This window comes from Salmo salar, chromosome ssa11, assembly GCF_905237065.1.
Source record: "Salmo salar chromosome ssa11, Ssal_v3.1, whole genome shotgun sequence".
Lineage (NCBI taxonomy): Eukaryota > Metazoa > Chordata > Actinopteri > Salmoniformes > Salmonidae > Salmo > Salmo salar.
In genome coordinates, this window is record NC_059452.1 from 92,475,123 (window position 1) to 92,545,257 (window position 70,135).

The window sequence follows — 70,135 nt, forward strand, 5'->3', positions numbered from 1 at the left end:
CACAACACCTGCAGCTCCATCAGCTATAGCCACAACACCTGCAGCTCCATCAGCTATAGCCACAACACCTGCAGCTCCATCAGCTATAGCCACAACACCTGCAGCTCCACCAGCTATAGCCACAACACCTGCAGCTCCACCAGCTATAGCCACAACACCTGCAGCTCCACTAGCTATAGCCACAACACCTGCAGCTCCATCAGCTATAGCCACAGCACCTGCAGCTCCATCAGCTGTAGCCACAGCACCTGCAGCTCCATCAGCTATAGACACAACACCTGCAGCTCCACCAGCTATAGCCACAACGCCTGCAGCTCCATCAGCTATAGCCACAACGCCTGCAGCTCCACCAGCTATAGCCACAACGCCTGCAGCTCCATCAGCTATAGCCACAACACCTGCAGCTCCACCAGCTATAGCCACAACGCCTGCAGCTCCACCAGCTATAGCCACAGCGCCTGCAGCTCCATCAGCTATAGCCACAACGCCTGCAGCTCCACCAGCTATAGCCACAGCGCCTGCAGCTCCATCAGCTATAGCCACAACGCCTGCAGCTCCATCAGCTATAGCCACAACGCCTGCAGCTCCATCAGCTATAGCCACAACATCTGCAGCTCCACCAGCTATAGCCCCAACACCTGCAGCTCCATCAGCTATAGCCACAACACCTGCAGCTCCATCAGCTATAGCCACAACACCTGCAGCTCCATCAGCTATAGCCACAACACCTGCAGCTCCACCAGCTATTGCCACAACACCTGCAGCTCCACCAGCTATAGCCACAATACCTGCAGCTCCATCAGCTATAGCCACAACATCTGCAGCTCCATCAGCTATAGCCACAACACCTGCAGCTCCATCAGCTATAGCCACAACACCTGCAGCTCCACCAGCTATAGCCACAACACCTGCAGCTCCACCAGCTATAGCCACAACACCTGCAGCTCCATCAGCTATAGCCACAACACCTGCAGCTCCATCAGATATAGCCACAACACCTGCAGCTCCATCAGCTATAGCCAAAACAACTGCAGCTCCATCTGCTATAGCCACAACACCTGCAGCTCCACCAGCTATAGCCACAACGCCTGCAGCTCCATCAGCTATAGCCACAACGCCTGCAGCTCCATCAGCTATAGCCACAACGCCTGCAGCTCCATCAGCTATAGCCACAGCGCCTGCAGCTCCATCAGCTATAGCCACAGCGCCTGCAGCTCCATCAGCTACAGCCACAACGCCTGCAGCTCCATCAGCTACAGCCACAACGCCTGCAGCTCCATCAGCTACAGCCACAACGCCTGCAGCTCCATCAGCTACAGCCACAACGCCTGCAGCTCCACCAGCTATAGCCACAGCGCCTGCAGCTCCATCAGCTATAGCCACAACGCCTGCAGCTCCATCAGCTATAGCCACTGCGCCTGCAGCTCCATCAGCTATAGCCACAGCGCCTGCAGCTCCATCAGCTATAGCCACAACACCTGCAGCTCCATCAGCTATAGGCACAACACCTGCAGCTCCATCAGCTATAGCCACAACACCTGCAGCTCCATCAGCTATAGCCACAACACCTGCAGCTCCTTCAGCTATAGCCACAACACCTGCAGCTCCATCAGCTATAGCCACAACACCTGCAGCTCCATCAGCTATAGCCACAGCACCTGCAGCTCCATCTGCTATAGCCACAGCACCTGCAGCTCCATCAGCTATAGCCACAACACCTGCAGCTCCATCAGCTATAGCCACAACACCTGCAGCTCCATCAGCTATAACCACAACACCTGCAGCTCCATCAGTTATAGCCACAACACCTGCAGCTCCATCAGCTATAGCCACAACACCTGCAGCTCCATCAGCTATAGCCACAACACCTGCAGCTCCATCAGCTATAGCCACAACACCTGCAGCTCCATCAGCTATAGCCACAACACCTGCAGCTCCATCAGCTATAGCCACAACACCTGCAGCTCCATCAGATATAGCCACAACACCTGCAACTCCATCAGCTATAGCCACAAAACCTGCAGCTCCATCAGCTATAGCCACAACACCTGCAGCTCCATTAGCTATAGGCACAACACCTGCAGCTCCATCAGCTATAGCCACAACACCTGCAGCTCCATCAGCTATAGCCACAACACCTGCAGCTCCTTCAGCTATAGCCACAACACCTGCAACTCCATCAGCTATAGCCACAACACCTGCAGCTCCATCAGCTATAACCACAACACCTGCAGCTCCATCAGTTATAGCCACAACACCTGCAGCTCCATCAGCTATAGCCACAACACCTGCAGCTCCATCAGATATAGCCACAACACCTGCAGCTCCATCAGCTATAGCCACAACACCTGCAGCTCCATCAGATATAGCCACAACACCTGCAGCTCCATCAGATATAGCCACAACACCTGCAACTCCATCAGCTATAGCCACAAAACCTGCAGCTCCATCAGCTATAGACACAACACCTGCAGCTCCATCAGCTAAAGCCACAACACCTGCAGCTCCACCAGCTATAGCCACAACACCTGCAGCTCCATCAGCTATAGCCACAACACCTGCAGCTCCATCAGCCATCCTGTCCACAGCCACGTTACCCATTACAGACATTTCTTCATCTAACACTCCAAACACGTCAACAGTCTCAGTGCCCATGTCTAATGCATCCTCGACCCGACCCCCCACATCCCTCACAACCCCACCCCCCACATCCCTCACAACCCCTCACCCATCACCACTGCACACTGCCTTATCCAACATGACTAAGGAACCAATGACATCCACCATGCCGTCTCCATCCACTATTCTGCAGTCGACTTCGCCCATCATAACGTCCACTACCAACAGTAAATTAGGTCATCCTTATTCAGTATGTTCAAATCTCATCATTCAATTACACTCATTGTACAGTCAGACTCAGCAAGCTAATAGACTCCTGTCTCTCCATTTCAGTGACCTCTAAAAATGCCACAACTCCAAGACACTCCACTCCTTTGCCAATAACAGTCACCTCTAATGCCACTACAGGTAAGTCAACTGTCTGATTTATAGTGGAGGGGTTTAACACAGGGAGTAATCATACTATTGACTGTATGTGTGATAATGTCTCTGTATAATAAAGGAGTTTGTGTGGAGCTACAGATGTGGGATCTTCATTTGAGCCAGTTTGCTACAGTAGGAAAAATAGTCCTGCAGCAACAGGAAATATGAATTATTATGAAGCCTTTTCAAACCTCGAATACACTACAATTTTGCATTGCCTGTTGCGTTGGTTTGCACTGATCCTCACATATCTCCTCTCCCCTCTGTTTCAGAGTCAGCAGAGGTGCTTTGTAACTTCTCACAGCTCTGTGCCAATCAGTGTATGTTTAATGAATCATGCTTTTAATATGATATTGAGGCATTAGTCTTTCATGCCCGCTGTTATTTTACTTATTTATGTTAATTACTTAACTTTTTTGGAGGGGGGTAAGAAATGTGCTATATAAATAAAGTCTGATTGATTGATTTGAAATGTGAGATGTAATGTGTATGTTTAACAGCTGTGTACTACTGGATGGTCCTTGCGGTGAATGTGACTGGAGATCTGAAGAATGAATCAGACATCAGTGGCTGGGTAGGCCAGAAGACAGTGAATGAAACTTGATTGACTGATGTGTGGTGAATCCTGTTGAAACTGTACATTTGTTTAGTTATACATGAAATGTGACAGCATTGTTTTCCTGTTTCAGTTCAGGACTCTATTTCATTCTCTCTTGGACTCCTGTGAGCCCTACAACCCTGAACAAGCAAATGGCACAAATTTGACTGACACACTGCAAACCATCTCTGTCAGTCCAACATATCCCACCCCCTACAACATGACAACATGGTTATACAACTTCACCACGACAACACTATCCCAGAACTTCCCCAACTTCACCACGACAACACTATCCCAGAACTTCCCCAACTTCACCACGACAACACTATCCCAGAACTTCACCAACTTCAACATGACAACTAACATGACAACTATGCTTTACAATAGTATTAGTACTCCCTCACACAACCATAGCATGTCCACCCCACCCTACAACCATAGCATGTCCACCCCACCCTACAACCATAGCATGTCCACCCCACCCTACAACCATAGCATGACAACTCTTTCTCCCAGCTGGCCCCATAGCACCACAAGGTAAAGTATTCAGTCACACGTCATTATTGCCTGTTATGATTTATACCGTAGATGTACAGAAAAGGATGTTTGAATATCAAAAGAAAAATCTCTTCTGAAGCTATCTCTGTTTATTCACTGTCTGTTCTGTAGTGAAGAGCATGAAGGTGGAAATATGACTGCTGCCAGCCTGTTTCAAGTAAGACTACATCTCTCTCCAGACAAACCTGCCTTAATGTGCATGTCAACATTACAGGGCACTTTTTCTCAGTCTGTAAAAGTATGTGAGTTGAATCAAAACTCTTATCTTTACAGGACATTGAGGTGACGTGTGTCAATAAAACAGGGATCAGGTTAGTTGAACTCACAGGCGGCTGGTGGCCCCTGAATTGGGGAGGACGTGCTCATAGTAATGGCTGCAATGGAATGGTATCGACACATCAGTTCATTCCGGTCATTATTATGAGCCATTCTCCCCTCACCAGCCTCCTGTGGTGGAAATACCTCCACTAATTTCAATACTACAGTTCAGCATCCTCTGTCCCGCTCCACGGTGTAATACTGCCCAAAACCCTCCAGGAGGACTAACTGCACTGTGCTGCTGAAGACGAGGAAGCCAACGTTTCCCTGTTGTTTCCAGCGAGCGCTGTGGAAGGGTCAGGAGAACAGCTCCATACAAACCCATATAGTGGGAAATAGAGTGGAAAGAGTGGGTGAGTCGCACTGACCCTAATGTGAATATGAAATCTCTCATAGGAATGTACATTTATCTGAGCCTAACGTTTGTTGCTTGTTACTTGTAGCTAAGGGTCTGTGTGCAGGCCAATTGCCTCCAAGTAATGGTTTTGCAAAGTGCACCGGCTTCCTGAATGGCACTCTCCCTCTTCCAAACACGTGTCACACTCCAGGGCCTGTCAATATCTCATGGTCAGTTGGAGGTCACTCTGGAAAAGTTAATACTATGCTGCTGTTTCTGTGTTTGTAGCTTTTCTTTAGTATCAATAGGGTATCCATCCTCTGATACGAACATGTTGTATCTTACAGTGGACATGCAGGGACTGTTTACATGCCTCTTGGGAATCAAACCCAAATGGACTGTGGTATGCCCCCTGAACCTCCCATCGGTAAAAACTCGGACATTTTTTTCACCCTTGCTCATTTACCCATGTGATAGTGTAGTACTCATTATCCACATTTAACAGACAGACACATTCATTTGCCATTTCAATCTTCAGTGGGGGTTTTAAACAGTCAGATGTACAGGGTGGCAGGTGTAATTACAGGGTACAATGAATATCTTAAGCTCCGAGGACCAACAATGCAGGTCAAAGTGAAATAAAAACAATAAAAGTAATAATAAAGAATAGAAATAAATAGAAATAAAGTGTATATAGTGTACAAAGCTGTCATCAAGGCAAAGGGTGGCTACTTTGAAGAATCTAAAATCTAAAGTCTATTTTGATTTGTTTAACACTTTTTTGCTTACTACATGATTCCATATGTGTTAATTCCTAGTGTTGATGTCTTCACTATTATTCTACAATGTAGAAAATAGTAAAAATAAAGAAAAACCCTTCAATGAGTAGGTGTGTCCAAACTTTTGACTGGTACTGTGCATATTAACACTGTAACGATGGTAAACCCCTCTATCTTGATAAGTACCGTATTCCTGTTTTTCAGATGCGGAGATTGTCTCCAACTGCTCTGCTTACAGCTATGGTACAGGTAAATGCAATATATCATTTCACTGATACTGCGATGGTCGCGCTACACTTTTTCATTTCCTGCCATGTGATAACTCTCTCTCCTTCTCTCTCTTTTTAGCTGCATACTATACCTTGGGCATACAGATCAAAGATCCTGCTATGAATATTTCAAAGATCTTCAACATGGTGAGTTGTTTCTGTTGTGTCACCTGTTTGTGTGCATATATATGTGTGTGTGTTTGTAATTGTATGCATATTTATTTGTGTGTGTGTGTATGTGTGTATGTGTATGTGTGTGTGTGTGTGTGTGTGTGTGTGTGTGTGTGTGTGTGTGTGTGTGTGTGTGTGTGTGTGTTCGTGTGTGTGTGTGTGTGTGTGTGTGTGCGTGCGCTGTGTTCCCCAGATTGATAAGCTAAAAACTCCTCCACCCTGCGACAACACCTCAAAGACACAGTATGTCCTAATTTCTTCATCTGTTATAAAACAGTTCTCTCTCTGCTTAGCATCAATATGCTCACACTTTCCAATTAGATCCTTACAGCATAAATGAACCCCAATAGTACATATAGTGCCATACCTTCCAATTAGATCCTTACAGTGTAAATGAACCCCAATAGTACATATAGTGCCATACCTTCCAATTTGATCCTTACAGCGTAAATGAACCCCAATAGTACATATAGTGCCATACCTTCCAATTAGATCCTTACAGTGTAAATGAACCCCAATAGTACATATAGTGCCATACCTTCCAATTAGATCCTTACAGCGTAAATGAACCCCAATAGTACATATAGTGCCATACCTTCCAATTAGATCCTTACAGTGTAAATGAACCCCAATAGTACATATAGTGCCATACCTTCCAATTTGATCCTTACAGCGTAAATGAACCCCAATAGTACATATAGTGCCATACCTTCCAATTAGATCCTTACAGTGTAAATGAACCCCAATAGTACATATAGTGCCATACCTTCCAATTAGATCCTTACAGTGTAAATGAACCCCAATAGTACATATAGTGCCATACCTTCCAATTAGATCCTTACAGCGTAAATGAACCCCAATAGTACATATAGTGCCATACCTTCCAATTAGATCCTTACAGTGTAAATGAACCCCAATAGTACATATAGTGCCATACCTTCCAATTAGATCCTTACAGAGTAAATGAACCCCAATAGTACATATAGTGCCATACCTTCCAATTAGATCCTTACAGTGTAAATGAACCCTAATAGTACATATAGTGCCATGCCTTCCAATTAGATCCTTACAGCGTAAATGAACCCCAATAGTACATATAGTGCCATACCTTCCAATTAGATCCTTACAGTGTAAATGAACCCCAATAGTACATATAGTGCCATACCTTCCAATTAGATCCTTACAGTGTAAATGAACCCCAATAGTACATATAGTGCCATACCTTCCAATTAGATCCTTACAGCGTAAATGAACCCCAATAGTACATATAGTGCCATACCTTCCAATTAGATCCTTACAGTGTAAATGAACCCCAATAGTACATATAGTGCCATACCTTCCAATTAGATCCTTACAGTGTAAATGAACCCCAATAGTACATATAGTGCCATACCTTCCAATTAGATCCTTACAGCGTAAATTAACCCCAATAGTACATATAGTGCCATACCTTCCAATTAGATCCTTACAGTGTAAATGAACCCCAATAGTACATATAGTGCCATACCTTCCAATTAGATCCTTACAGTGTAAATGAACCCCAATAGTACATATAGTGCCATACCTTCCAATTAGATCCTTACAGTGTAAATGAACCCCAATAGTACATATAGTGCCATACCTTCCAATTAGATCCTTACAGTGTAAATGAACCCCAATAGTACATATAGTGCCATACCTTCCAATTAGATCCTTACAGCGTAAATGAACCCCAATAGTACATATAGTGCCATACCTTCCAATTAGATCCTTACAGTGTAAATGAACCCCAATAGTACATATAGTGCCATACCTTCCAATTAGATCCTTACAGCGTAAATGAACCCCAATAGTACATATAGTGCCATACCTTCCAATTAGATCCTTACAGTGTAAATGAACCCTAATAGTACATATAGTACCATACCTTCCAATTAGATCCTTACAGCGTAAATGAACCCCAATAGTACATATAGTGCCATACCTTCCAATTAGATCCTTACAGTGTAAATGAACCCCAATAGTACATATAGTGCCATACCTTCCAATTAGATCCTTACAGCGTAAATGAACCCCAATAGTACATATAGTGCCATACCTTCCAATTAGATCCTTACAGCGTAAATGAACCCCAATAGTACATATAGTGCCATACCTTCCAATTAGATCCTTACAGTGTAAATGAACCCCAATAGTACATATAGTGCCATACCTTCCAAGTAGATCCTTACAGCGTAAATGAACCCCAATAGTACATATAGTGCCATACCTTCCAATTAGATCCTTACAGTGTAAATGAACCCCAATAGTACATATAGTGCCATACCTTGCTACAGCAGGTTTGATATTTTTTCTGACGTAATTCTCTGTTACAGTCCTCCCTGTCCCCTGCCCATCATATCAACTATCTACCAGGTGATTTTATGTTGAGATGATACCCCAACCCCACAATGAGCTTTCATTGTTTTATGTTGCTCTGTAAAGACATCATTTGAAACCTTATGAGCCATTCTGTGTTGTTTTCACACAGGATGCTCATGTGAAATGCGATGGTGCAAATACCAAGTGAGTTCCTGTACTCCTTGCAGGCCTAACACCTTTACAGTACATTCAAGACGGCCCTTTATGTGGAGTGATGATGGTGGTGTGACTAATTAATAACTATACCATTAATGTTTCCTTACCAGTCTCCAAAGCTGCAGGGTTATCGTGCGCCTCAACCATTCGGTGCCTATATGTGCTGTCAGTACTGCATTGATGACTGTGTTAGATGATAAGCAGAGTATTGGCATTAATGGAACGGTGACCCGAGCAGGTGAGTGGCCATACCATGGATGGTGGAAACTGACAGCATCGGTGTATTTATTCATATACATTATACAGTATGTGTTTCTGACTGTTTGTGTTCATTCATTTCACACAGCCATTTGTGGCTGCCCAGGATCCAGTGGAGGTCTATTGAATTCGACCTTCACGTGGGAGAGTATCAACCTCAACTCCACTTTGTTCTGTGAGGCTGAAAAGACCCCTGACATCGTCAGCTGGTCAGTCCAGTCTCTCTTTGTGTGCTTCAAAGACATCAAAACCTTGTTAGACATTTTGTAATTGTGTAAAACACTGTAAATGATGGAGAGTAAACAAAATGCACATTGTTATTTGTACATTTAAGTTATATAGCTATTTATAAATCAAGCCCTGAATGCTAATTGGCTGAAAGCCGTAGTATATCAGACCGTATACCACAGGTATGACAAAACACTTATTTTTACTGTTCTAATTACATTGGTAACCAGTTTATAATAGCAATAAGGCACCTCGGGGGTTGTGGTACATGGCCAATATACCACGGCTAAGAGCTGTGTCCAGGCACTCCCTGTTGCATTGTGCATAAGAACAGCCCTTAGCCGTGCTATATTGCCCATATACCACACCCCCTCGGGCCTTATTGCGTAAATATATCATCGACTATATGCACTGAAGAGCTACATTTATCTGTCCCTTTCTCTGTTTAGCAAACAAGGGGAAAATGTGTGTGTGCTCCTGAATGAAATGTGCGACCCCATGCCTCCTTCTACTTCACCCAGCCCAATGGCCAACACCACTTTACCTGCAACAACAATACTGCCTCCTCCATCCAATGTCACTATACACCTAAACACCCCCTACGTCCCATTGAACACAACATTAGCGCCACTAAACACCACTTCTACAGCTCCAAATACTACACCATCAGCTCCAAATACAACCATCGCCACGACAACCCGGGGTAATACCACTACAAACTCATCAACACCCATCATTCCACCAGTGAATCCCACAACAGCTTCCCCAAACTACACCACGACAGCTGTTGTAACAACCACCGCAGGTAACCCTCAGGATACTAACCCAAGCTGATCTCTGACCTACCTGGGCCATAGCTGGTACTGCCACATTAATCTACATTTAAAATGTAGACCCAATGTCAAAGTTCCCCTCTGATAACATCCTCGTTTTTATTATGGATCCTTTTCCCCACAGCGCCCAACACCACAGCAGCCAGTAGTGAAGAGCAGGCCAATCAGCTGCTGGATCTGACTAGTGACGTGTCCAAGCTCAACTCCTCCCAGGTGGACCAGCTGGTGTCGCAGCTAGAGGCCCTGCTAGCCGGGCACAATGTCAGCCTGGCTCTGGGGAAAACCTCTGTCAAAATCGTTAGCAACCTGCTGGGTGCCTCCTCTGACACCCTGGCCTCCTCCTCCACCAAGTGAGCTGCCTGGAGATAAACAATCTACTGTTATGCTGCTTGCTGTGCTGTACCAGAAATGATTACTTATATAAAGCCTGTAAAGAGACTGTGACAACATTTTCTTAAAACCGGAAGAAATCTTAGCAATGGCCTTGACCAGCCTGCACATCAGAATAACGGTTGATTTTTCTACCAGGATCATTGGGATTGTTGATATGGTGGGCCTGAAGCTGGTCGTTCAGCAAGAGGCTACGATTTTAACCAAGTCGGTTGCTATCGCTGTCAAAACAGTGGACGGCACTAATTTCCAGCAAACATCTTTCTCCATCCCGGACCCCAACAATGTGCAGGTAACCTTCCAGTAAGGAAACACTGAGTAGTAAATACTGTAGCCTCGGTTGCCGTCAAAATACATGCAGAAGTAATGTAGAACATCCTTCACTCTGCATGAATGATGTTTGCACTCTGCCGTATGTCTGGTAGGGTCTGTTATGTAGATAGACACAAAACTCCTGTTTATTGCTAAGTGTTAACCATAGAGAAATGTGTCCCCTTCAGATCCGTGGAGATGGCAGAGCCAGGAGAAGTTTGAGAACAGAGGCGTCCTCTCTTCCCCAGGGCTCCATCACGTTCCCCTCCTCCCTCACAGCGAACCTCTCCCATGAGCAGCAGCTACAAGCCTCCAGACTACAGTTCAACTTCTACCAGAAGGCCACTGTGTTCCAGGTGCTTACCTGCTCCTCTGTATTCAGTACTGTCCCAACCCATTGCCAAGCCTAAACCTTCATTGCTACTTAAGCAGCCCTTGCTATTTATGTAGATATGATGACTATGAATAAAAGTCACATAAATCGGTCAGAAATGAAGAACTGTGAAACCCTAGTAAAATAATGTATAGACAATGCCATATTCTTTCCATGCCGTTCCTCAGGACCGAGCCCTGGGAGACAGCAGGCTGTACAGTGGGATCCTGGGAGCCAGTGTGGCCAACCTGTCAATCAAATCTCTGCAGGAGGACGTGGTGATCACCCTGAGAAACACTGAGGCCGTCCCAGTGAGTCAAACAAACACACACTGCATTTATCTAGTCAAGACCTTTTCCCTATGTCAAGGATGGGACATCTTGAGAAGTATTTAACACCCTGTCTTCTCTTCATCATTTGTCTACACAGGCAAATGTTGTGGTTTCATGTGTTTTCTGGGACTTTGGCTTGAATGGTAAGTATTCCTCTTGTGTCTCCCAAAATGAAAGGAAGACTATCTCTGACAATTGACAGGCATTAAAGAATAAAAATGTTTTTTTCTTCTCGTAGATGGCTCAGGAGGCTGGAACCGAGATGGCTGCTCTGTCAGGAACAGCACAGATAATGAGACTGTCTGTGCCTGCAACCATCTCACCAGCTTCGGTGTGCTACTGGTGAGTACTTCCTGAGACAGGGGTGCAATGTGATCTCTCCCATTCAGTCTTTGTCAACAATCAAGGACTTATTTTTAGAATTATTCAACGTGTAAAACATGTTTTTGGTATTTTTTTCTCCCAGGACATCTCCAGAACGGGCATAACCAATCATCTCCAGGCCACAATCCTCACCTACATCACCTACATCGGCTGTGGTATCTCCGCCATCTTCCTCTCTGTCACTCTGCTCACCTACCTGGCCTTTGGGTGAGTCTGAGCCCCTTGTGATCAGCGCAGGGTATCCATGGTCACTTTACCCCTACATGTACAAATTACCTCGACTAACCTGTACCCCCACACACTGACTCGGTACCGGTACCTCCTGTATATAGCCTTGTTATTGTTATTTTATTGTGTTACTTTTAATCATTTTTTTACTTTAGTTTATTTAGTAAATATTTTCTTAACTCTGTTTTCTTAAAACTGCATTGTTGGTTAAGGGCTTGTAAGTAAGCATTTCACGGTAAGGTCTACACCTGCTGTATTCAGCACGTGACAAAGACAATTGGATTTGATTCTGATGACACTCACCTGGAGAACTGATCTAAATACAAAGACATATAAACAAGCTGTAATCAATGTAATACCAGTCCTGATTCCAATCCTAATTCCTTTAGGAAACTGCGTAAGGACATCCCATCTAAGATCCTGATCCAGCTGTGTGTGGCTCTGTTGTTTTTAAACCTGGTGTTTCTGGTGGATGCCTGGCTGGCCCTCTACCCTGACGCTGTGGGCCTGTGCATCTCCACCGCCTGGTTCCTGCACTACTTCCTGCTGGCTTCCTTCACCTGGATGGGCCTGGAGGCCGTCCACATGTACTTGGCCCTTGTCAAGGTCTTCAACACATACATAAAACGCTATATGCTCAAGTTCTCTCTCGTCGGCTGGGGTAAGTGAAAAAATGATTCTGGGACTGTCATCAGAGTGAAAAACAGCCACCATGTGCTTATAAAGGTAACAGTTACTTACAGTTCAATGTAGTCTGTTGTCTCTCATCATAGGCGTCCCACTCCTTGTGGTCATCGTCGTTATTGCTGTTGATAAGAACAATTACGGCCTTGTTAGCTACGGAAAGTACTCAGATAACTCCCCTACAGATGACTTGTAAGTCCCTTGCATTTTGTTCAATATTTAACATGCCAATTTACCGTTGGAGCATTGGTATTTAGTGCTTGTTTTTGCATCATGACATTTATACCAGTACTCACATTTACGTAATAGGATAGCTGATCAATTCAAATATGGTCTCCTGTATTTTACTCCTTTCCTCTCACACAGCTGCTGGCTGAAGAACAACATCGCCTTCTACGTATCTGTGGTGGCCTACTTCTGTGTCATCTTCCTGTTGAACCTCAGCATGTTTGTGATGGTGATGGTTCAGCTGTGTCGGATAAAGAGTCAGAACCCCCACAACATGAGGCACCGTAACGGGCTGCAGGACCTGCGCAGTGTGGTTGGGATCACCCTACTCCTGGGCCTCACCTGGGGCTTTGCCTTCTTCGCCTGGGGGCCCGTCAACCTGGCCTTCATGTACCTCTTCGCCATCTTCAACTCCTTTCAAGGTGAGATTTAGGACTCCTCCAGATTTGTTTTGTGATTTGAAAATGATTTCACTATTAATGTTCTCAGAGAAGACACCGACACAAAGCCTGAGGAGTTTCTTGGGAAATCTGTTGCCAAGTGTGTAACAAAAGTGTAGTTACCTGACGCTTGTGTTCTTTTGCAGGGTTCTTTATCTTTTTGTTCCACTGCGCTGTGAAGGAGAACGTGAGGAGGCAGTGGAGGACTTACCTCTGCTGTGGTAGACTGAGACTGGCAGAGAACTCAGGTAAGACTTGTTGACCTGCATCTTACAACATATGTGTAGTTTGAAGAAGAGAAGAACCTTCCATTTATTTGTATTTGTATTTATTAGGGATCCCCATTAGTTCCTGCCAGGGCAGCAGCAACTCTTCCTGGAGTCTGAACATATTAAGGCACTTATATCACACATTAAACAAAATATAAAACACTACAACATATAACATTATTATACCACTATATATCTATATTACAACATGTATAACACCACCATACAACAATATTACAATGTACGTGTGTGTAGAGTTGGTGTGATAGCGCGTGTGTCTGTATCTGTGTGTGTCTCTTCACAGTCCCCACTGTTCTATAAGGTGTATTTCTATCTGTTTTTAAAATCTGATTCCACTGCTTGCATTAGTTACCTGATTTGGAATAGAGTTCCATATAGTCATGGCTCTATGTAGTACTGTGTGCCTCCCATAGTCTGTTGTTATTTTACCTCTGTGTCACCTGACTACACGATTGAACAGTAGTCCAGGTGCAACAAAACTAGGGCCTGTAGGACCTGCCTTGTTGATAGTGTTGTTAAGGCAGATCAGCACTTTATTATAGACAGAATTCTCCCCATCTTAGCTACTGTTGCAACATGTTTCGACTATGACAGTTTACAATCCAGGTTACTCCAAGCAGTTTAGTCACCTCAACTTGCTCAATTTCCACGTTCATTACAAGATTTAGTTGAGGTTTAGGGTTTAGTGAATGATTTGTCTCAAATACAATAATTTTAGTTTTTGAAATATTTAGGACTAACTTATTCCTTGCCACCCATTCTGAAACTGACTGCAGCTCTTTAAGTGTTGCAGTGATTTCAGTTGCTGTAGTGTTGAGTCATCTGCCTACATAGACACACTTGCTTTACTCAAAGCCAGTGGCATGTCATTAGTAATGATTAAAACAATTCTACCTGGATTGTGTTGGAGAGGCTTCCATTAAAGAACACCCTCTGTGTTCTCTTAGACAGCTAAATCTTTATCCATAATATAGCAGGTGGTGTAAACCATAACACGTGTTTTTCCAGCAGCGGACTATGATCGGTAATGTCAAAAGCTGCACTGAAGTCTAACAAAACAGCTCCTATAATCTTTTTATCGTCGATTTCTCTTAGCCAATCAATCATAAGTCATTTGTGTAAGTGCCGTGTTTGTTGAATGTCCTTCCCTATAAGTGTGTTGAAAGTCTGTTTTCAATTTGTTTACTGTAAAATAGCATTGTATCTGGTCAAACACCATTTTTTCCAAAGGTTTACTTAGGATTGGTAACAGGCTGATTGGTGGGCTATTTGAGCCAGTAGAGGGGCTTTACTATTCTTGGGAGGTAATGACTTTTGCTTCCCTGAATTGAGATATTTTATGTAATTTAATGTACACAGTTTTAATGAACTTTTGTTTCATCACAGACTGGAGCCGCACGGCTACACAGAAGACAGAGAAGAAGTCATTGTCAGTGACCAGAGCCACGTCCTTCCGCTCCGGCAACTCCGGTGACTCCCCAGAACGGCCCAGTGGAGCAACAGGTAGGCATGGGGATTGGGGGGGGGATCAGGGATTACTAACAACCAATAGAGAAATAGTTTTTGTATATGCTGATCTACTTTCTGCCCCTGATAAAAGTGGAAGCATGTCATAATATTAAACCTCTGTTATCAGAGCAGGGGATGGCTTAGCAAGCCTTCATATCCATGTCACTGATGACCTATGTAACTTATGAAATCTCTGTGACGGGCTCTGAGATGACCTTTTCCCTTTAACATAATTTTACCCGGAATTGGAGCTAGCTGTACGGTTTGAGCTCCGGCCACGTCTATAGCGCCTCTTTCAGCCTCTTACTGATGGTGCACAGTAACTGGTGTGTGTTTGTATGCAACAGTGTGTGAGAATGTGTGTCTATGTATGACACTCTACAGCAGGATTTAGTCAGCTTAACCCATCCAATCAAATAGTGACTGTATCTAACTGTACCCCCGCCCATGTGCCTGGCTCAGCTGCTGGCTGCCAGATGGCTCAGCTGCTGGCTGCCAGATGGATTCCAACAGTCACGTGTGTCTCTGCTCTCCTGCTGCTAGTTTATCTGCTCTTGGTCATGAAAAAGCCTTTCATCCATTCTGCTGCCAGACGGTCGGAAAGAATTTCATACGTTTAGTTATAAACAGTGAATCACCAGAATAATTTGGCCCTTGAAAATAAGATACACGAATTTACACAACTACACGTGAAATCAAGTTGTTTTGCTGTAAGGCTATCCACCGTAATCTACTTTTCTTATACGTGGTCCTTTAATGTAGAGTTCATCTCAGAAATACCACTCTAAGGATTTAAATGCAGTAACTTGTGTGCAGGATAAGCTGTAACTCTGATGTGTACCATTTCAGGAAGTCTGTTTAACGACAGAACCATAACAGCCCTTGAGGAGCTCAACTCAGACGTGGTCCTCAATGAGGTGAACAGCCAATTCAGGACTCAGAGCCAGAGAGCGGCCTGAGTCAGCCTGAGTCCTGAGTCCTGTGAAATACTAGACCTAGTGTAGGCTGGTAGGGGAGTGGACTTACGTGAGACAGTGTGTTTCATAGTATTTTCTACGTTTATATGAAATATTTGAATGTTAATGCTGCAAATGCATTAAAAGTTTAGAAGTTTAATGGAAGTTTAATGGAAGTGTGTGACAGACCACACTAAAGAGATGGGACATCACTGAAGATCCAGCATGCTCGTGGATTTCGTCCAGTTGACCTACCAATACTATCATGAACTCGTCTGGGCTGGCACCTATGATTGTGAATATCAATGCATGTACTGTACTGAAAAGGTATCTACAGTAGCACGGAGGAAAACCCCAACTCATACTGTAGATCATCACCAGCTGTATCATATGACTGCATACTACATGTTCTATCGTTTTCGTCAGCATTCTTCAGAGGCATACGCTGACACATACTAACACTCTGTCGCTGCCTGGTTTGATTTCATTTAAGCTCTTTTATACTATACTCAGAATCAAGATATTTCCATCAGATATATATGTATTTATATTTTAAAGAGGCAACATAACAATGGATGTATAATTTAATGTTATTTCACCAATAACAATTGTATAAATAAAATGAAATGTTTTATTTTAAGCTAATCTGATATTGTATTTCCCTGATATTCACTGATATAAAAGACACACGCCTTCATTTTCATGCACATTTAAATTCATACTATATACAGTAATAAATGTTTAAACCAGTGGGGGGAAAAAGCATCTGTGTATTCCAGCAGAAGCAGTTCCATGAACAGCACCAGCAACTTCACACCTGAACCCGGATTCCAACAGGGTTCCAATAAAAAACAGATTTACTCAATAGTATCTCTTCTTCAGTAGGGCTTGACTGTCCAAAACTCCCACAATGCACTCTGGTAGACACCAATGGTTACGTCATAATCCAGTGGGTGGCAGAATACAACGCCTTGACGATGATGCTGTTGTCAGTGTGAATAACCTAATAGATAATATACAGTAGTAATATAGTTCAGTAGTCATTAGACAATCCTGCTTTAGGTGTACATACTCCCATACTCCACTGCATGATGAACTGTTAGTAGACTGTTGACGGTCTATTCACCTACTGGAGTACAAGCTCCAGTAGATGATGTTGAACAGCAGGTAGGTCATGGGGAAGATGACTCTGGAGTATGAGTCGATCATGTAGCTGTTACTCATGATGAAGCTGAGGTTGTGTTTGATGGATTTTTTACGTCGTAGCCTGGTGCCCTCCGTGGGCGGGGGCTCTGCAGCGGAGTTCCTCGAGTTCCTCAACGTGGCCGTCCGACTCCGCTCTGTGTTGGGGGTGCTGGGCAGCTCTGGGAATGGCATCAGGTCAATGTCATTGTCATGGTAACATCCGTCAAAGGCCATAGTTTGAGTGGCATTGAAATTGGCAGGGATCTGAGGAGAGAGAGGGGAGGGAATTTAAATGTTTAAATTCAATGATCTTCCGATTCATGACCAATAGGGGGAAACGCAGTCATAGTTGTTGTTATAACCTACTTTGGCGCTCATGTTGTGGCTCTGACAGTGGTAGCATATTCCATATTTCATAATACACCCATGCACATGATCCCTCACTCTATGACTTATCTAACCCATGAACTTTGACCCTATAGACTCCATAAGTGTCAGTGACCTTTCCCCCCTTGAGCTTCTTCATCTCCTCCACAGTGGTGAAGTAGTTGACAGTGGCGTACTCGATGACGGACAGGAAGACAAACAGGAAGCTGGCCCACAGGTAGATGTCTACCGCTTTCACATAAGAGACCTGGGGCATGGAGGCTGACACGCCTGTGATGATGGTGGACATGGTCAGAACTGTGGTGATGCCTGGAGAGGGAGAGGGAAAGGGAGAGAAAGAGAGATTATTGAGTTAAGATATCATTCTCGATCAATTAGTTTTTTAAGCCTTTTTTCACCCCTAAAATCTCTTTGTACCATGACAGCCTTCGATGATAAAAAGAGAGAGGCAAACGTATGGAAAAATAGTGAGGTGTATTACTGTGTGGAGGTTTAGCATAGGTGGATGGAAAGTAAAAGAAGAAATGGTGTAGGAGTCTGTACTTTGAGCTCTACTTCCTTGAGCAGCTAGCTGTACATGTACATTTCCTCTTTTTCCTCTGAAGTGGGAAGATGGGTTTCATTTATAACAATAGATATCAGTGTGTAAACAATTCAAACTCTCTGTGAATGGGGAATTTTTTTATTTTTATTAAGCTGAAGAGTGAAATTAGGCCAGCTTTTGTTACGGTATGAGCCTCTAAAGACCTGCACTGCTCACAGGGTGAAGCAAACTCCGCACACTGCTGCATTAGCAAAAAACATTATTCACAAATCAAGTGCAAAGTCAACATCTTTCTCCTTTTCTCTTGCTCTCTCTCTTGCTCTTCCCTCTCCCTCCCTTTCGCTTTCTTTCCAACACAAACAAACTTTCACAGACATACACCACACTGCCTGAAGGGATCTCGCCTGGTGCAGGTGATTGTAGTCATGTGCAGAACTAAACATTCTTTGTCACTGTGTTCAGTTTCAGTTGTCCTCTGATGAGAGGGAGATGATGTGTCCACCCCAACTGCTACTCTCTCTCTCTCTCTCTGTCTCTGTCTCTGTCTCTGTCTCTGTCTCTCTCTCTCTGTCTCTCTCTCTGTCTCTGTCTCTCTCTGTCTCTGTTTCTGACTCTGTCTCTGTGTCTCTCTGTCTCTGTTTCTGTCTCTGCCTCTCTCTCTCTCTCTCTCTCTCTCTCTCTCTCTCTCTCTCTCTCTCTCTCTCTCTCTCTCTCTCTCTGGGGTAATTAGTTATGCTCTGGAAACTGTCAAAAGCAGCAGGTTCATATTCACCTGTCCATTCACAGCAGGAACACAATAGGAGATTGGTGCACAACCGTCCCCCTTACGGTAATAACAGGGGTGTGACAAGGAAGAGAAAGGTAAAGCACCCACCCACTTTAATTTATGGAGATGCATCAAGAATACTGTACAGAAAATACTGATGGCCTTGTGAGGTTTCTCTGCTCAGTTTGTGAGCTTAGGTTATTTTCTGGAGATTCCTTCAAAACCCCTCCTGCTAGCAGTGAGAGTATCAGTACTGTACCCAGTGAGACCCGGGCGGGTACAGCCCTCCTGTCAATCCAGAAGGACACCCAGGAGAGCATCACCATCAGCATGGTGGGGAAATAGGTCTGCAGCATGAAGAAGAAGATGTGCCTCCTGAGGATGAAGTTTATGTAGAGCCTGTTATACCAACCTGGGGTGGAGAGAGAGGGGTGGTGGGGAGAGAGAGAGAGGGGTGGGGGGGAAAGAGTGAAGTGGGGTAGAGAGAGAAAGAGAGGGGTGAGGGAGAGAGAGAGATAGATGGGGAAGAGAGAAAGATTGGGATGGGGGAGAGAGAGAGAGAGAGAGAGAGAGAGAGAGAGAGAGAGGGGTGGGGGAGAGAGGGGGTGGTTCAGAGTGAGAGAGAGAGGTGGGGGGAAAGAGAGAGAGAGGTTGGAAGGGAGAAAGAGGGGTGGGGAAGAGAGAGAGGTGGGGAGAGAGAGAGGGGTGGGAGAGAGAGAGGGGGGTGGGGGAGAGAGAGTGGGGTGGGGTGGGAGAGGTGGGTTGAGAGAGAGAGGTGGGGGAAAGAGAGAGAGAAAGGTGGAGAGCGAGAGAGAGAGAGAGGTGGGGAGAGAGAGAGGGGGGTAGGGGAGAGAGAGTGGGGTGGGAGAGGTGGGTTGAGAGAGAGAGAGGTGGGGGGAGAGAGAGAGGTGGGGGGAGAGAGAGAGAGGTGGGGGAGAGAGAGAGGTGGGGGAGAGAGAGAAAGTGGTGTAGTGGAGAGCGAGAGAGAGAGAGGTGGGGGAAGAGAGAGAGGTTGGAGGGGAGAAAGAGGGGTGTGGGTGAGAGAGAGGTGGGGAGAGAGAGAGGGGTGTGAGAGAGAGAGGGGGTGGGGGAGAGAGTGGGGTGGGAGAGGTGGGTTGAGAGAGAGAGAGAGAGAGACATGGGGGGAGAGCGAGACGTGGGGGAGAGAGAAAGTGTTGCGGTGGAGAGCAAGAGAGAGAGTGAGAGAGAGAGCGGGGTTGGGGGAGAGAGAAAAAAAGAAAAAAGAAAGAAAGAAAGAAAGAAAGAAGAGAAAAAAGAAAGAAGGGGGAGAGATGGGGACAGAGACGGAGAGGTGGGGGAGAGAGAGGTGGGTGGGGAGAGAGACAGAGAGAGATGGGTGGGGGAAGAGAGAGAGAGGTGAGGGAGAACGGTGAGGGGAGAGAGAGAAAGAGGGGTGGCGGAGAGAGAGAGAGAGAGGGGTGGGGGAGAGAGAGGTGAGGGGGATAGAGAGAGGGGTGGGGGTAGAGAGAGGGGTGGGGGAGAGAGGGGTGGGGGAAAGATAGGTGGGGAGAGAGAGAGAGAAGTGGGGGAGAGAGAGAAAGTGGAGTGGTGGAGAGAGAGAGAGAGAGAGAGAGAGAGAGAGAGAGAGAGAGAGAGAGAGAGAGAGAGAGAAAGAAAGAAAGAAAGAAAGAAAGTTAGAAAGAAAGAAGAAGAGAAGAGAAAGAAAGAAAGGGGGAGAGATGGGGACAGAGGGAGAGAGGTGGGGAGAGAGAGAGAGGGGGAGAGAGAGGGGTGGGGAAGAGAGAAAGAGGGGTGGGAGACGGAAAGGTGTGGGGAGAGAGAGAGGTGGGGGAGTGAGAGAGAGGTGGGGGAGAGAGAGAAAGAGAGAGAGGGGTGGGGGAAGAGAGAGAGAGAGAGAGAGGTGGGGGAGAGGGAGAGCGGTGAGGGGAGAGAGAGAAAGAGGGGTGGCGAGAGAGAGAGAGAGAGAGAGGGGTGGGGGAGAGAGAGAGAGAGGTGAGGGGGATAGAGAGAGGGGTGGGGGTAGAGAGAGGGGGTGGGGGGAGGGGGGTGGGGGGGAGGGGTGTGGGGAGAGACAGGTGTGGGGGAGAGAGAGGTGTGGAGAGAGAGAAAGAGAGAGAGGGGTGGGGGGATGAGAGAGAGAGGTGAGGGAGAACGGTGAGGGGAGAGAGAGAAAGAGGGGTGGCGGAGAGAGAGAGAGAGAGAGAGAGGGTGGGGGAGAGAGAGGTGAGGGGGATAGAGAGAGGGGTGGGGGTAGAGAGAGGGGGTGGGGGAGAGAGGGGTTGGGGACAGAAAGAGAGAGGTAGGGGAGAGAAAGAGAGAGGTGGGGATAGAGAGAAGGGTGGGGGTAGAGAGAGGGGGGAGAGAGAGAGTGGTGGGGGAGAGAGAGAGGTTGGGAGAGAGAGGTGGGGGAGAGAGAGGGGTGTGGGGAGAGAGCGAGGTGGGGGAGAGAGAGGTGGGGGGAGAGAGAGGGGGTGGGGGAGAGAGAGAGGTGGGGGAGAGAGAGAGAGGGATGGGGGAGAGAGAGAGGGGTGTGGGGAGAGAGCGAGGTGGGGGAGAGAGAGGTGGGGGGGAGAGAGAGGGGGGTGGGGAGAGAGAGAGGTGGGGGAGAGAGAGAGAGGGATGGGGGAGAGAGAGAGGGGTGGGGGGAAGAGAGAGAGGTGGGGGATTTAGAAAGAGAGGTGGGGAAGAGAGGTTGGGGAGAGACAGGTGGGGAGAGAGAAAGGTTGGGGAGAGAGAGGTGGGGAGAGAGAGATAAGGGATGGGGGAGAAAGAGTGGTGTTGGGGAAGAGAGAGACAGGTTGGGTTGAGAGAGGTGGGGGACAGAGAGAGGGGTGGGAGAGGTGGGGGGACAGAGAGAGGTGGGGAGAGAGAGGTGGGGGACAGAGAGAGAGCGGTGGGGAGAGAAAGAGAGATGTGGGGATAGAGAGAGAGGGGGGAGAGAGAGAGGGGTGGGGGAGAGAGGTTGGGAGAGAGAGGTGGGGAGAGAGAGGGGTGGGGAGAGAGAGGGGTGGGGGAGAGGGAGAGGGGTGGGGGAGAGAGAGAGGTTGTGGAGAGACAGGTGGGGAGAGAGAGAGGAGGGGGAGAGAGAGAGGATGTGGGAGAAAGAGAGATGGGGAGAGAGAGACAGAGATGGATGTGGGAGAAAGAGTTGTGTGGGGGAAGAGAGCGAGAGGTGGGGAGAGAGAGAGGTTGGGTTGAGAGAGGTAGGGGGACAGAGAGAGGGGTGGGAGAGGAGGGAGGTGGGAGAGGGAGAGGTGGGGGAGAGAGAGAGGGGTGAGGGGGATAGAGAGAGGGGTGGGAGAGAGAGAGGGGTGGGGGAGAGAGGTTGGGAGAGAGAGGTGGGGGAGAGAGAGAGGTTGGGTAGAGAGGTGGGGGGACAGAGAGGTGGGAGAGGTGGGGAGAGAGAGAGGTGGGGAGAGAGTTGGGGACAGAGAGAGAGAGGTGGGGGAGAGAAAGTGAGAGGTTGGGATAGAGAGAGAGAGGGGGTGAGGGGGATAGAGAGGGGTGGGAGAGGTGGGGGAGAGAGAGAGGTGGGGGAGAGAGAGTTGGGGGACAGAGAGAGAGGTGGGGGAGAGAAAGTGAGAGGTGGGGATAGAGAGAGAGAGAGGGGTGAGGGGGATAGAGAGAGGGGTGGGAGAGAGAGAGGGGTGGGGGAGAGAGGTTGGGAGAGAGAGGTGGGGGAGAGAGAGAGGGTGGGGCAGAGATAGAGGTGGGGGAGAGAGAGCGATAGATGGGGACAGAGTGAGTCAGAGGGGTGGGGGGAGAGAGATAGGTGGGGACAGAGAGGGAGAAAGAGAGTGAAGGGTGGGTGGAAGAGAGAGAGAGAGGTGGGGGGGAGAGAGAGGTGGGGAGAGAGAGAGAGAGAGAGAGAGAGGTGGGGACAGAGAGAGAGGGGGTGGGGAGAGAGAGGTGGGGAGAGAGAGATAGGTGGGGACAGAGAGGGAGAAAGAGAGAGAAGGGGTGGGTGGAAGAGAGAGAGAGAGGTGGGGGGGAGAGAGAGAAAGTGGGGTGGTGGAGGGCGAGAGAGAGAGAGGGATGGGGGAGAGAGAGAGGGATGGAGGAGAGAGAGAGGGGGTGGGGGAAGAGAGAGGTGGGGGAAGAGAGAGGTTGGGGAGAGAGAGAAAGGTTGGGAGGAGAGAGAGGGGGTGGGGGAGAGAGAAAGAGAGGTGGGGGAGAGAGAGAGCAGTGGGGGAGAGAGCGAGAGGGGTGGGGGAAGGAAGAGAGAGGTGGGGGAGAAAGAGAAAGAGTAGTGGTGGAGAGCGAGAGAGAGAGTGGTGGGGAGAGAGAGAGGTGGGGGATAGAGAGAGAGGGGTAGGGGAAGAAAGAGAGAGGTTGGGGAGAGAGAAAGGTTGGGGAGAGAGAGGTGGGGAGAGAGAGGGGTGGGGGAGAAAGAGGGGTGTGGGGTAAGAGAGAGAGAGAGGTGGGCGAGAGAGAGAGAGGTTGGGTTGAGAGAGGTGGGGGACAGAGAGGGGTGCGGGGAGAGAGAGAGATGGGGAGAGAGAAAGATGGGGAGAGAGGGGATGGGGAGAAAGAGAGGTGCGGGGAAGAGAGAGAGAGGTGGGGGTGAGAGAGTTTGGGGGACAGAGAGGGGTGGGGTGAGAGAGATAGGGGTGGGGAGGCGAGAGAGAGGGGTGGTGGAGAGCAAGAGAGATAAGGGTGGGGAGAGAGGGGGGTGGGGAGACAGAGGTGGGGGAGAGAGGGGTGGGTGGGGAGAGGGAGGTGGGGGACAGAGAGAGAGAGAGGGACGGGAGAGAGAGGTGGGGAAGAGAGAGGGGTTTGGGGAGAGAGAGGGGTGGGGAAGAGAGAGGTGGGGGGAGAGAGGTGGGGGGGAGAGAGAGATAGGTGGGTACAGAGAGAGAGATGGGTGGGGAGAGAGAGAGAGAGAGGAGGTGGGGAGAGAGAGAGGGGAGTGTGGGGAGAAAGAGAGCAGTGGGGGAGACAGAGGTGGGGGGAGACAGAGAAAGAGGGGTGGTGGAGAGCGAGAGAGAGAGAGAGGGGTGGGGGAGAGAGAGAGGGGTGGGGAGAGAGAGAGGTGGTGGGATAGAGACAGAGGGGTGGGGGAGATAGAGAGAGGTTGGGTTGAGAGAGGGGGATGTGGGAGAAAGAGAAAATGTGGGAAGAGAGAGAGAGGTGGGGAGAGAGAGGTTGGGTAGAGAGAGGTGGGGGTCAGAGAGATGGGTGGGAGAGGGAGAGGTGGGGGGAGAGAGAGAGGTTGGGGAGAGAGAGAGAGGGGATGGGGAGAAAGAGAGATGTGGGGGAGAGAGAGGTGGGGGAGATAGAGAGAGGTTGGGTTGAGAGAGTTGGGGGAAATAGAGGGCGGGGGGAGAGAGAGGTGGGGGAGAGAGAGAAAGAGGCGGGTGGAGAGCGAGAGAGAGAGGGGTGGGAGGGAGAGAGAGGGGTGGGAGAGAGAGAGGGGATGGGGAGAAAGAGAGGTGTGGGGGAAGAGAGAAAGAGAGGGGTGGGGGAAAGAGAAAGAGGAGTGGTGGAGAGCGAGAGAGGAGGGTGGGGGAGAAAGATACGTGTGTGGGAAGAGAGAGATGGGGGAGAGAGAGAGGGGATGGGAGAGAGAGATGAGAGAGAGATCGGGGATGTGGGAGAAAGAGAAAATGGGGGAAGAGAGAGAGAGGTGGGGAGAGAGAGAGGGGTTGGGTTGAGAGAGGTGGGGTACAGAGAGAGGGGTGGGAGAGGGAGAGGTTGGGGGAGAGAGAGAGAGGTTAGGGAGAGAGAGAGAGAGAGAGAGAGGGGTGGGGGAAGAAAGAGAGAGGTGGGGGAGAGAGAGAGGTTGGGAGAGAGGGATAGAGAGGGGATGGGGAGAAAGAGAGATGTGGGGAAGAGAGAGAGAGGTGGGGGAGAGAGGGGGGTGGGGGAGACAGAGGTGGGGGAGAGAGGGGTGGGTGGGGGAGAGGGAGGTGGGGGACAGAGAGAGAGAGAGGGACGGGAGAGAGAGGTGGGGAGAGAGAGAGGGGTTTGGGGAGAGAGAGAGGTGGGGGAAGAGAGAGGTGGGGGGAGAGAGAGGTGGGGGGAGAGAGAGATAGGTGGGTACAGAGAGAGATGGGTGGGGGAGAGAGAGAGAGAGAGAGGAGGTGGGGAGAGAGAGAGGGAGTGTGGGGAGAAAGAGAGCAGTGGGGGAGACAGAGGTGGGGGGAGACAGAGAAAGAGGGGTGGTGGAGAGCGAGAGAGAGAGAGAGGGGTGGGGAGAGAGAGAGGGGTGGGGGAGAGAGAGAGGTGGTGGGATAGAGACAGAGGGGTGGGGGAGATAGAGAGAGGTTGGCTTGAGAGAGGGGGGATGTGGGAGAAAGAGAAAATGTGGGAAGAGAGAGAGAGGTGGGGAGAGAGAGGTTGGGTAGAGAGAGGTGGGGGTCAGAGAGATGGGTGGGAGAGGGAGAGGTGGGGGGAGAGAGAGAGAGGTTGGGGAGAGAGAGAGAGGGGATGGGGAGAAAGAGAGATGTGGGGGAGAGAGAGGTGGGGGAGATAGAGAGAGGTTGGGTTGAGAGAGTTGGGGGAAATAGAGGGGCGGGGGGAGAGAGAGGTGGGGGGAGAGAGAGAAAGAGGCGGGTGGAGAGCGAGAGAGAGAGGGGTGGGAGGGAGAGAGAGGGGTGGGAGAGAGAGAGAGGGGATGGGGAGAAAGAGAGGTGTGGGGAAGAGAGAAAGAGAGGGGTGGGGGAAAGAGAAAGAGGAGTGGTGGAGAGCGAGAGAGGAGGGTGGGGGAGAAAGATACGTGTGTGGGAAGAGAGAGATGGGGGAGAGAGAGAGGGGATGGGAGAGAGAGATGAGAGAGAGATCGGGGATGTGGGAGAAAGAGAAAATGGGGGAAGAGAGAGAGAGGTGGGGAGAGAGAGAGGGGTTGGGTTGAGAGAGGTGGGGTACAGAGAGAGGGGTGGGAGAGGGAGAGGTTGGGGGAGAGAGAGAGAGGTTAGGGAGCGAGAGAGAGAGAGAGAGGGTGGGGGAAGAAAGAGAGAGGTGGGGGAGAGAGAGAGGTTGGGAGAGAGGGATAGAGAGGGGATGGGGAGAAAGAGAGATGTGGGGAAGAGAGAGAGAGGTGGGGGAGAGAGGGTTGGGGGACAGAGAGTGGTGGGGTGAGAGAGATAGGAGTGGGGGAGGCGAGAGAGAGAGAGAGAGAGAGAGGGAGGTGGTGGAGAGCGAGAGAGAGAGGGGTGGGGGGAGTTAGAGAGGTGGGGGACAGAGAAAGAGAGTTGGGGAGAGAGAGAGAAGGGGAGAGAGAGAGAGGTGTGGGGAGAGAGAGAAAGGGAGAGGGGTGGGGGAAGAGAGAGGGGTGGGGGAGAGAGAGAGGGGTGGTGGGAGAGAGAGAGGGGTGGGAGGGGGAAGAGGGTTGGGAGAGAGAGTGGTGGGGGAGAGAGAGGTGGGGGGGAGAGGTGGGGGAGAGAGAGAAAAAGAGAAAGATAATCACTCTTGGTGGAACAGTTCATCACCATTCCTCTGGGTAATCAGAGCTCATTGTGACACAGGAAGGAATCTAGTCAAAATTATAGTCACATGGGACATCACATGGCTATGATGCAATGGACAAGTTATTACTGAGGTTTGGGCAGGATTCCACACTGACACTCTGTGGAGGAAAATCTCCTAAACTCTCGCTGTCAGACTGGCAGAGTGGAATCAGAAGCAGGAGGGTTTGGGATGTTGGCTTTGGCTCTTACAGAGCAGTTAAATGACGTAAGAATACGCTGAGCAGCAGAGTAGGACAGAGGAACAGCACTGTATGTCCCAATGCATCAGGGTGCAACACGACCACACATACCCGTGCTGCTGTAGAAGGCAAGCCCGAAGGAAGGGTGAAATTCTTCAATAAAAAACTGCGAGAGCACGATCTCGTCAGTCCTTAATGAATCGTTCCCGTTCTTCCAGTAGAGCATGAGGTCATTTTCATTGTATGCGTCTTCAAGAGAGGAGAGAACAGGGTAGAAGGTGACTCCTTCATGTAGCCTCTCTTAGAAGAATCATGGGCTATGTCCCTCAGAGGAGAGGAGACACTGAGCTTCAGTAGTACCACCTCTTCTCTGAGACCAGGGCCATGCTTTCTGTGTGTGTGTGTGTGTGTGTGTGTGTGTGTGTGTGTGTGTGTGTTTATAATCTGGGTAAGGTACACTGCACTGTCGCCTGAGGTTAGGTTTAACACAATCATGACAATTGAAACATCAGTGTATAAAATGACTCTGATAAGAAATGACCAACTTCAATTAGCCTGTAGCTGGGTCATTCCACCAATTAGGTGCCTTTTGAGTAGTGTACCTTGGTGGGAAGAAAAAGTGTTCTTTTTTACGTTAAAATGAATCACTAATAACATTAAATAAATAAACATTTTCGTAAATTACTTTGTCAAAGCAACAAAATAACTATGGCTTTACGATAATAGTGAACTTGTGGGGGTTAAGTGGGTTAAAATCTTCCTAGCAGACACAGAGGGTGCACAGAGGGACATGTCAAAATACTGAATATTTGTACTTTAGCAAGTCTTTATCCATATAAAAAACGGATGTATTTAATTGTCCCTGTGTGCTATGTTAAAGGACACTTCATTTAATAAAACAAGCTTTTAAAATTAAATATCTTTGCACAATTTCTACTTAGAATATCAAAGGGGTGGAAATGGCACTCATTTCTTGGAACGACCCAGCTGCTGTTCCTATAAAGATGAACAGGACTTTTGATCCCTGGTAAATCCTGCTTCAAAAAGACATGTATTATGGACACAAACTGACCTGACCGTAGGATTACCAATTTGATTTTATCTATATGAAAAGAGGAGGGCCAACTGTTCCATATTATGTTTTAATTCTGTTCTCTGAATACACGTGAGCTAATATACAATATATCTCATTACACCCATAAACCCTTATTGTTTTATACTCACAGCTCTCCAGTTCCAGAGAGCAATTCTGTGTGTCCAACGGAAAACTACTGAAGTCCATGGCGCAAAGAGCAGTCACAGTGATCCTAAAACGAACGGCACAATCAATAATATGCTCCACAATACAACAGCAGCAGAAAACAACTCCCCATGACTCCTATGTGTATAAAGCAGCAATAGTATAGGATGGTGCACTATCCTAAAGGCCTTATGCTTCCTGTGGTAAAGGAGGCCCATTCTCCGTGTACCTGACACTGTAGAGAATGTTGCCGTCAGGGTACACCCTCAGCATGATGTTCTCCATGGTCGTGTCATGGATGAAGGAACGTTTGGAGTGGACAAAGAACACGTCCGGCACCCAGATCTTCTTCACCAGCCGAGCGTCAAATGTCCGGCTTCTGTTGCTGCTGGAAGGGAAGGCCAGCCGGTCGTCCTGCCAGTAGTGTCTCAGGTACAGAGTCATGGTGAAGTCCTATACAAACACACCAACACACACCAACGCTTAGGCCCAATAGACAAACTAGCACATTATCCAGCACATTAACTAGCACATTAACTAGCACATTAACTAGCACATTAACTAGCATATTATCCAGCACATTAACTAGCACATTAACTAGCACATTAACTAGCACATTATCCAGCACATTAACTAGCCCATTAACTAGCACATTATCCAGCACATTAACTAGCACATTAACTAGCACATTATCCAGCACATTAACTAGCACATTAACTAGCACATTAACTAGCACATTATCCAGCACATTAACTAGCACATTAGAGATGAATTGTATGTCAATAATGGTGCACAAAAATTATTTGTATGTACAGTAGGTCGAGAGACAGGGTAATGCAGGTTCAAAGCGTTTAAAATCAATATTTGAGTTGACTGTTATGCCTCAACATTAAATTGGGCAGAATAGAGTAGAATAGTGTTGCAACACTTAGAGGTATAGTTCAGCCAAATTTCGAATTTACACATTGGTTTCCTTACCCTGTAAGTAGTCTATGGACAAGATATGACAGCAATCCATGCTTTGGTTTGTCTGGCACTGTTTCCGTTTGTCTGACACTGTTTCCGTTTGTCTGGCACTGTTTCCGTTTGCCTGTCACTGTTTCCGTTTGTCTGGCACGGTTTCCAAATGCTAACGTTTTAGCGTTAATAGCACAAATCCCATTTAAGTCATGGTACTGATATTAGCATTTTTTTACTTGTCCATAAACTGCTTACAGGGTAAGGAAACTAATGTGTCATTTTGTAATTTGGCTGAACTATCCCTTTAAGGATGAGGGACAGAATATATTGGTTGTCTCATTTTGTGAAAGTGAGTTTCAGTGTGTTGGTCACACACAAAAACACAAAAACACACACATACACACAGAGGTTTATAGACTTACCATGTTGACTTCAGATATACTGTCAATGCTCTCCACCTGCACGTCTATGCCCACAGGAATAGCTGCCCCTACATGAGAAAACAAACAGCTTGAGATTTCACATGTCTATCTTGACAGGGAGAGCAAGTTTAGTCAGGCTTTTGGCGGTGTGCTGTCATATGGATTCATGACTCAAGGCTTTAGCATGTCAGACTCAACCTGAAAGCTATTTTATGACCTAGTCTCACTGGGTTTCACAAGACCTATCACATCTGTCTGCACATGTAGCCTTAGTTATACAGTTCGTGAGAAATGTTCTCTTTAAGACCAAAATATTTGTAAATCAACCCAAACACTATACTTGAAATGCAATTTAGGGTAAACAAATTGTGAATAAGAGAGAAACACTAACAAGGGGGTCAAAGAGCAACTTGGGGCTATGCTTGGTCTCAACAGAGATACTGTGACACTGTGGTCACGCTGAACATTCGTCAGCTAAGCCCTATTTTGTGATTATCCTGTCCATCACTCTCCCCGCTGAACACAGATGCAGGCTAGAGGGCCCCACATAACCCCAAAGACACAGCATCCTCATAACTCAGGGATCCAAGAGACGCTGTGTCACCAAACTAATAAATGGCTTCTCTCCATATCTCCTTTCATTCTATAAGTCCTTATCATATCAACCTACTACATCCGTCTATAATCAAAGTATATCCATCTATAATCAATATATATCCATCTAAAGTATAATCAAGATACATCCATTTATAATCAATATACAGTACCAGTCCAATCATGTTCTGCCCCTGAACAAGGCAGTTAAACCACTGTTCCTAGGCCATCATTGAAAATAAGAATTTGTTCTTAACTGACTTGACAAGTTAAATAAAGGTAAAATAAAATGTAAAAAATTTAGGAACCCAAAAAGTGTAAAAAAACAAACAAATATATTTTAGATTTTAGATTCTTCAAAGTAGCCACCCTTTGCCTTGATGACAGCTTGTACACTCTTGGCATTCTCTCAACCAGCTTCATCTGGAATGCTTTTCCAACAGTCTTGAAGGAGTTCCCTTCAAGACTGTTGCACTTGTTGGCTGCTTTTCCTTCACTCTGCGGTCCAACTCATCCCAAACCATCTCAATTGGGTTGAGGTCAGGTGATTGTGGAGGTCAGGTCTTCTGAATCAGCACTCCGTCACTGTCCTTCTTGATCAAATAGCCCTTACACAGCCTGGAGGTGTGTTGGGTCATTGTCCTGTTGAAATACAAATGCTAGTCCCACTAAGTGCAAACTAGATGAGACGGCGTATTGCTGCAGAATGCGGTGGTAGCCATGCTGGTTGAATGTGCCTTGAATTCTAAATAAATCACAGACAGTGTCACCAGCAAAGCACCCCCACACCATCACACCTCCTCCTCCATGCTTCATGGTGGGAACCACACATGCAGAGATCATCCGTTCACCTACTCTACGTCTCACAAAGACACAGCGGTTGGAAACAATAATCTCAAATTTGGACTCATCCGACCAAGGACAGATTTCCACCGGTCTAATGTCCATTGCTCGCGTTTCTTGGCCCAAGCAAGTCTCTTCTTATTATTGGTGTCCTTTAGTAGTGGTTTCTTTGCAGCAATTTTACCATGAAGGCCGGATTCACATAGTCTCCTCTGAACAGTTGATGTTGATATGTTTCTAATTGGGCTGCAATTTCTGAGGCTGGTAACTCTAATGAACGTATCCTCTGCAGCGGTAACTCTGGGTCTTCTTTTCCTGTGGCGGTCCTCATGAGAGCCAGTTTCATCATAGCGCTTGATGGTTTTTGCGACTGCACTTGAAGAAACTTTAAAAGTTCTTCAAATTTTCAGGATTGACTGACCTTCATGTCTTAAAGTAATGATGGACTATCGTTTCTCTTTGCTTATTTGAGCTGTTCTTGCCATAATATGGACTTGGTCTTTTACCAAATAGGGCTATCCATTAAGAAGGAAAGAAATTCCACATATTAACATTTAACAACGCACACCTGTTAATTGAAATGCATTCCAGGTGACTACCTCATGAAGCTGGTTGAGAGAATACCAAGAGTGTGCAAAGCTGTCATCAAGGCAAAGGGTGGCTACTTTGAAGAATCTCAAATATAATATATTTTGATTTGTTTAACACTTTTTTGGTTACTACTTGATTCCATATGTGTTATTTCATAGCTTTGATGTCTTCACTATTATTCTTCAATGTAGAAAATAGTACAAATAAAAAAAAAACCTTGAATGAGTAGGTGTGTCCAAACTTTTGACTGGTACTGTACTTCCATCTGCAGTATAATCAACATATATCCATCTATAATCAAGATAAATCCATCTATAATCAATAGAACTCCATCTATAATCAATATAAATCTGTCTCAAATGAATATACCTTAATCTATAATCAAGATACATCCATCTATAATCAATAGAACTCCATCTATAATCAATATAAATCTGTCTCAAATGAATATACCTTCATCTATAATCAATATACATCCATCTATAATCAATGTACATCCGTCTATAATCAACATACCTCCACCTATAATCAAGATACATCCATCTATAATCAATATACCTCTGTCTATAATCAATATACCTCTGTCTATAATCAATATACCTCCATCTATAATCAACATACCTCCACCTACAATCAAGATACATCCATCTATAATCAATGTACATCCGTCTATAATCAACATACCTTCATCTATAATCAAGATACATCCATCTATAATCAATATACATCCATCTATAATCAATATACCTCCATCTATAATCAATATACCTCCATCTATAATAATATACCTCTGTCTATAATCAATATACCTCCATCTATAATCAATATACCTCTGTCAATAATCAATATACCTCTGTCTATAATCAATACACCTCCATCTATAATCAATATACCTCTGTCTATAATCAATATACATCCATCTATAATCAATATACACTACTGCTCAAAAGTTTGGGGTCACTTAGAAATGTCCTTGTTTCTGAAGGAAAAGCACATTTTTTTGTCCATTAAAATAACATCAAATTGATCAGAAATAGAGTGTAGACATTGTTAATGTTGTAAATGAATATTGTAGCTGGAAACGGCAGCAATAACAGAATATCTACATAGGCGTACAGAGGCCCATTATCAGCAATCATCACTCCTGTGTTCCAATGGTACATTGTGTTAGCTAATCCAAGTTTATTGATCATTAGAAAACACACAAAACACCAGTCTCAACGTCAACAGTGAAGAGGCGACTCTGGGATGTTGGCCTTCTATGCAGAGTAGCAAAGAAAAAGCCATATCTCAGACAGGCCAATAAAAAGAAAAGATTAAGATGGGCAAAAGAACACAGAAACTGGACAGAGGAACTCTTCCTAGAAGGCCAGCATCCCGGAGTCGCCTCTTCACTGTTGATGTTGAGACTGGTGTTTTGCGGGTACTATTTAATGAAGCTGCCAGTTGAGGACTTGTGAGGTGTCTGTTTCTCAAACTAGACACTCTAATGTACTTGTCCTCTTGCTCAGATGTGCACCGGGGCCTCCCACTCCTCTTTCTATTCTAGTTAGAGCCAGTTTGCGCTGTTCTGTGAATAGAGTAGTACACAGCGTTGTACGAGATCTTCAGTTTCTTGGCAATTTCTCACATGGAATAGTCTTAATTTCTCAGAACAAGAATAGACTGACGAGTTTCAGAAGAAAGTTCTTTGTTTCTGGACATTTTGAGCCTGTAATCGACCCCACAAATGCTGATGCTCCAGATACTCAACTAGTCTAAAGAAGACCAGTTTTATTGCTTCTTTAATCAGGACAACAGTTTTCAGTTCTGCTAATATAATTGCAAAAGGTTTTTCTAATGATTAATTAGCCTTTTAAAATTATGAACTTGGATTAGCTAACACAACGTGCCATTGGAACACCGGAGTGATGGTTGGTGATAATGGGCCTCTCTACGCCTATGTAGATATTCCATTAAAAATCAGCCGTTTCCAGCTACAATATTAATTTATAACATTAACAATGTATGCACTGTATTTCTGATCAATTTGTTATTTTAAAGGACAGACTTTTTAATTTTCTTTAAAAAACAAGGACATTTCTAAGTGACCCCAAACTTTTGAAAGGTAGTGTACATCCATCTAGAATCAAGATACATCCATCTACCGTTCTGACATACCCTATGAAGGAGGAGCAATTCCATATTCACTCAAAATACATGACAGGGGTTTGAGTTGGACTGCCCCTGTCTCACACGTGTCAGTAGAGCTAACAGACTGAGTTACATATCTGCCTTGGTAGGATTAAAGTGCTCATGGCAGTATCAAAATGAGTTCTTTGAAAGATAAGCAATTTCAGGGAAAAATTGTTTCCTAATTTAAATTCCACCAAATGTACCCTTCTCTGTGACCTGCCCAATCTCATTTCAACGTTACAGGGATTAACTTCCTCCATCTACCCCACCCCACCTCGCCTAGACAACACAGAAACAAACACAGACAAAACACAGGGATAGTTTGGAATAGATAGGAAAACAGCCAGATGGAAACCTAAATGTACATAAATCCATAACGTGCCATCACACCACATTTAGAAATATGTAGCTAAACTGTCATTATAGCCTTCAGTATGACTGCTATGTAAATACATGTTGCAGCGAGAGTTTACAGTGGGATCCCAAACACTGACACACGTGATCTGTAGTTCAATCTAACACTTTCTGAACACATTTACATTTACATTTACATTTAAGTCATTTAGCAGACGCTCTTATCCAGAGCGACTTACAAATTGGTGCATTCACCTTATGATATCCAGTGGAACAACCACTTTACAATAGTGCATCTAAATCTTTTAGGGGGGGGGGTTAGAAGGATTACTTTATCCTATCCTAGGTATTCCTTAAAGAGGTGGGGTTTCAGGTGTCACCTAATGACCATACTGCGGTAGTATGTATACATGGGACTCTTTGCTGCTCTGGACTGCCCAGTAAGATTTAGCATTTGGTATTGTTTCAGAAAGCATGGACCGTAATCCAGATTACTATAGTTCTAACATCTGTGTTCTCGGCCGCAGGCTGTCTATGTCTGCTAGGCTCTGCAGACAATCTGGGTCAGTGATTTTTTTTCAGGATGGGGTGTTACAAAAGATGACACTGTAACCTACTTTCTGCTCCAGGAGAGAGCATACAAGCCACAGTACTAGCGTTAATGCTGCCTCTTCCAAAACCTGAATTATACCTAATCTGTCACATCTGCTGTGTGGCACGTTATGGACTATCTATAAAAACAAATTACTGTAGGTAAAGCTCCATTGTCCTCTGTTTTTTTCTTTTTCTCTTTTCCTCCCTCCCTCCCTCCCTCCCTCCCTCCCTCCCTCCCTCCCTCCCTCCCTCCCTCCCTCCCTCCCTCCCTCCCTCCCTCCCTCCCTCCCTTGAATGACCCTTGACTTCCCCATTCACTCTTAATTAATGAGTCAAACCTAACAGGTGCTGGTAAAAGCACACACAGTCACATCCAAACTACACGTTGTCATAGTTCAACCACATGCAAATATGTTGTATGCCCACCAAGCCAAAGGAGACTGGGGGGTGGTCTTACCTCCAAAGCCAGGCCGCATTGCAAAGTCATGGTCCTCAATACGGAGAAGCTGTTCAGATTTAATTAGCAGGGACTTGGTGCTGTCAGACTTTTTCATCTTGAAGTCTATTCGTCTGAGGAGCAAAGCGGACACAGATCAGCATATCAGATGTAATTTTTCCTTAGAAATACACACACACACACACACACACACACACACACACACACACACACACACACACACACACACACACACACACACACACACACACACACACACACAGAGAGAGACAAACACTCTCTTATTAAGGCAGCAACATCTTCTCTGGGGTGTTAGCTGTTAAGAATGATTAATTTCACTTTATATGTCTTATTAAAATCACATTACAGTTAGTAGAGGGTCAAATTACATGATTGATGAATCCCTCCAATTTGGGTGACAACACACCCAGCATCATCACTCGCAAAGCCTCTAAATAGCATCATACAAAACTTCAGTCAATTGATATTCTCATTTTAGAATCAAACAAATCATACCCATACTACACAAACACAAACAACTCTATTTTTACAAATGATTTTGGCGTACACTCAAACCCCTTATCGACACCCCTCTCCATCATTACCCACAAATTACTGCTTCTCTCTTACGAGGTGTCCCCACCCAAACACGGGTCCCCTGACATTACCTCTAAGTCCCTGTGGTTACCTCACCTGCCCTGGCCTTTATCCACAATGCACTGCAGTAATGACGTCTGTCCCAGCACACATTGGGGATCATTCACACGACCATGGTAAATTCCCCATCAGTGTTTTTGAAAATTCATAGAGATTGGATTGATGCATTGAATCTATGAATAGCATTCCATGTTAAACAATACAACTCCTCCCCAAAATAACCTTTGAACCATATCAATCAGACAACAGATCAACAGAACAGTAACATCCTGTGGTGTGTGTACTAAATGAAACGTTGCTTCCAGAACTATACACCAACCAGCTTCAAACCAAACAGAAAAGATAAGCAAACACAACCCTTGACAAGAACATAACACAACTCCAGTGGGACCACACCCCTAGACTCTGGCTCACCCTCCATGTTGGTTCTTGGTGTTCTCCCCAAGGTACACGTCCTTGTGCCTCCTCTTGTTGGGTCGGTGGCTGTCGTTGAGCAGTGTGACAGGCCACAGCCAGGCCAGGCACATCAGCCTGAAGGCCAGGAGCACCAGGTTCATGCCTGGGGCTGGAAGAGCTGGAGCAACCAGGAAGTCTTTCCAATGCGTCTGAGTCTATCTCTCAGAGATCTTCCAGGAGGTCAGTGGGACGCCCCGACTGTCCCTGTCCGGTGGCCCATCCATATCCCAGCAGCACCCATTCCACCTCACAGCGGACACGCAGAGCTCTGAGAGATCTGTGTTATACAACCCTCTCGTCCTCTGTTACATGCTGCACGTTGATCCAGGCATCCAACTGTCAGCTCCAGTGCCACAAAATGTTCCTCCAGCTTGTGTTTTCGCATGCCCGTGTCTTAGTGCCAGTCCCTCTGGCTCGTGCTTCTATGCTACTCAGGGCACATCCTGTTCTCCCTGCTCTCCTCTCTCCCCTCCCTCTGATTAAAACCAAATATCAATTTATTCCTATAATGACAAAGGAATGACGTTAATTCCTCTCTAATCTTCTTATGTGTGGTTGCTGAAATCTTTCAGTAACCTACAAACTGGAACCAGGGGAGGGTGGGGTGGGGATAACACAACCAACAGTTTCTAATCACGATTCTCCCCAGATAAAAAGAAAAAGCATGTAGCCCACATTCACAGTATGGATCCAGGGTTTTCCCTAGAATTGCTTTGTGATTGTGATGTCAGCGGGAACAGATTTCAACATATCTGTTCCACTTGCTTATTCAGATTTTTAGAAAAGCATCTGTGCATTTTGGATAGCTACCATGGATTTATTTAAACCATTGACAATAAAAGAAGTTTATACTATCTGTCAATGCCAGTATGTCCAGTTATTGCTTTCCTGTCAGCACAACAATACTATACCTTTGGTACTATACTGTACCTCTGTAAACCTACTGTTGCATACAGTTGAATGCCAGTGTCTGCCATATGCCAGTCATTCATCTAAACCTCACAGTCATGCACTCTGTTACCCACAGATCTTTTTATCATATCACTTCATCCTCATAAATCCTCCTCTTAACATCTGCAAAGCATCAACAGTCAACATCCAGCTAATCTGGAGCTATGGAGATGGATAGCCAAATGACAACCATCAAATGTTTAATGCCACTAGATTAGTTGAGCATCTGTGTGACACAATGAGGTGAGGTAGAGCAATCAGAGTTGAGATGATAAGCAGGATATTAAGAGAGGAACAGACACCTCTGAATTGGTGGATTATTACAGGAATAGTACTAGTAACAGTAACGTTGCTCTTCTACAATCGTCATCATTCATAGAATATATCCATGAAAGGAACAAAAATGAGCATGTCTTCTTCATTTTGTGGTATTGGTTGTATTGATTTTAAGGTTGCACTAAAATTGTGGTCTCACAGCTGCTTTTCTATTATTAGGCATTGGGCTGTGTAATGTCTACAGTTTAAACCAGGCTGTGCATATTTTCCAGTCATTTAAAATAACAATTTCCTTTTCAAGGTGTACATTGACTAATGTAGGCCAACCATGATTGTCAGGTCAGTTAAATGTTGGCTTTTAACAACCAGAATGTATGCTAAGGGGTTTGGATAACTGCTGGTAATATTCATGGTATGATAACTCGGAATGGATGGATACAAGGTTGAATCATTGGAATGTAAGCAGAATTAAACCATATTACACAGAGAAAAATCTAAACAAAACAAACAGACATTATAGTGATGAGTAAACACACATGAATAGAAAATAACAAAACCGTATAGGATGTCTACAAATTTGACAGAAAGAGACTGGTAAAGAATCAATGATAAAATGGAAGCGCCCACAGCATAATCCCAGTCCAGTGGCATTCTCCTTTAATCTGGGATTAGCGTTGACTGAGGACAGAGAGAAGCGCTGCCATCTTTAAGGCATGCACATGGTGCCAGGGTTTTCTCTCACACTCGCCTCCTAGGGACCATAAAGGAGACATGTACATGTAGATTAGATTACAGTACCATCTCGCAAACACACCCTCTAGTCTAGTGCTCACTGTTGGTAAACCATGGCAACAGAGTGAGGCATCCAGACTAAAACATGCTTGCTATGACAGACATATACTTTAATATATTAAAACCATAGCCACTCATTATTGACATACAATTCTGCTGCGAAATTAATGTGCATTTCTTCAGTGATTCTCTCTGTTTATCAGCCCCTATGGGATGACTGGTCTGTGGGACATTTCTCATCATAATGTGGTTTTACAATTGAATGAACTCAATGCATAAATTGTATCATTTTCAAGCCTTATGGATATTTAGGGAATGTGATACATTGTCTCAGAAAGACAACAATAAGTCACATTCACTTATTTAAGTATATTGAAAGGCTTCATCATTGGCAGTGTACAAGAAGGACATTCCCCAAACACTTAAACTGGAACGACACTCTCAATAATGGTTGCACAAAAACAATCTGTGTCCCACAAATATTAGAATGAGCCCACGCCTCTAGCTGGGCTTGGTGTGGGCTAGGCTGTGTTGGGCTTGGTGTGGGCTAGGCTGTGTTGGGCTTGGTGTGGGCTAGGCTGTGTTGGGCTTGATGTGAGCTAGGCTGTGTTGGGCTTGGTGTGGGCTAGCCTGTGTTGGGCTTGGTGTGGGCTAGCCTGTGTTGGGCTTGGTGTGGGCTAGGCTGTGTTGGGCTTGGTGTGGGCTAGGCTGTGTTGGGCTTGGTGTGGGTAAGGCTGTGTTTGGCTTGGTGTGGGCTAGATTGTGTTGGGCTTGATGTGGGCCAGGCTGTGTTGGGCTTGGTGTGGGCTAGCTTGTGTTGGCTTGGTGTGGGATAGCCTGTGTTGGGCTTGGTGTAGGCTAGACTATGTTGGGCTTGGTGTGGACTAGGCTGTGTTGGGCTTGGTGTGGACTAGGCGTGGGCTTGGTGTGGGCTAGCCTGTGTTAGGCTTGGTGTGGGCTAGCTAGCCTGTGTTGGGCTTGGTGTGGGCTACCCTGTGTTGGGCTTGGTGAGGGCTAGGCTGTGTTGGGCTTGGTGTGGGCTAGGCTGTGTTGTGCTTGGTGTGGGCTAGGCTGTGTTGGGCTTGGTGTGGGCTAGGCTGTGCTGGGCTTAGTGTGGGTAAAGCTGTGTTGGGCTTGGTGTGGGCTAGCCTGTGTTGGGCTTTGTGTGGGCTAGCTATCCTGTGTTGGGCTTGGTGTGGGCTAGCTATTCTGTGTTGGGCTTGGTGTGGGCTAGGCTGTGTTGGGATTGGTGTGGGCTAGCCTGTGTTGGCTTGGTGTGGGATAGCTATCCTGTGTTGGGCTTGGTGTGGGCTAGCTATTCTGTGTTGGGCTTGGTGTGGGCTAGGCTGTGTTGGGATTGGTGTGGGCTAGCCTGTGTTGGCTTGCTGTGGGATAGCCTGTGTTGGGCTTGGTGTAGGCTAGACTATGTTGGGCTTGGTGTGGACTAGGATGTGTTGGGCTTGGTGTGGACTAGGCGTGGGCTTGGTGTGGGCTAGCCTGTGTTGGGCTTGGTGTGGGCTACCCTGTGTTGGGCTTGGTGTGGGCTAGCCTGTGTTGGGTTTGGTGTGGGCTAGCCTGTGCTGGGCTTGGTGTGGGCTAGGCTGTGTTGAGCTTGGTGTGGGCTAGCTATCCTGTGTTGGGCTTGGAGCGGGCTAGCTATCCTGTGTTGGGCTTGGAGTGGGCTAGCCTGTGTTGGGTTTGGTGTGGGTTAGGGGTTGGGCTTGGTGTGGGCTAGGCCGTGTTGGGCTTGGTGTGGGCTAGCCTGTGTTGGGTTTGGTGTGGGTTAGGGGTTGGGCTTGGTGTGGGCTAGGCTGTGTTGGGCTTGGTGTGGGCTAGCCAGTGTTGGGCTTGGTGTGGGTTAGGCACTGGCCTTGGCGTGGGCTAGCCTGTGTTGGCCTAGGTGTGGGCTAGGCTGTGTTGGGCTTGGTGTGGGCTAGCCTGTGTTGGGCTTGGTGTGGGCTAGCCAGCCTGTGTTGGGCTTGGTGTGAGCTAGCCTGTGTTGGGCTTGGTGTGGGCTAGGCTGTGTTGGGTTTGGTGTGGGCTAGCTTGTGTTGGGCTTGGTGTGGGCTAGGCTGTGTTGGGCTTGGTGTGGGCTAAGCTGTGTTAGGCTTGGTGTGGGATAGCCTGTGTTGGGCTTGGTGTAGGCTAGACTATGTTGGGCTTGGTGTGGACTAGGCTGTGTTGGGCTTGGTGTGGACTAGGCGTGGGCTTGGTGTGGGCTAGCTAGCCTGTGTTGGGCTTGGTGTGGGCTACCCTGTGTTGGGCTTGGTGTGGGCTAGGCTGTGTTGGGCTTGGTGTGGGCTAGGCTGTGTTGGGCTTGGTGTGGGCTAGCTAGCCTGTGTTGGGCTTGGTGTAGGCTAGGCTGTGTTGGGCTTGGTGTGGGCTAGGCTGTGCTGGGCTTAGTGTGGGTAAAGCTGTGTTGGGCTTGGTGTGGGCTAGCCTGTGTTGGGCTTTGTGTGGGCTAGCTATCCTGTGTTGGGCTTGGTGTGGGCTAGCTATTCTGTGTTGGGCTTGGTGTGGGCTAGGCTGTGTTGGGATTGGTGTGGGCTAGCCTGTGTTGGCTTGGTGTGGGATAGCCTGTGTTGGGCTTGGTGTGGACTAGGATGTGTTGGGCTTGGTGTGGACAAGGCGTGGGCTTGGTGTGGGCTAGCCTGTGTTGGGCTTGGTGTGGGCTACCCTGTGTTGGGCTTGGTGTGGGCTAGCCTGTGTTGGGTTTGGTGTGGGCTAGCCTGTGCTGGGCTTGGTGTGGGCTAGGCTGTGTTGGGCTTGGTGTGGGCTAGCTATTCTGTTTTGGGCTTGGAGCGGGCTAGCTATCCTGTGTTGGGCTTGGAGTGGGCTAGCCTGTGTTGGGTTTGGTGTGGGTTTGGGGTTGGGCTTGGTGTGGGCTAGGCTGTGTTGGGCTTGGTGTGGGCTAGCCTGTGTTGGGTTTGGTGTGGGTTAGGGGTTGGGCTTGGTGTGGGCTAGGCTGTGTTGGGCTTGGTGTGGGCTAGCCAGTGTTGGGCTTGGTGTGGGTTAGGCACTGGCCTTGGTGTGGGCTAGCCTGTGTTGGGCTTGGTGTGGGCTAGCCTGTGTTGGGCTTGGTGTGGGTTAGGGTTTGGGCTTGGTGTGGGTTAGGCACTGGCCTAGGTGTGGGCTAGGCTGTGTTGGGCTTGGTGTGGGCTAGCCTGTGTTGGGCTTGGTGTGGGCTAGCCAGCCTGTGTTGGGCTTGGTGTGGGCTAGCCTGTGTTGGGCTTGGTGTGGGCTAGCCAGCCTGTGTTGGGCTTGGTGTGAGCTAGCCTGTGTTGGGCTTGGTGTGGGCTGAGGCTGTGTTGGGCTTGGTGTGGGCTAGCTTGTGTTGGGCTTGGTGTGGGCTAGCCTGTGTTGGGCTTGGTGTAGGCTAGCCTGTGTTGGGCTTGGTTTGGGCTAGCCTGTGTTGGGCTTGGTGTGGGCTAGCCTGTGTTGGGCTTGGTGTGGGCTAGCTATCCTGTGTTGGGCTTGGTGTGAGCTAGCCTGTGTTGGGCTTGGTGTGGGCTAGGCTGTGTTGGGTTTGGTGTGGGCTAGCTATCCTGTGTTGGGCTTGGTGTGGGCTAGCCAGTGATTGGCTTGGTGTGGGCTAGCCTGTGTTGGGGTTGGTGTGGGCTAGCCTGTGTTGGGCTTGGTGTGGGCTAGCCTGTGCTGGGCTTGGTGTGGACTAGGCTGTGTTGGGCTGGTGTGGGTTAGGTGTTGGGCTTGGTGTGGGCTAGCCTGTGTTGGGCTTGGGCTTGGTTTGGGCTAGGCTGTGTTGGGCTTGGTGTGGGCTAGCTAGCCTGTGTTGTGCTTGGTGTGGGCTAGCCCGTGTTGGGCTGGTGTGGGCAAGCCTGTGTTGGGCTTGTTGTGGGCTAGCCTGTGTTGGGCTTGGTGTGGGCTGGCCTGTGTTGGGCCGGTGTGGGCTATCCTGTGTTGGGCTGGTGTGGGCTAGCCTGTGTTGGGCTTGGTGTGGGCTGGTCCTTCCTGTGCTGGTGTGGGCTTGTCCATCTTGGGTTTGCTGTGGACTAGCCTGTGTTGGGCTGGTATAGGCTAGCCTGTGTTGGGCTGGTGTGGGCTAGCCTGTGTTGGGCTGGTGTGGGCTAGCCTGTGTTGGGCTTGGTGTGGGCTGGCCTGTGTTAGGCTGGTATGGGCTAGCCTGTGTTTGGCTGGTGTAGGCTAGCCTGTGTTGGGCTTGGTGTGGGCTGGCCTGTGTTGGGCTGGTGTAGGCTAGCCTGTGTTGGGCTTGGTGTGGGCTGGCCTGTGTTGGGCTGGTGTAGGCTAGCCTGTGTTGGGTTTGGTGTGGGCTGGCCTGTGTTGGGCTGGTATGGGCTAGCCTGTGTTTGGCTTGTGTGGGCTAGCCTGTGTTGGGCTGGTGTGGGCTAGCCTGTGTTTGGCTTGGTGTGGGCTAGCCTGTGTTGGGCTTGGTGTGGGCTGGCCTGTGTTGGGCATGGTATGGGCTAGCCTGTGTTGGGCTTGTGTGGGCTAGCCTGTGTTGGGCTTGGTGTGGGCTGGCCTGTGTTTGGCTTGGTGTAGGCTAGCATTTGTTGGGCTTGGTGTGGGCTGGTCCTTCCTGTGCTGCTGTGGGCCAGTCCATCTTGGGCTTGGTGTGTGCTTGCGGTAGGATAACATGTGTTGGGCTGGTGCGGGCTTGTTGTAGGCTAGCATGTGTTTGGCTGTTGTGGGCTTGCTGTAGGCTAGCATATGTTAAGCTTGTTGTGGGCTAGCCCGCGTTTGGCTGGTGTGGGCTGGCCTTCCTGTGCTGTTGTGGGCTGGTCCATCTTGGGTTTGGTGTGACTAGCCTGTGTTGGGCTTGGTGCGGGAAAGCCTATGTTGGGCTAGGTGTGGGCTGGCCTGTGTTGGGTTTGGTGTGGGCTAGCCTGTGTTTGGCTGGTTTGGGCTAGCCGCCTGTGTTGGGCTTTGGTGTGGGCTGGCCTGTGTTGGGCTTGGTATGGGCTAGCCACCTGTGTTGGGCTTGGTGTGAGCTAGCCAGTGTTGGGCTTGGTGTGGGCTGGTCCTTCCTAGGCTGTTGTGGGCTGGTCCATCTTGGGCTTGGTGTGGGCTGGCCTGTGTTGGGCTGGTGTGGGCTAGCCTGTGTTGGGGTTGGTGTGGGAAAGCCTACATTGGGCTAGGTGTGGGCTGGCCTGTGTTGGGTTTGGTGTGGGCTAGCCTGTGTTTGGCTGGTTTGAGCTAGCCTGTGTTGGGCTAGGTGTTGGCTGGCCTGTGTTGGGATTGGTGTGGGCTGGCCTGTGTTGGGCTTGGTGTGGGCTGGCCTGTGTTGGGCTGGTGTGGGCTAGCCTGTGTTGGGTTGGTGTGGGCTAGCCTGTGTTGGGCTGGTGTGGGCTAGCAAGTGTTGGGCTTGGTGTGGGCTGGTCCTTCCTGTGCTGGTGTGGGCTGGTCTATCTTGGGTTTGGTGTGGACTAGCCTGTGTTGGGCTGGTGTGGAATAGCCTGTGTTGGGCTGGTGTGGGCTAGCCTGTGTTTGGCTTAGTGTGGTAAAGCCTACGTTGGGCTTGGTGTGGGCTGGCCTGTGTTGGGCTTGGTGTGGGCTGGCCTGTGTTGCGCTGGTGTGGGCATGCCTGTGTTGGGTTGGTGTGGGCTAGCAAGTGTTGGGCTTGGTGTGGGCTGGTCCTTCCTGTGCTGGTGTGGGCTGGTCTATCTTGGGTTTGGTGTGGACTAGCCTGTGTTGGGCTGGTGTGGAATAGCCTGTGTTGGGCTGGTGTGGGCTAGACTGTGTTGGGCTTGGTGTGGGCTTGCCTGTGTTGGGCTGGTGTGGGCTAGCCTGTGTTGGGGATGGTGTGGGGTGGTCCTTCCTGTGCTGCTGTTGGCTGGTCCATCTTGGTCTTGGTGTGGGCTAGTCTGTGTTGGGCTTGGTGTGGGCTAACCTGTGTTTTGCTTGGTGTGGGTTAGCTAGCCTTTGTTGTGCTGGTGTGGGCAAGCCCATGTTGGGCTTGTTGTGGGCTGGTCCTTCCTATGCTGCTGTGGGCTGGTCCATCTTGGGTTTGGTGTGGGCTAGCCAGTGTTGGGCTTGGTGTGGGTTAGGCACTGGCCTTGGTGTGGGCTAGCCTGTGTTGGGCTTGGTGTGGGCTAGCCTGTGTTGGGCTTGGTGTGGGTTAGGGTTTGGGCTTGGTGTGGGTTAGGCACTGGCATAGGTGTGGGCTAGGCTGTGTTGGGCTTGGTGTGGGCTAGCCTGTGTTGGGCTTGGTGTGGGCTAGCCAGCCTGTGTTGGGCTTGGTGTGGGCTAGCCTGTGTTGGGCTTGGTGTGGGTTAGCTATCCTGTGTTGGGCTTGGTGTGAGCTAGCCTGTGTTGGGCTTGGTGTGGGCTAGGCTGTGTTGGGTTTGGTGTGGGCTAGCTTGTGTTGGGCTTGGTGTGGGCTAGGCTGTGTTGGGCTTGGTGTAGGCTAGCCTGTGTTGGCTTGGTTTGGGCTAGCCTGTGTTGGGCTTGGTGTGGGCTAGCCTGTGTTGGGCTTGGTGTGGGCTAGCTATCCTGTGTTGGGCTTGGTGTGAGCTAGCCTGTGTTGGGCTTGGTGTGGGCTAGGCTGTGTTGGGTTTGGTGTGGGCTAGCTATCCTGTGTTGGGCTTGGTGTGGGCTAGCCAGTGATGGGCTTGGAGTGGGCTAGGCTGTGTTGGGGTTGGTGTGGGCTAGCTTGTGTTGGGCTTGGTGTGGGCTAGCCTGTGTTGGGCTTGGTGTGGACTAGGCTGTGTTGGGCTGGTGTGGGTTAGGTGTTGGGCTTGGTGTGGGCTAGCCTGTGTTGGGCTTGGGCTTGGTTTGGGCTAGGCTGTGTTGGGCTTGGTGTGGGCTAGCTAGCCTGTGTTGTGCTTGGTGTGGGCTAGCCCGTGTTGGGCTGGTGTGGGCAAGCCTGTGTTGGGCTTGTTGTGGGCTAGCCTGTGTTGGGCTTGGTGTGGGCTGGCCTGTGTTGGGCCGGTGTGGGCTATCCTGTGTTGGGCTGGTGTGGGCTAGCCTGTGTTGGGCTTGGTGTGGGGTGGTCCTTCCTGTGCTGGTGTGGGCTTGTCCATCTTGGGTTTGCTGTGGAGTAGCCTGTGTTGTGCTGGTATAGGCTAGCCTGTGTTGGGCTGGTGTGGGCTAGCCTGTGTTGGGCTGGTGTGGGCTAGCCTGTGTTGGGCTTGGTGTGGGCTGGCCTGTGTTAGGCTGGTATGGGCTAGCCTGTGTTTGGCTGGTGTAGGCTAGCCTGTGTTGGGCTTGGTGTGGGCTGGCCTGTGTTGGGCTGGTGTAGGCTAGCCTGTGTTGGGCTTGGTGTGGGCTGGCCTGTGTTGGGCTGGTGTAGGCTAGCCTGTGTTGGGTTTGGTGTGGGCTGGCCTGTGTTGGGCTGGTATGGGCTAGCCTGTGTTTGGCTTGTGTGGGCTAGCCTGTGTTGGGCTGGTATGGGCTAGCCTGTGTTTGGCTGGTGTGGGCTAGCCTGTGTTGGGCTTGGTGTGGGCTGGCCTGTGTTGGGCTGGTATGGGCTAGCCTGTGTTTGGCTTGTGTGGGCTAGCCTGTGTTGGGCTTGGTGTGGGCTGGCCTGTGTTTGGCTGGTGTAGGCTAGCATTTGTTGGGCTTGGTATGGGCTGGTCCTTCCTGTGCTGCTGTGGGCCAGTCCATCTTGGGCTTGGTGTGTGCTTGCGGTAGGATAACATGTGTTGGGCTGGTCCGGGCTTGTTGTAGGCTAGCATGTGTTTGGCTGTTGTGGGCTTGCTGTAGGCTAGCATATGTTAAGCTTGTTGTGGGCTAGCCCGCGTTTGGCTGGTGTGGGCTGGTCCTTCCTGTGCTGTTGTGGGCTGGTCCATCTTGGGTTTGGTGTGACTAGCCTGTGTTGGGCTTGGTGCGGGAAAGCCTATGTTGGGCTAGGTGTGGGCTGGCCTGTGTTGGGTTTGGTGTGGGCTAGCCTGTGTTTGGCTGGTTTGGGCTAGCCTGTGTTGGGTTTTGGTGTGGGCTGGCCTGTGTTGGGCTGGTATGGGCTAGCCTGTGTTGGGCTGGTGTGAGCTAGCCAGTGTTGGGCTTGGTGTGGGCTGGTCCTTCCTGTGCTGTTGTGGGCTGGTCCATCTTGGGCTTGGTGTGGGCTGGCCTGTGTTGGGCTGGTGTGGGCTAGCCTGTGTTGGGGTTGGTGTGGGAAAGCCTACATTGGGCTAGGTGTGGGCTGGCCTGTGTTGGGTTTGGTGTGGGCTAGCCTGTGTTTGGCTGGTTTGAGCTAGCCTGTGTTGGGCTAGGTGTTGGCTGGCCTGTGTTGGGATTGGTGTGGGCTGGCCTGTGTTGGGCTTGGTGTGGGCTAGCCTGTGTTGGGCTTGGTGTGGGCTGGCCTGTGTTGGGCCGGTGTGGGCTATCCTGTGTTGGGCTGGTGTGGGCTAGCCTGTGTTGGGCTTGGTGTGGGGTGGTCCTTCCTGTGCTGGTGTGGGCTTGTCCATCTTGGGTTTGCTGTGGAGTAGCCTGTGTTGTGCTGGTATAGGCTAGCCTGTGTTGGGCTGGTGTGGGCTAGCCTGTGTTGGGCTGGTGTGGGCTAGCCTGTGTTGGGCTTGGTGTGGGCTGGCCTGTGTTAGGCTGGTATGGGCTAGCCTGTGTTTGGCTGGTGTAGGCTAGCCTGTGTTGGGCTTGGTGTGGGCTGGCCTGTGTTGGGCTGGTGTAGGCTAGCCTGTGTTGGGCTTGGTGTGGGCTGGCCTGTGTTGGGCTGGTGTAGGCTAGCCTGTGTTGGGTTTGGTGTGGGCTGGCCTGTGTTGGGCTGGTATGGGCTAGCCTGTGTTTGGCTTGTGTGGGCTAGCCTGTGTTGTGCTGGTATGGGCTAGCCTGTGTTTGGCTGGTGTGGGCTAGCCTGTGTTGGGCTTGGTGTGGGCTGGCCTGTGTTGGGCTGGTATGGGCTAGCCTGTGTTTGGCTTGTGTGGGCTAGCCTGTGTTCGGCTTGGTGTGGGCTGGCCTGTGTTTGGCTGGTGTAGGCTAGCATTTGTTGGGCTTGGTGTGGGCTGGTCCTTCCTGTGCTGCTGTGGGCCAGTCCATCTTGGGCTTGGTGTGTGCTTGCGGTAGGATAACATGTGTTGGGCTGGTGCGGGCTTGTTGTAGGCTAGCATGTGTTTGGCTGTTGTGGGCTTGCTGTAGGCTAGCATATGTTAAGCTTGTTGTGGGCTAGCCCGCGTTTGGCTGGTGTGGGCTGGTCCTTCCTGTGCTGTTGTGGGCTGGTCCATCTTGGGTTTGGTGTGACTAGCCTGTGGTGGGCTTGGTGCGGGAAAGCCTATGTTGGGCTAGGTGTGGGCTGGCCTGTGTTGGGTTTGGTGTGGGCTAGCCTGTGTTTGGCTGGTTTGGGCTAGCCTGTGTTGGGTTTTGGTGTGGGCTGGCCTGTGTTGGGCTGGTATGGGCTAGCCTGTGTTGGGCTGGTGTGAGCTAGCCAGTGTTGGGCTTGGTGTGGGCTGGTCCTTCCTGTGCTGTTGTGGGCTGGTCCATCTTGGGCTTGGTGTGGGCTGGCCTGTGTTGGGCTGGTGTGGGCTAGCCTGTGTTGGGCTTGGTGTGGGCTAGCCTGTGTTGGGCTGGTGTGGGCTAGCCTGTGTTGGGCTTGTTGTGGGCCGGTCCTTCCTGTGCTGCTGTGGGCTGGTCCATCTTGGGTTTAGTGTGGACTAGCCTGTGTTTTGCAGGTGTGGGCTAGCCTGTGTTTGGCTTAGTGTGGTAAAGCCTACGTTGGGCTTGGTGTGGGCTGGCCTGTGTTGGGCTTGGTGTGGGCTGGCCTGTGTTGCGCTGGTGTGGGCATGCCTGTGTTGGGTTGGTGTGGGCTAGCAAGTGTTGGGCTTGGTGTGGGCTGGTCCTTCCTGTGCTGGTGTGGGCTGGTCTATCTTGGGTTTGGTGTGGACTAGCCTGTGTTGGGCTGGTGTGGAATAGCCTGTGTTGGGCTGGTGTGGGCTAGACTGTGTTGGGCTTGGTGTGGGCTTGCCTGTGTTGGGCTGGTGTGGGCTAGTCTGTGTTGGGGATGGTGTGGGGTGGTCCTTCCTGTGCTGCTGTTGGCTGGTCCATCTTGGTCTTGGTGTGGGCTAGTCTGTGTTGGGCTTGGTGTGGGCTAACCTGTGTTTTGCTTGGTGTGGGTTAGCTAGCCTTTGTTGTGCTGGTGTGGGCAAGCCCATGTTGGGCTTGTTGTGGGCTGGTCCTTCCTATGCTGCTGTGGGCTGGTCCATCTTGGGTTTGGTGTGGGCTGGCCTGTGTTGGGCTTGGTGTGGGCTGGCCTGTGTTGGGCTGGTGTGGGCTAGCCTGTGTTGGGTTGGTGTGGGCTAGCCTGTGTTGGGCTGGTGTGGGCTAGCCTGTGTTGGGCTTGTTGTGGGCCGGTCGTTCCTGTGCTGCTGTGGGCTGGTCCATCTTGGGTTTAGTGTGGACTAGCCTGTGTTTTGCAGGTGTGGGCTAGCCTGTGTTTGGCTTAGTGTGGTAAAGCCTACGTTGGGCTTGGTGTGGGCTGGCCTGTGTTGGGCTTGGTGTGGGCTGGCCTGTGTTGCGCTGGTGTGGGCATGCCTGTGTTGGGTTGGTGTGGGCTAGCAAGTGTTGGGCTTGGTGTGGGCTGGTCCTTCCTGTGCTGGTGTGGGCTGGTCTATCTTGGGTTTGGTGTGGACTAGCCTGTGTTGGGCTGGTGTGGAATAGCCTGTGTTGGGCTGGTGTGGGCTAGACTGTGTTGGGCTTGGTGTGGGCTTGCCTGTGTTGGGCTGGTGTGGGCTAGCCTGTGTTGGGGATGGTGTGGGGTGGTCCTTCCTGTGCTGCTGTTGGCTGGTCCATCTTGGTCTTGGTGTGGGCTAGTCTGTGTTGGGCTTGGTGTGGGCTAACCTGTGTTTTGCTTGGTGTGGGTTAGCTAGCCTTTGTTGTGCTGGTGTGGGCAAGCCCGTGTTGGGCTTGTTGTGGGCTGGTCCTTCCTATGCTGCTGTGGGCTGGTCATCTTGGGTTTGGTGTGGGCTGGCCTGTGTTGGGCTTGGTGTGGGCTGTCCTGTGTTGTGCTTTGTGTGGGCTGGCCTGTGTTGGGCTGGTGAGGGCTAGCCTGTGTTGGGCTTGCTGTGGGTAACCCTACATTGGGCTTGGTGTGGGCTGGCCTGTGTTGGGCTTGGTGTGGGCTGGCCTGTGTTGGGCTTGGTGTGGACAAGCCTACCTTTGGCTAGGTGTGGGCTGGCCTGTGTTGGGCTTGGTGTGGGCTGGCCTGTGTTGGGCTGGTGTGGGCTAGCCTGTGTTGGGTTGGTGAGGGCTAGCCTGTGTTGGGCTTGCTGTGGGTAACCCTACATTGGGCTTGGTGTGGGCTGGCCTGTGTTGGGCTTGGTGTGGGCTAGCCTGTGTTGGGTTGGTGTGGGTTGGGCTGGTGTGGGCTAGCCTGTTTTGGGCTGGCCTTTGTTGGGCTGGTGTAGGCTAGCCTGTGTTGGGCTTGGTGTGGGCTGGCCTGTGTTGGGCTGGTATGGGCTAGCCTGTGTTTGGCTGGTGTGGGCTAGCCTGTGTTGGGCTTGGTGTGGGCTGGCCTGTGTTGGGCTGGTATGGGCTAGCCTGTGTTTGGCTGGTGTGGGCTAGCCTGTGTTGGGCTTGGTGTGGGCTGGCATGTGTTTGGCTGGTGTAGGCTAGCATTTGTTGGGCTTGGTGTGGGCTGGTCCTTCTTGTGCTGCTGTGGGCCGGTCCATCTTGGGCTTGGTGTGTGCTTGCGGTAGGCTAACGTGTTGGGCTGGTGCAGGCTTGTTGTAGGCTAGCATGTGTTGGGCTGGTGTGGGCTTGCTGTAGGCTAGCATATGTGAAGCTTGTTGTGGGCTAGCCCGCGTTTGGCTTGGTGTGGACTGGTCCTTCCTGTGCTGTTGTGGGCTGGTCCATCTTGGGCTTGGTGTGACAAGCCTGTGTTTGGCTGATGAGGGCTAGCCTGTGTTGGGCTTGGTGTGGGAAAGCCTATGTTGGGCTAGGTGTGGGCTGGCCTGTGTTGGGTTTGGTGTGTGCTGGCCTGTGTTTGGCTGGTGTGGGCTAGACTGTGTTGGGCTAGGTGTGGGCTGGCCTGTGTTGGGTTTGGTGTGGGCTAGCCTGTGTTGGGCTGGTGTCGGCTAGCCTGTGTTGGGCTAGGTGTTGGCTGGCCTGTGTTGGGCTTGGTGTGGGCTAGACTGTGTTGGGCTAGGTGTGGGCTGGCCTGTGTTGGGTTTGGTGTGGGCTAGCCTGTGTTGGGCTGGTGTCGGCTAGCCTGTGTTGGGCTAGGTGTTGGCTGGCCTGTGTTGGGCTTGGTGTGGGCTGGCCTGTGTTGGGCTTGGTGTGGGCAAGCCTACGTTGGGCTAGGTATAGGCTGGCCTGTGTTGGGCTGGTATGGGCTAGCCTGTGTTTTGCTGGTGTGGGCTAGCCTGTGTTGGGCTTGGTGTGGACTGGTCCTTCCTGTGCTGTTGTGGGCTGGTCCATCTTGGGCTTGGTGTGACAAGCCTGTGTTTGGCTGATGAGGGCTAGCCTGTGTTGGGCTTGGTGTGGGAAAGCCTATGTTGGGCTAGGTGTGGGCTGGCCTGTGTTGGGTTTGGTGTGGGCTGGCCTGTGTTTGGCTGGTGTGGGCTAGACTGTGTTGGGCTAGGTGTGGGCTGGCCTGTGTTGGGTTTTGTGTGGGCTAGCCTGTGTTGGGCTGGTTTGGGCTAGCCTGTGTTGGGCTAGGTGTTGGCTGGCCTGTGTTGGGCTTGGTGTGGGCTGGCCTGTGTTGGGCTGGTATGGGCTAGCCTGTGTTTTGCTGGTGTGGGCTAGCCTGTGTTGGGCTTGGTGTGGGCTGGCCTGTGTTGGGCTGGTGTAGGCTAGCCTGTGTTGGGCTTGGTGTGGGCTGGCCTGTGTTGGGCTGGTATGGGCTAGCCTGTGTTTTGCTGGTGTGGGCTAGCCTGTGTTGGGCTTGGTGTGGGCTGGCCTGTGTTGGGCTGGTGTAGGCTAGCCTGTGTTGGGCTTGGTGTGGGCTGGCCTGTGTTGGGCTGGTATGGGCTAGCCTGTGTTTGGCTGGTGTGGGCTAGCCTGTGTTGGGCTTGGTGTGGGCTGGCATGTGTTTGGCTGGTGTAGGCTAGCATTTGTTGGGCTTGGTGTGGGCTGGTCCTTCCTGTGCTGCTGTGGGCCGGTCCATCTTGGGCTTGGTGTGTGCTTGCGGTAGGCTAACGTGTTGGGCTGGTGCAGGCTTGTTGTAGGCTAGCATGTGTTGGGCTGGTGTGGGCTTGCTGTAGGCTAGCATATGTGAAGCTTGTTGTGGGCTAGCCCGCGTTTGGCTTGGTGTGGACTGGTCCTTCCTGTGCTGTTGTGGGCTGGTCCATCTTGGGCTTGGTGTGACAAGCCTGTGTTTGGCTGATGAGGGCTAGCCTGTGTTGGGCTTGGTGTGGGAAAGCCTATGTTGGGCTAGGTATGGGCTGGCCTGTGTTGGGCTGGTATGGGCTAGCCTGTGTTTTGCTGGTGTGGGCTAGCCTGTGTTGGGCTTGGTGTGGGCTGGCCTGTGTTGGGCTGGTGTAGGCTAGCCTGTGTTGGGCTTGGTGTGGGCTGGCCTGTGTTGGGCTGGTATGGGCTAGCCTGTGTTTTGCTGGTGTGGGCTAGCCTGTGTTGGGCTTGGTGTGGGAAAGCCTATGTTGGGCTAGGTGTGGGCTGGCCTGTGTTGGGTTTGGTGTGGGCTGGCCTGTGTTTGGCTGGTGTGGGCTAGACTGTGTTGGGCTAGGTGTGGGCTGGCCTGTGTTGGGTTTTGTGTGGGCTAGCCTGTGTTGGGCTGGTTTGGGCTAGCCTGTGTTGGGCTAGGTGTTGGCTGGCCTGTGTTGGGCTTGGTGTGGGCTGGCCTGTGTTGGGCTGGTATGGGCTAGCCTGTGTTTTGCTGGTGTGGGCTAGCCTGTGTTGGGCTTGGTGTGGGCTGGCCTGTGTTGGGCTGGTGTAGGCTAGCCTGTGTTGGGCTTGGTGTGGGCTGGCCTGTGTTGGGCTGGTATGGGCTAGCCTGTGTTTTGCTGGTGTGGGCTAGCCTGTGTTGGGCTTGGTGTGGGCTGGCCTGTGTTGGGCTGGTGTAGGCTAGCCTGTGTTGGGCTTGGTGTGGGCTGGCCTGTGTTAGGCTGGTATGGGCTAGCCTGTGTCTGGCTGGTGTGGGCTAGCCTGTGTTGGGCTTGGTATGGGCTGGCCTGTGTTTGGCTGGTGTAGGCTAGCATTTGTTGGGCTTGGTGTGGGCTGGTCCTTCCTGTGCTGCTGTGGGCCGGTCCATCTTGGGCTTGGTGTGTGCTTGCGGTAGGCTAACGTGTTGGGCTGGTGCAGGCTTGTTGTAGGCTAGCATGTGTTGGGCTGGTGTGGGCTTGCTGTAGGCTAGCATATGTGAAGCTTGTTGTGGGCTAGCCCGCGTTTGGCTTGGTGTGGACTGGTCCTTCCTGTGCTGTTGTGGGCTGGTCCATCTTGGGCTTGGTGTGACAAGCCTGTGTTTGGCTGATGAGGGCTAGCCTGTGTTGGGCTTGGTGTGGGAAAGCCTATGTTGGGCTAGGTATGGGCTGGCCTGTGTTGGGCTGGTATGGGCTAGCCTGTGTTTTGCTGGTGTGGGCTAGCCTGTGTTGGGCTTGGTGTGGGCTGGCCTGTGTTGGGCTGGTGTAGGCTAGCCTGTGTTGGGCTTGGTGTGGGCTGGCCTGTGTTGGGCTGGTATGGGCTAGCCTGTGTTTTGCTGGTGTGGGCTAGCCTGTGTTGGGCTTGGTGTGGGAAAGCCTATGTTGGGCTAGGTGTGGGCTGGCCTGTGTTGGGTTTGGTGTGGGCTGGCCTGTGTTTGGCTGGTGTGGGCTAGACTGTGTTGGGCTAGGTGTGGGCTGGCCTGTGTTGGGTTTTGTGTGGGCTAGCCTGTGTTGGGCTGGTTTGGGCTAGCCTGTGTTGGGCTAGGTATGGGCTGGCCTGTGTTGGGCTTGGTATGGGCTAGCCTGTGTTGGGCTGGTGTGGGCTAGCCTGTGTTTTGCTGGTGTGGGCTAGCCTGTGTTGGGCTTGGTGTGGGCTGGCCTGTGTTGGGCTGGTGTAGGCTAGCCTGTGTTGGGCTTGGTGTGGGCTGGCCTGTGTTGGGCTGGTATGGGCTAGCCTGTGTTTTGCTGGTGTGGGCTAGCCTGTGTTGGGCTTGGTGTGGGCTGGCCTGTGTTGGGCTGGTGTAGGCTAGCCTGTGTTGGGCTTGGTGTGGGCTGGCCTGTGTTGGGCTGGTATGGGCTAGCCTGTGTTTTGCTGGTGTGGGCTAGCCTGTGTTGGGCTTGGTGTGGGAAAGCCTATGTTGGGCTAGGTGTGGGCTGGCCTGTGTTGGGTTTGGTGTGGGCTGGCCTGTGTTTGGCTGGTGTGGGCTAGACTGTGTTGGGCTAGGTGTGGGCTGGCCTGTGTTGGGTTTTGTGTGGGCTAGCCTGTGTTGGGCTGGTTTGGGCTAGCCTGTGTTGGGCTAGGTGTTGGCTGGCCTGTGTTGGGCTTGGTGTGGGCTGGCCTGTGTTGGGCTGGTATGGGCTAGCCTGTGTTTTGCTGGTGTGGGCTAGCCTGTGTTGGGCTTGGTGTGGGCTGGCCTGTGTTGGGCTGGTGTAGGCTAGCCTGTGTTGGGCTTGGTGTGGGCTGGCCTGTGTTGGGCTGGTATGGGCTAGCCTGTGTTTTGCTGGTGTGGGCTAGCCTGTGTTGGGCTTGGTGTGGGCTGGCCTGTGTTGGGCTGGTGTAGGCTAGCCTGTGTTGGGCTTGGTGTGGGCTGGCCTGTGTTAGGCTGGTATGGGCTAGCCTGTGTCTGGCTGGTGTGGGCTAGCCTGTGTTGGGCTTGGTATGGGCTGGCCTGTGTTTGGCTGGTGTAGGCTAGCATTTGTTGGGCTTGGTGTGGGCTGGTCCTTCCTGTGCTGCTGTGGGCTGGTCCATCTTGGGCTTGGTGTGTGCTTGCGGTAGGCTAACGTGTTGGGCTGGTGCGGGCTTGTTGTAGGCTTTCATGTGTTGGGCTGGTGTGGGCTTGCTGTTGGCTAGCATATGTTAAGCTTGTTGTGGGCTAGCCCGCATTTGGCTTGGTGTGGGCTGGTCCTTCCTGTGCTGTTGTGGGCTGGTCCATCTTGGGCTTGGTGTGACTAGCCTGTGTTTGGCTGATGAGGGCTAGCCTGTGTTGGGCTTGGTGTGGGAAAGCCTATGTTGAGCTAGGTGTGGGCTGGCCTGTGTTGGGTTTGGTGTGGGCTGGCCTGTGTTTGGCTGGTGTGGGCTAGACTGTGTTGGGCTAGGTGTGGGCTGGCCTGTGTTGGGTTTTGTGTGGGCTAGCCTGTGTTGGGCTGGTTTGGGCTAGCCTGTGTTGGGCTAGGTGTTGGCTGGCCTGTGTTGGGCTTGGTGTGGGCTGGCCTGTGTTGGGCTTGGTGTGGGCAAGCCTACGTTCGGCTAGGTATGGGCTGGCCTGTGTTGGGTTAGGTGTGGGCTAGCCTGTGTTGGGCTGTTGTGGGCTAGCCTGTTTTGGGGTTGGTGTGGGCTGGCCTGTGTTGGGCTGGTATGGGCTAGCCTGTGTTTGGCTGGTGTCGGCTAGCCTGTGTTGGGCTTGGTGTGGGCTGGCCTGTGTTGGGCTTGGTGTGGGCTGGCCTGTGTTGGGCTTGGTGTGGGCTAGCCTGTGTTGGGTTGGTGTGGGTTGGTCCTTCCTGTGCTGTTGTGGGCTGGTCCATCTTGGGCTTGGTGTGGGCTGGCCTGTGTTGGGCTTGGTGTGGGCTAGCCTGTGTTTGGCTGGTTTGGGCTAGCCTGTGTTGGGCTAGGTGTTGGCTGGCCTGTGTTGGGCTTGGTGTGGGCTGGCCTGTGTTGGGCTTGGTGTGGGCAAGCCTACCTTTGGCTAGGTGTGGGCTGGCCTGTGTTGGGCTTGGTGTGGGCCGGCCTGTGTTGGGCTGGTGTGGGCTAGCCTGTGTTGGGCGTGGTGTGGGCTGGCCTTTGTTGGGCTTGGTGTGGGCTGTCCTGTGTTGTGCTTTGTGTGGGCTGGCCTGTGTTGGGCTGGTGAGGGCTAGCCTGTGTTGGGCTTGCTGTGGGTAAGCCTACATTGGGCTTGGTGTGGGCTGGCCGTGTTGGGCTTGGTGTGGGCTGGCCTGTGTTGTGCTTTGTGTGGGCTGGCCTCTGTTGGGCTGGTGAGGGCTAGCCTGTGTTGGGTTTGCTGTGGGTAAGCCTACATTGGGCTTGGTGTGGGCTGGCCTGTGTTGGGCTTGGTGTGGGCTGGCCTGTGTTGGGCTTGGTGTGGGCTAGCCTGTGTTGGGTTGGTGTGGGTTGGGCTGGTGTGGGCTAGCCTGTTTTGGGCTTGCCTGTGTTGGGCTGGTATGGGCTAGCCTGTGTTGGGCTGGTGTAGGCTAGCCTGTGTTGGGCTTGGTGTGGGCTGGCCTGTGTTGGGCTGGTGTAGGCTAGCCTGTGTTGGGCTTGGTGTGGGCTGGCCTGTGTTGGGCTGGTATGGGCTAGCCTGTGTTTTGCTGGTGTGGGCTAGCCTGTGTTCGGCTTGGTGTGGGCTGGCATGTGTTGGGCTGGTGTAAGCTAGCCTGTGTTGGGCTTGGTGTGGGCTGGCCTGTGTTGGGCTGGTATGGGCTAGCCTGTGTTTGGCTGGTGTAGGCTAGCCTGTGTTGGGCTTGGTGTGGGCTAGCCTGTGTTGGGCTGGTGTAGGCTAGCATTTGTTGGGCTTGGTGTGGGCTGGTCCTTCCTGGGCTGGTGTGGGCCGGTCCATCTTGGGCTTGGTGTGTGCTTGCTGTAGGCTAACATGTGTTGGGCTGGTGTGGGCTTGCTGTAGGCTAGCATATGCTAAGCTTGTTGTGGGCCAGCCCGTGTTGGGCTTGATATGGGCTGGCCCATCTTGGGCTACTGTGCGACAGCTTTTGACGTGCTAGCACATTTTGGACTGGTGTGGGCTTGGTGTGGGCTAGCCCTTGCCCACCATGCCCATCGAATAGTCATGTGGAGCCAATGGAGTCCTACTTTGCTGAGAAACTTAAAAGTTCATATATGCAGCCACAACAAGAAATAGACTAGGATTCAGGGTTGGTTAGTGGGGTTTGTGATCGTGGGGGTATATTACAGTGGCAGTAGCACCTCCTCGGAGAAAAATGACCACTGTGACTGAATCTGTTCGACATTGAGATATCATTGGCCCTGAGCTGATCTCGTCTCCCTGAGGTTCCAATTTTGCCTCTGTAACAGTGTAGGTTCCGTCCCTCTCTTCGCCCCAACCTGGGCTCGAACCAGGGACCCTTGCACACATCAACAACTGACACCCACGAAGCATCGTTACCCATCGCGCCACAAAAGCCACGGCCTTTGCAACGCAAGGGGAAACCCTACTTCAAGTCTCAGAGCGAGTGACGTCACTGATTGAAATGCTATTAGCGCGCACCACCACTAACTAACTAGCCATTTCACATCGGTTACACCTCAACGCCCTGACGTTTTGATTTTGTTGTATCTCATCTTATTGAAATGTGTTTCCTGTGTGTGTTACTGTTATTCATCTTTTAGTTGCCATAGTACACATGAAAGGAAATCATAGTACACATGAAAGGAAATCATAGTACACATGAATCAACTTCTTGCCTCATGCCTGCCTGCACTGTGACATCCCGCTGTGGCTTTTCTCGTCCAGACCAGTTCTCTTTGATGTGAATGACTGTACTGAAGGTTTGAGAGAAAAAGGAAGCTGCCTTTTACGGAACTACAAGATACAAGAAAATATACTGTTTCATTGGAAACCACGATATAAAAAGGAGAACTAACTGTGTATGCAGTTATTACTCAGAAGAGAGTTAAGGTGAAATCGGGTTGTCACTAGTTACCACAGCCACAAAGTTAAAATTGACTACGTCTTCAAAATTCATGAAATCAAAAATTATCTTTTTGGTCTTCATTTAAGGTTTAGGTTAGGTATAAGGTTAGCAGTGTGGTTAAGGTTAGGTTTCAAATCTGATTTTATTTAAGATAAATTGTAGAAATAGGCAGGGTTTAGCCATTTGCGGCTGTGGTAACTAGTGACAACTGAAATAGTGTAAGAAGTGGGAATTTGGCTGACAGAGTGACATGGAAAGAAATCAATCAGACTTTTTGAATCAACGTTGTTTCAACTCAATTTGTCAATGCATTGTGACATGGGAAATACATTTTTTTTTAAAGTCATCAACGTAAACTGTTGTTCATGATAACCAAATGTCAACATAAGCAAACCTTGGATAAAATATGTTGAATTTTTTGAGAACAGACGATTTTGTATGACTCAACATTGGTCAAAATTCTACAGAGATCCAGGACCATATGCATTTCAGTTAAAATAACAACCCATTGTTTATTTTCCAGGACAAATTATGTCCATGAATGTTTCATGTGTGTTTAATACAGTTGCTTCACAGTTGGTTTTGGTATTTTAACCTGCATGTCATGAACTTGTATGTTGAGGATAGACAAAATCCAACACTCACGATGGTGCACGCGCAGAGCCGGCTCGTCAGCATGTAATGCTGTAGGGTAGTTTCTCAACAACAACAAAAAATATGCGTCACAAGCCGACTACACTGGGCACGGGCGTGCATCCTCGTGCACCATCACGCTTTTGTTGATTTTGTCCATCCACACCAGCATTCTGCTGGCATCCAATACATAGTGCCAACTGTAAAGTTTGGTGGAGTATGAATAATGGTCTGGGGCTGTTTTGCATGGTTCGGGCTAGGACCCTTAGTTCCAGTGAAGGGAAATCTTAACGCTACAGCATACAATGACATTCTAGACGATTCTGTGCTTCCAACTCGTGGCAACAGTTTGGGGAGGGCCCTTTCCTGTTTCTGCATGACAATGCCCCTGTGCACAAACACGAGGTCCATACAGAAATGGTTTGACGAGATCGGTGTGAAAGAACTTGACAGGCCTGCACAGAGCCCTGACCTCAACCCCATCGAACACCGTTGGGATGAATTGGAATGCCGACTGTGAGCCAGGCCTAATCGCCCAACATCGATGCCCGACCTCACTAATGCTATTGTGGCTGAATGGAAGCAAGTCCCTGCATGAATGTTCCAGTATCTAGTAGAAAGCCTTCCCAGAAGAGTTATAGCAGCAAAGGGGAACCAACTACATATTAATGCCCATGATTTTGGAATGAGATGTTCGACAACATGTCCACATACTTTTGGACACGTTGTGTCCTCAAAAGTGGGTACACCTCTGTAACGGCCGTCGTTAAAATGAGACCAAGGTGCAGCGGAGGATGTGTTCATCATAAAGGATTTAATGAATCGCATGAACACTACAAAATAAACAAAACGACCAGCAACAGTTCTGTCCGGTTACACACTAAACAGAAAACAATCACCCACAAAAACCCAAAGGAAAAACAGGCTACTTATGTGTGACTCCCAATCAGCAACAACGAACTACAGCTGTGCCTGATTGGGAGCCACACACGGCCAAACCAAAGAAACCAGCCAACGTAGAAAAATGAACATAGAACGCCCACCCAATGTAACACCCTGGCCTAACCAAAATAAAGAACAAAAAACCCCTCTATGGCCAGGGCGTTACAACCTCAGCCATTTATAACTATTTTTTTTTACCAGAAAGGTGAGTTCTAGACCTTTCTAAAACTATTCAACATTACTAGTTATTGTTTATGGCCATCTCATGAAAAATCATTACTTTTTGGTATGCATTTTTAGGCGGAAATCTTCATTCTGCCCTAATGTATCAATTATTAAGTTGTAGACAAACTGGAATTAAAGCCAGACAAAATCAATTGCACAGATGGAACTTTCCAAGCAGAAGATTAATCTCTTTCAAATACTAATCATTTTAATATTAATTATATGTGTTTTTAATGTTGATATTTGGTTTCCTTGACAACCAAACACAATTCAATTTCCCTTTTGAAATATAATAAATAGTCTATTAACCTGTCCACAAGTTAATCAATTATATCATATCAAATCAAATTTGATTTGTTACATGCGCCGAATACAACACCTTACAGTGAAATGCTTACTTACGAGCCCTTAACCAACTATGCAGTTTTAAGAATAGATAAGTAAAAAATAGATAATAAAAAAATATAAATACAAATAACAAATAATTAAAGAGCAGCAGTAAAATAACAGTAGCGAGGCTATATACAGGGTGTAAGGGGTGCGTAACTGGTGGCAGAGAAGTCAGACGCAGTAAAGCAGAACTGGGTTATAACCGGAGCAGTTTAATATACAAAACCACAGGCATCCAGAATAACAACGTATGGGTACAAAACCCATCGCGCACCAGACAACAATGTACACAAGCACTTACAACAAACAATTCCGCACAAAGACATGGGGGGGAACAGAGTGTTAAATACACAACACGTAATGAGGGAATGAAAACCAGGTGTGTGGGAAAACAAGACAAAACAAATGGAAAATGAAACATGGATCGGCAATGGCTAAAAGACCGGTGACGTCGACCGCCGAACACCGCCCGAACAAGGAGTGGAACCGACTTCGGCAGAAGTCGTGACACAGGGGTTACTGGTACAGAGTCAATGTGGCGGCTATATACAGGGGGTACCGGTACAGAGTCAATGTGGAGGCTATATACAGGGGGTACCGGTACAGAGTCAATGTGGAGGCTATATACAGGGGGTACCGGTACAGAGTCAATATGGAGGCTATATACAGGGGGTACCGGTACAGAGTCAATGTGCGAGGGCACAGATTAGTCGAGGTAATATGTACATGTAGGTAGAGTTATTTTTTCTTGTATCTTTTTATTTAACCTTTATTGTGTGTGTGTATGTGTGTGTGTGTGTGTGTGTGTGTGTGTGTGTGTGTGTGTGTGTGTGTGTGTGTGTGTGTGTGTGTGTGTGTGTGTGTGTGTGTGTGTGTGTGTGTGTGTGTGTGTGTGTGTGTGTTCTAATCTGGGCTAGGTCTCTTACGGAGGGAGTGATGTTACCAGTCAAACAGGTTTATTTAGTCATGTGAGAGTGAGACATTTTGCACTTTCTCTTGCACACAACCCCCCCCTCACAGGCTAGCCCACACCAGCCCAACCCACACCAACCCAACACAGGCTAGCCCACACCAAGCCCAACACAGGCCAGCCCACACCAAGCCCCCCCCACAAAAGGCACCTAATTGGTGGAACAACCCAGCTACAGGCTAATTGAAGTTGGTCATTTCTTATTAGAGTAATTTTATACACTGATGTTTCAATTGTCATGATTGTGTTAAACATAACCTCAGGCGACAGTGCAGTGTACCTTACTAGCAAAATGGAAAATGGCAGGTGCTTAAAACCACAGTTGAGTATGTAAACGTGTCACAGAATGAATCATTTTTCATATTAATCTTTTTTTAAAGTATTTTATTTGACCTTTATTTAACTAGGCAAGTCAGTTAAGAACAAATTCTTATTTACAATGACGGCCTACCAAAAGGCAAAAGGTCTCCTGCGTGGACGGGGGCATGGGATAAAATTAAATAAAAAAAATACAATATAAATATAGGACAAAACACACATCACAACAAGAGACAACACAACACAACACTACATAAAGAGAGACCTAAGACAACAACATAGCATGCCCGCAACACATGACAACACAGCATGGTAGCAACACAACATGACAACAACATGGTAGCAACACAACATGGTAGCAGCATAAAACATGGTACAAACATTATTGGACACAGACAACAGCACAAAGGGCAAGAAGATAGAGACAACAATACATCACACGAAGCAGCCACAACTGTCAGTAAGAGTGTCCATGATTGAGTCTTTGAATGAAGAGATTGAGATAAAACTGTCCAGTTTGAGTGTTTGTTGCAGCTCGTTCCAGTCGCTAGCTGCAGCGAACTGAAAAGAGGAGTGATCCAGGGATGTGTGTGCTTTTGGGACCTTTAACAGAATGTGACTGGCAGAACGGGTTAAAGTGACTAGCTGTTCAGGAGTTATGGCTTGGGGGTAGAAGCTGTTAAGAAGCTTTTGGACCTAGACTTGGTGCTCCGGTATCGCTTGCCGTGCGGTAGCAGAGAGAACAGTCTATGACCAGGGTGGCTGGAGTCTTTGACACCGCCTGGTATAGAAGTCCTGGATGGCAGTAAGGTTGGCCCCAGTGATGTACTGGGCCATATGCGCTACCCTCTGCAGTGCCTTGCGGTCGGGGGCCGAGCAGTTGCGATACCAGGCAGTGATGCAACCAGTCAGGATACTCTCGATGGTGCAACTGTAGAACTTTTTGAGGATCTGAGGACCCATGCCAAATCTCCTGAGGGGGAATCAGCTTTGTCGTGTCTACTTCTCACAACTGCCTTGGTGTGTTTGGACCATGATAGTTTGTTGGTGATGTGGACACCAAGGAACCTGAAGCTCTCATTCGCTCCATTACAGCCACGTCGATGAGAATGGGGGCGTGCTCGGTCCTCCTTTTCCTGTAGTCCACAATCTCCTTTGTCTTGATCATGTTGAGGGAGAGGTTGTTATCCTGGCACCACACTGCCATGGCTCAGACCTTCTCTCCTCCCTATAGGCTGTCTCATCGTTGTCTGTGATTAGGCCTACCACTGTTGTGTCATCAGCAAACTTAATGATGGTGTTGGAGTCGTACCTGGCCATGCAGTCATGAGTGAACAGGGAGTACAGTAGGGGACTGAGCACGCACTTCTGAGGGGCCCCCGTGTTGAGGATTAGTGTGGCGGATGTGTTGTTACCTACCCTTACCACCTGGGGGCGGCCCTTTAGGCCCTTCAGGAAGTCAAGGATCAGTTGCAGAGGGAGGTGTTTAGTCCCAGGGTCCTTAGCTTAGTGATGAGCTTTGAGGGCACTATGGTGTTGAACGCTGAGCTGTAGTCAATGAATAGCACTCTCACATAGGTGTTCCTTTTGTCCAGGTGGGAAAGGGCAGTGTGGAGTGCGATTGAGATTGCATCATCTGTGGACCTGTTGGGGCGGTATGCGAATTCAAGTGGGTCTACGGTTTCTGGGATAATGGTGTTGATGTGAGTCATGACCAGCCATTCGAAGCACTTCATGGTTACCTTCGCTTTCTTGGGCACAGGGACTATGGTGGTCTGCTTGAAACATGTAGGTATTACAGACCTGGTCAGGGAGAGGTTGAAAATGTCATTGAAGACACTTGCCAGTTGGTCCGCTCTGAGTACACGTCCTGGTAATCCATCTGGCCCCGCGGCCTTGTGAATGTTGACCTATTTAAAGGTTTTGCTCACATCGGCTACGGAGAGCGTGATCACACAGTCGTCCAGAACAGCTAGTGCTCTCATGTGTGCTTCAGTGTTGCTTGACTCGAAGTGAGCATAAAATGCATTAAGCCCATCTGGTGGGCTCGCGTCACTGGCCAGTTTGCGGCTGGGTTTCCCTTAGTTGTCCGTAATAGTTTGCAAGCCCTGCCACATCCAACGATCGTCAGAGCCGGTGTAGTAGGATTCAACCTTAGTCCTGTATTGACGCTTTGCCTGTTTGTTTGTCTGAGGGCATATTTCTTATAAGCGCCCAGATTAGTGTCCCGCTCCTTGAAAGCGGCAGGTGACCACTTCTGAATTGAGCGAGTCACTGGTACTTCGTGCTTTGGTTTTTGCTTGTAAGCAGGAATCAATTATGGTCAGATTGTGCTTGCTTATGGCCTTATACAGCTCGTTGAGTGCGGTCTTAGTGCCAGCGTCGGTTTATGGTGGTAAATAGACTACAAAAAATATAGACAAACTCTTTCGGTAGATAGTGTAGTCTACAGCTTATCATGAATTACTCTACCTCAGCCGAGCAATACCTTGAGACTACCTTAATATTTGACATTGCACACCAGCTGTTATTGACAAATAGACACACACCCCTCATCATACCAGACGTAGCTGTTCTGTCCTGCCGATGCACGGAAAACCCAGCCAACTGTATATTATTTGTGTCATCGTTCAGCCACGACTCGGTGAAACATAAGATATTACTGTTTTTAATGTTCTGTTTGTAGGATGGTCTCGAATGGAGCTAATCCAGTTTATTCTCAATTGATTACACGTTGACCAATAGAACGGATGGAAGAGGCGGGTTACCCACTCGCCGACGAATTCTCACAAGGCACCCTGATCTGCGCCCCCAGTATCTCCTTCTGTTCTTCATGTGAATGACAGGGATTTGGGCCTTGTCTGGGTGCAACATTATATCCTTCTCGTCAGACTCATTAAAGAAAAAATCTTCCTCCAGTTCGAGATGAGTAATCTCTGTTCTGATATCCAGCAGCTCTTTTCGGTCGTAAGAGACGGTAGCATCAACATTATGTACAAAATAAGTTACAATCAATGCAAAAAGACACAACAAATAGCACAATTGGTTAGGAGCCTGTAAAATGGCAGCCACCCCCCTCAATTCAATATTACTTTTGAAATAAAGTACATTTTACAAACTAATGTAACATTCAACCTTAAAATGAGTAACACATCCATTGCCACATTTTGAGGTTACTGTAAGTATAAATGTCTTCTTGTGTCATAAAGTTCAAGATAGCATGCATAGGTCATCGCAGTTCAGTGGAGATTTTCACAATTGTGTAATAATCTGCCCATGTACTTTTAATGTAATCTCAACTGCAATCCAGGTAATTTGGTTCTGCTATTAGATAAAGCACAGTGATAACACATTCATCTGTTGTATAAATAAACAAAATATCTGACATTGTATTCCCATTTGAACTTTCCTGTGCTTTTAAGTGGTTGTGTGACAAGTAAACCAAAAATCAAAATTTTTATTCCATTGGAATTTGGTTAGGATTTTAGTTGGTTGAAGGCATAGTGTTAACATATTGGAAATTCAACTAACTTGTGGCTGTGTTTTTGAGTGGGTGAATATAGGTTGTATTGTCATTGATCAATGTCTCAACCAAATATTACCCAAATATCCACGTTGAAATGACGTGGTGTGCCCAGTGGGAAAAGTTTCTATGAGGCGCTGAGTGGAAGGAGTGGGGAAGGGGTGGGGTCATATGGTTTCTATAAGGCATTTAGTGTGACAACATCACAGCCAGACAACCCATGGCAGGTAATATGTAGGAGGACATAGAGGATGAATATCAAAAGTAAAATGATCATGATATTTCCAATTACAGGTGTAACCAAGGTGATGGCTGATCAACACAAAAAGGGGCCATGATTCCTACAGGGCCCTGGAGGCTTTAAGGGGGGGGTCTAAATAATGCTAATTTAACCATTCTCCTATTTGTTTAAAATTCAAATTGTACTGCTACAGTGGTAAATATTAAAATAAAAGCTTATTCCAAATTAAAGAAACACCCCCACCTCTGTCATGTTAAAAAAAATAAAAAATCCAATGTGACTGCACTTGACTCTCAGCGCGCATCATTACATCATGTTAATGTACTGTATGTACTAGAAACAGCTGGACCTGACAGTGCCTCTTCAGACAGAAGCAGAACGAGCCACTGCCATGATCAGGGGCGGAAATCCCGGGGGGACGGGGGGGACACGACCCCCCCATCCTGGGAAAAATATGATTTGTCCCCCCCAATATATCACTGAAACATAACTATGTAATTTAAATAATATTAATAATACGCAATGAAAGCAATTGTGCTGATTATAGACACTTAATAGCGCGTTTTTAAGTTTCAAAAGATTGCAACCCCCCCCACCCTTTGCCTCACAATGGTTTGATCCACTGCCAGTTCCTTAGCTTGCTAGGTAACAGAGAGGTCGTATCTACTGTCTGAAAGGCACTCAATGAACGTAACTGACGTGAGGTTAATCCAGTCAATCGCGCACACACACTAGCTGAATATGCAGAGCTAGCGCGCAAATATTAACTATTAAGCTAGCTAGTACCTATTCTATTTATGTGGCGTCGTCAAAGATGGAATCAACATGCAGATGATGTAAGTTAGTGCTTCAAAGTCCCTGTGACAAGGTTAGCAATAAACTGAAATCCAAACTGAACAGAACTACACTCTCTTCTACCATTGTCTTATATATATTTAATGGTCTCGTTGCAAAAGCTAAATTGTCGCAAGTGAACTTTTATTAATTTATTTTATTTCACCTTTATTTAACCCGGGTAGCAAAGATTATAGCAAACACCACTGAAACTGAATTGGTGCTCGCTAGCTTTGCAAATTCAGCTATTGTTGGAAGCCAGCCAATATGAAACAAACTATTAAAATTACAAAAGGTTGCAGCATATGTTGTGTAAATGGTGAACTCATACAGCTGTCAACTCTTGTAATTTTAATCCGTTTCACATTTGCTAGCTACCTTTTAGATCGAAGCCCAAATAGAATGATTGAAGATGATAGAAGCCCATCTCCTACTGTAAATAACCTACACACTGTGTGTGTAGCCAGCCAGCCAGGTAGAAAAATGCCAGAAAAATAAAAGACGGACATCAGAGTATTTTTCAATACACCAAAACGCATATTAAGAACCCTAGTAGCCTAATATCTCAAAGACTAGTTGATATAATGTTCATAAGAAAGAAATGAAATTCTAATGGAAATGTTTCACAATGATGTCATTAGGCAGAGCAGGCAACAGATGGCACACAGACAGCAGAGTTGGGGACAGATATGCAGGGACAGACTGGCAGAGACAGGGAGTCTCAGGTAAGTTTGTTGAGTCTTTGTTTGGCAACATTATGAAAGGTTCTCAATTTTTTTGACTTGTAAAATAGGAACATAATTGGAAAATGCCATGGATACCCCCACTCTCAACTTAAACTGGTGACTGAACTAAGATTTGTTAAAGGCAATGGTATTGCTGTTGTGATTAGTTGTGTAGTTTTGGGTACCGGTAGTTAGGAGTACAGCAAACACCTTATTTCTTTGGTTCCTCAATATACATTTACCATATTACAATGTAGCCTATGTGTTACAGCACTACTTTTGGTGTCCCCCTCAGGAATTGCTCTTGAGAAAATGTCATGTAATTGTCCCCTCCAAAGTTGATGTCAGATTTTCGCCAATGACCATGATATGCCCACAACTTGATATAAGAACCTTGACATGAGGACAATGAGTTACTATCCCAAGTCCAGTCCAATATGTTGTAGCATTACATAGTGTTGGAAAACAGCAGTTTGTTATTTGAAAGGAGATGTATACAATCTTCTGATGTGTTCCATACTTGAACTGGATGATTTACCAAAAACAATTGGATTAGCATACAACGCCATGAAAACGTTTTTGCCCCCTTTCCGATTTTCTCTATTTTTGCATATTTTTGCTACTGAATGTTATTAGATCTTCAACCAAAACCTAATATTAGATAAAGAGAACCTGAGTTTACAAATAACCCAAAAAAGGATACTTATTTTATTTATTTCATTAACAAAGTTATGCAACACCCCCACAACACATCAATCCACACAATACCCCATAATGACAAAGAAAAAACAGTTTTTTAGAAATATTTGCAAATGTCTTCAAAATAAAAAACGGAACTATTACATTTATATAAGTATTCAGACCCTTTACTCAGTACTTTGTTGAAGCACCTTTGGCAGCGATTACAGCCTCAAGTCTTCTTGCATATGACGCTATAAGCTTGGCACACCTGTATTTGTGGAGTTTCTCCCATTCTTCTCTGCATATCCTCTCAAGCTCTGTCAGGTTGAATGGGGAGCATTGCTACACAGGTATTTTCAGGTCTCTCCAGAGATGTTAGATCAGGTTCAAGTCCGGGCTCTGGCTGGGCCACTCAAGGACATTCAAAGACTTGTCCCAAAGCCACTCCTGCGTTGTCTTGGCTGCGTGCTTAGGCTTTTTGTCCTGTTGGAAGGTGAACCTTTGTCCCCAATCTGAGGTCCTGAGTGCTCTAGAGCAGGTTTCATTAAGGATCTCTCTGTACTTTGCTCCGTTCACCTTTCCCTCGATTTTGACTAGTCTCCCAGTACCTGCCGCTGAAAAACATTCCCACAGCATGATGCTGCCACCACCATGCTTCACCGTAGGGATGGTGCCAGTTTTCCTCCATATGTGACGCTTGGCAATCAGGCCAAATAATTCAATCTTGTTTTCTTCAGACCAGAGAATCTTGTTTCTCATGGTCTGAGTCCTTTAGATGCCTTTTGGCAAATTCCAAGCGGGCTGTCATGTGCCCTTTACCGAGGAGTGGCTTCTGTCTGGCCACTCTACCATAAAGGTCTGATTGGTGGAGTGCTGCAGAGATGGTTGTCCTTCTGGAAGGTTCTCCCATCTCCACAAAGGAACTCTGGAGCTCTGTCAGAGTGACCATCGGGTTCTTGGTCACCTCCCAGACCAAAGCCCTTCTCCCCCAATTGCTCAGTTTGGCTGGGTGGCTAGCTCTAGGCCAGTCTTGGTGGTTCCAAACTTCTTCCATTTAAGAATGATGGATGCCACTGTGTTCTTGGGGACCTTAAATTCTGCAGAAAAGATGCACTTCCCCAGATCTGTGCCTCGATACAATCCTGTCTCGGAGCTATACAGACAAATTCTTCGACCTCTTGATTTGGTTTTTGCTCTGATATGCACTGTCAACTGTGGGACCTTATATAGACAGGTGTGTGCCTTTCCAAATCATGTCCAATTAATTGAATTTACCACAGGTGGACTCCAATCAAGTTGTAGAAACATCTCAAGGATGATCAATGGATACAGGATGCACCTGAGCTCAATTTCGAGTCTCATAGCAAAGGGTCTGAATACTTATGTAAATAAGGTATTTCTGTTTTTGCTATGTCATTATGTGGTATTGTGTGTAGATTGATGAGGAAAATGGTTAATTTAATCAATTTTAGAATAAGGCTGTAACGTAACAAAATGTAGAAAAGTAAAGGGTTCTGAAAACTTTCCGAATGCACTGTAGATAGACCACTGACACTAAGGTTCACACAAGTTTCCTGGCCAGCATCACAGTGATGAAGATAAACTCAGCAAGAAAAGAAAGGTCCTCTCACTGTCAACTGCGTTTATTATCAGCAAACTTAACATGTGTAAATATTTGTATGAGCATAACAAGATTCAACAACCGAGACATAAACTGAACAAGTTCCACAGACATGTGACTAACAGAAATGGAATAATGTGTCCCTGAACAAAGGAGGGGGGGGGGGGGCAAAATCAAAAGTAACTGTCAGTATCTGGTGTGGCCACTTGCTGCATTAAGTACGGCAGTGCATCTCCTCCTCATGGACTGCACCAGATTTGCCAGTTCTGTGAGATGTTACCCCACTCTTCCACCAAGGCACCTGTAAGTTCCCGGACATTTCTGGAGGGAATGGCCCTAGCCCTCACCCTCCGATCTAACAGGTCCCAGATGTGCTCAATGGGATTGAGATCCAGGCTCCTCACTGGCCATAGCAGAACACTGACATTCCTGTCTTGCAGGAAATCACGCACAGAATGAGCAGTATGGCTGGTGGCGTTGTCATGCTGGAGGGTCATGTCAGGATCAGCCTGCAGGAAGGGTACCACATGAGGAAGGAGGATGTATTCCCTGTAACACACAGCATTGAGATTGCCTGCAATGACAACAAGCTCAGTCTGATGATGCTGTGACACACCACTCCAGACCATGACGGACCCTCCACCTCCAAATCGATCCCGCTCCAGAGTACAGGCCTTGGTGTAACGCTCATTCCTTCGATGATCAACGCGAATCCGACCATCACCCCTGATTAGACAAAACCGCGACTTGTCAGTGAAGAGCACTTTTTGCCAGTCCTGTCTGGTCCAGCGATGGTGGGTTTGTGCCCATAGGCGACGTTGTTGCCAGTGATGACTGGTGAGGACCTGCATTACAACAGGCCTACAAGCCCTCAGTCCAGCCTCTCTCAGCCTATTGCGGACAGTCTGAGCACTGATGGAGGGATTGTGCGTTCCTGGTGTAACTCGGGCAGTTGTTGTTGCCATCCTGTACCTGTCCCGCAGGTGTGATGTTCGGATGTACCGATCCTGTGCAGGTGTTGTTACATGTGGTCTGCCACTGCGAGGACGATCAGCTGTCCATCCTGTCTCCCTGTAGCGCTGTCTTAGGCGTCTAACAGTACGGACATTGCAATTTATTGCCCTGGCCACATATGCAGTCCTCATGCCTCCTTGCAGCATGCCTAAGGCACGTTCACTCAGATGAGCAGGGACCCTGGGCATCTTTCTTTTGGTGTTTTTCAGAGTCAGTAGAAAGGCCTCTTTAGTGTCCTAAGTTTTCATAACTGTGACCTTAATTGCCTACCATCTGTAAGCTGTTAGTGTCTTCACGACCCTTCCACAGGTGCATGTTCATTAATTGTTCATGGTTCATTGCACAAGCATGGGAAACAGTGTTTAAACCCTTTACAATGAAGATCTGTGAAGTTATTTGGATTTTTACGAATTATCAGGGTCCTGAAAAAGGGACATTTCTTTTTTTGCTGAGTTTAGTTATGTGGTAGTCCATCAGATAGAAGTTCTATAGAGATTAGAGTGAGTGAGTGTCTGTGTGTGTGTTTGTGACTGCATGCGGGTGTGTAATACTACAGACACACATTGAGGCCGTTGAGGCCGCTGGATGACTATAGGGTTACCAGCACACGGTCCTGTAGATATAAATGTACTGTGTGTGTTTGTACCCGTGTGTGTGTGTGTGTGTTCCTTTAGATGTCGATGTACTGAACAAACAGCGCCACCAGCAGGTAAAGAAAGAGCCGGAACTCAAACAGCAGGCTGCTGTCCAATGGGAGTTCAGGGATCTGGGAGTGACGGACAGGTTCCGGTGTGATGAGGTTCTGAGAGGGGCGGGGCCGAGAGACCCACACAGTTACGCTCCTAGTTAGTGTGTGTGTTTGTGGTGCAGTGTGAATTGGCTACAGGAATAGGGCCTAGGTGTCTGAAACCTGGTCCCAGACTTGTGCTCTTGCCAACTCTATTGCTGTCATTGTCAAGCCAAACATTTGTCATCACCCAGGAGTGACAAGGAGTTTAGCATGATGGCACAAACAGACTGGGACTCAGGCTGAGGTCTGCAGCAGCGAGGAATGTGTGTCTGAATGTGCGGAAAAACATGTTGTGGCGAGAACAGAACAGTGGAAGACATCTCTCCTCCTCCTCTGTGTTGCCATACCTTCTTACCCTTCAGGGGAAATATTGCTACTCCCTCCTCAGTCACATCACTGATTTGTTTGACTAACATAACCTCTATTTTGTTACAGCAGTGTTTCCCAACTCCAGTCCTCCAGTTCCCTAACAGAACACATTTTTGTTGTAGCCTGGACAAGCACACCTGATTCAACTTGTCAACTAATCATCAAATCCTCAATGAGTTGAATCAGGTGTTCTTGTCTGGGGGCTACAACAAAAATGTGTGCTGTTGGGGGTACTCGAGGACTGGAGTTGAGGAAT

At 48.8% G+C, this 70,135-nt stretch overlaps 2 protein-coding genes across 2 annotated transcripts; one reads left to right on the forward strand and one right to left on the reverse strand.

Moving 5' to 3' along the window:
* Positions 1-2,680: 2,680 nt before the first annotated feature.
* LOC106563566 (adhesion G-protein coupled receptor G2) lies at positions 2,681-16,721 on the forward strand. Its single transcript, XM_014129264.2, has 31 exons — positions 2,681-2,869; positions 2,953-3,027; positions 3,315-3,362; positions 3,543-3,616; positions 3,732-4,180; positions 4,313-4,358; positions 4,475-4,512; positions 4,739-4,872; positions 4,963-5,086; positions 5,204-5,283; positions 5,840-5,884; positions 5,984-6,051; positions 6,269-6,318; positions 8,430-8,469; positions 8,585-8,619; positions 8,742-8,869; positions 8,978-9,098; positions 9,567-9,922; positions 10,075-10,300; positions 10,479-10,632; positions 10,841-11,008; positions 11,214-11,336; positions 11,455-11,500; positions 11,596-11,699; positions 11,824-11,948; positions 12,359-12,630; positions 12,743-12,845; positions 13,020-13,303; positions 13,468-13,569; positions 14,998-15,114; positions 15,970-16,721. Coding segments are annotated over exons 1-31 (3,846 nt in total). The 5' UTR covers positions 2,681-2,868; the 3' UTR covers positions 16,080-16,721.
* LOC106563567 (gamma-aminobutyric acid receptor subunit rho-3) lies at positions 16,643-36,413 on the reverse strand. Its single transcript, XM_014129265.2, has 9 exons — positions 35,890-36,413; positions 34,819-34,931; positions 29,211-29,278; positions 28,058-28,281; positions 27,813-27,895; positions 26,700-26,837; positions 19,218-19,370; positions 17,764-17,957; positions 16,643-17,525 (listed from the first exon to the last, which is right to left on the reverse strand). The coding sequence occupies exons 1-9, from the start codon at positions 36,030-36,032 to the stop codon at positions 17,199-17,201; spliced, it is 1,443 nt and encodes a 480-aa protein (XP_013984740.1). The 5' UTR covers positions 36,033-36,413; the 3' UTR covers positions 16,643-17,198.
* Between the last annotated feature and the right edge of the window lie 33,722 nt (positions 36,414-70,135).

What these genes read in the sequence shown, in the direction of transcription:
- LOC106563566 (XM_014129264.2), top strand. An exon ending in GACAACACCTCAAAGACACA is followed by an intron (nt 6,319 to 8,429) that starts GTATGTCCTAAT and finishes TCTCTGTTACAG; the next exon opens with TCCTCCCTGTCCCCTGCCCA. An exon ending in TCATATCAACTATCTACCAG is followed by an intron (nt 8,470 to 8,584) that starts GTGATTTTATGT and finishes GTTTTCACACAG; the next exon opens with GATGCTCATGTGAAATGCGA.
- LOC106563567 (XM_014129265.2), bottom strand. Translation starts at nt 36,032, where the DNA reads ATGAACCTGGTGCTCCTGGCCTTCAGGCTGATGTGCCTGGCCTGGCTG. An exon ending in ACCAAGAACCAACATGGAGG is followed by an intron (nt 34,932 to 35,889) that starts GTGAGCCAGAGT and finishes TTTGCTCCTCAG; the next exon opens with ACGAATAGACTTCAAGATGA. An exon ending in ACCCGCCCGGGTCTCACTGG is followed by an intron (nt 17,958 to 19,217) that starts GTACAGTACTGA and finishes CTCCCTCTCCAG; the next exon opens with GCATCACCACAGTTCTGACC.